Genomic DNA, 66167 nt, shown 5'->3' with positions numbered 1-66167 from the left:
CTCTCACCCATCACTGATACCCCCCACACTACCTCTCACCCATCACTGATTCCCCCCACACTACCTCTCACCCGTCACTGATACCCCCCACACTACCTCTCACCCGTCACTGATACCCCCCCACACTACCTCTCACCCGTCACTGATACCCCCCCACTACCTCTCACCCGTCTCTGTGTGTTATGTTTGTCACCCCATTCCTCTAGATTGTAAGCTTGCGGGCCGCGTATCGGTTTGTCTCGGTCTGTCAGTTCTCGTCTTGTCAGACCCCTTGAATTTATGTATAAGGGGGATCCACCGGCTGTGTGTTGGTTTATAGGGGGGGATCCCCTAACTGTTTTACCCTCTACCACTTCTGCTGGGAAGCTGTTCCATGTGTGTACAACCGGGTTTATAAAGAGCTAATCATAGTGAAATGGGTTGTATCCCGGATGTTACTCAAAGACCTTGGAGGCAGAATGCGGCGTCGGGGGCTGGGAGCGGCTGAATGCGCGGATTCTGCCCCCGGAGTTAAGGTGAGGCCTCAGGTGTTGGCACCGGGCTTAGAAACAGACGGGGGCTTTCCCGGCGACCCCCGGGGTGATCTTTAATAATTCTAATTAATTATAATATAATAGTAATAATTAATAATTCATAATAGTAATCATTTCTATCTCATTCTATCTTTTGATGGCCACAAAAATAGCCCTTCTTATGGCCCTTGGGCCACTGTTTGGGCTTCTCCAACTGCCACGCGATGTGTGTCCGAACTATGACATCACTCTACCCATCGCACAAGTTACATGGCAGTCCCGTGTTGGAGACTGGCTCAGCAATTCAAGACAGTTGGCAGCTATGTTTGCCTTCGCATGTAATCATTGGCCACCTTACGGAATGTCAGCAGCTCGTGCGAGACGCTCGTCCGCCCCGCTACGTGCTCAGCGCTCAGGTTCCGGGGTATGATGTCATAACCGTGTAAATAGAGCTGGTCGGGGAGATCAGGGATCCCCATGGTAACCGGCCCATGGTGTACTTGGTGCTCCCGTCCCGCGGAATGCACAATATTTACTAAAGAAAACAAATGTTTGCAAAATTGGGGAGATTCTGTAAAATTCCAACTGGAGCAGGGAGGAAAAAAAACTAAGAAAAAAAAAAAAAGAGAACTTACCAAAAACTACCAAAAATAAAGGGATTTCTCCAAAATTTCCCTAGGAAGAGCGATACCGGGGCGAGTCTGCGGCCGGTCCTGTCTGCAAACATTCAGGGGCACAAAACTTTCCACAGAAGCATCATGGGAGGCAGAGGTGTACCTGACACCTGTTATTCCACCCCTCCCCCGCCGCTTTATGGTTGGTCGGGTTACGCAATAATAATATAATCATCAGATTTTCTGAATATTTTGCTGGGAACTCTTTATTGATGGTTTTTAGGTTTTTTTTTTTAAAGCTTAAATGTTAAATAATTCTATTAAAAACTTTTTATAGCGGGAGAAGTAGGATTTTTATTAACTGTATAAATAAGGTATATGGTTTATTATATACAGCGCGGGGGTTATATTACTGTATACAGCGCTGGGGGGTATATTACTGTATACAGCGCTGGGGGGTTATATTACTGTATACAGCGCTGGGGGGTTATATTACTGTATACAGCGCTGGGGGGTTATATTACTGTATACAGCGCTGGGGGTTATATTACTGTATACAGCGCTGGGGGTTATATTACTGTATACAGCGCTGGGGGTTATATTACTGTATACAGCGCGGGGGTTATATTACTGTATACAGCGCGGGGGTTATATTACTGTATACAGCGCTGGGGGTTATATTACTGTATACAGCGCTGGGGGTTATATTACTGTATACAGCACTGGGGGGTTATATTACTGTACACAGCGCTGGGGGTTATATTACTGTATACAGCACTGGGGGGGTTATATTACTGTATACAGCGCTGGGGGGTTATATTACTGTATATAGCGCTGGAGGTTATATTACTGTATACAGCGCTGGGGGTTATATTACTGTATACAGCGCTGGGGGGGTTATATTACTATATACAGCGCTGGGGGGTTATATTACTGTATACAGCGCTGGGGGGTTATATTACTGTATATAGCGCTGGAGGTTATATTACTGTATACAGTGCTGGGGGGTTATATTACTGTATACAGCGCTGGGGGTTATATTACTGTATACAGCGCTGGGGGGTTATATTACTGTATACAGCGCTGGGGGGTTATATTACTGTATACAGCGCTGGGGGGTTATATTACTGTATACAGTGCTGGGGGGTTATATTACTGTATACAGCGCTGGGGGGGTTATATTACTGTATACAGCGCTGGGGGGTTATATTACTGTATACAGCGCTGGGGGGTTATATTACTGTATACAGCGCTGGGGGGTTATATTACTGTATACAGCGCTGGGGGGTTATATTACTGTATACAGCGCTGGGGGGTTATATTACTGTATACAGTGCTGGGGGGTTATATTACTGTATACAGTGCTGGGGGGTTATATTACTGTATACAGTGCTGGGGGGTTATATTACTGTATACAGCGCTGGGGGTTATATTACTGTATACAGCGCTGGGGGTTATATTACTGTATACAGCGCTGGGGGGTTATTACTGTATACAGCACTGGGGGTTATATTACTGTATACAGCGCTGGGGGTTATATTACTGTATACAGTGCTGGGGGTTATATTACTGTATACAGTGCTGGGGGGTTATATTACTGTATACAGTGCTGGGGGGTTATATTACTGTATACAGCGCTGGTGGGTTATATTACTGTATACAGCGCTGGTGGGTTATATTACTGTATACAGCGCTGGGGGGGTATTACTGTATACAGCGCTGGGGGTTATATTACTGTATACAGTGCTGGGGGGGTTATATTACTGTATACCGCGCTGGGGTTATATTATTAGTTTTTTTTCCATGGGACTCCAGTTTAGTGAATCGGCCCCGTTGCCCCCCGCAGTGTGTGTGAGAGGGGCAGTCGGATGGATTCTGTGTTATAAATCCCCGAGCGTTTCCTCAGCAAACTAAACCGGGAGAATTGGGTTTTTATGCATCAAATATTTAGCTCTTATGAAATGGGTAAAGTGAAATAATTTGAGCATCGGGTGATGATATGGCAACAGAGCTCCCTGCCAACAGTGATATTTCTATGAAAACCTGCGATTCACGCCGTCCGTTTCTGTCTTCGTTTTTTAAGGGATTTCTAGGTTTTCAGTCACTTTTCAGTATATTATAATTTTGAAGGTTAACCAAAAATGCAGTTATTTTCCCTAAATAGCAAAAAAAAAGTCGCATTGTGCTTTGCAGACGCGTATTTAAGGTTCTGTACGTCGCGGTGTCCCTTTTTTGGCTCTCAGCCTGTGTGGCACACCCCTGCTGGTTGGCGGATGCGCTTTTTCTCACTCCGCGTATACCTACTAATACCAGCAGTCACGCGGTGACCCAAATGGCAAATCCCAATCCAGAACCCGGACTTTAAATAACAGCCGTTTAACCCTCCGTGTACTAGAACAGTAAAAAAAAACAAAAAACTATTCCTGCAGGAAAAATTAGTTAACAGTTTTAAAAATTTTTTCATGATTCATCATTTATTTAATATTTCTATTTATTTAGTTGTTTTTTTTTTATTTAAACGATCAGGTCCGATCCCCGACGGGTCTGTAACCTCTCGGGTACCTGAAGACCGGAGGTATTGGTGGTGATGTCACCGCGAGAAAATGACAAAAATTGATCAAAATACTGGATTTATTTTTAAATTCTTTTTTCTGTTTTTATTTCTTGTTTTTATTCTCTATTACATTATAATTATAGTATTTTTTCCTGTTTTCTTCCTGATTGGCTGCCTTTGGCATTACAAAGTTTATATGACTGCCCAAAGCATCTTTGTTAATAAAAAAATAATTATAATAATAATTATTTTTTTTTAGCAATAAATATCTTTTAAATAGGATTTTTTTTTTCTCTTCTATAGATAATTTTTAAGATTATTTGCAAAAATTGGGAAAAAAAATTGCCACTTCCCTTTATGTGGAAAAACGTGTGGTTTTTTTTTTGTCCAGCATTATGATGATGATCCGTGATGTCACACAAGGTTTTAGGAGGTAAATAGTTGTGATGTCATAGAGCGGAAAATTCAATTTTAATCCTGTTCCTGCTGGGCGATTTGGTGAAAAGTAGACAGAAAAAAGCTAGAAATTCCAAAAACGTCATTTTATGCCCAGTTCTCATTCTGGGGCCGCATTGGAATCTTCAGTAGCTCTCCCGGGGTATGCATTCAGCCGGGTCTGTCAGAATTGAGCCAGACCACAATATCGTGGTCATTAAACTCGTAGCTGGAAGGAGAGTCGCGTGATGTGTGTGTGGCCTCGCGTGATGTGTGTGTGGCCTCGCGTGATGTGTGTGTGGCCTCGCGTGATGTGTGTGTGGCCTCGCGTGATGTGTGTGTGGCCTCGCGTGATGTGTGTGTGGCCTCGCGTGATGTGTGTGTGGCCTCGCGTGATGTGTGTGTGGCCTCGCGTGATGTGTGTGTGGCCTCGCGTGATGTGTATGTGTTCTCGCGTGATGTGTGTGTGGCCTCGCGTGATGTGTGTGTGGCCTCGCGTGATGTGTGTGTGTGGCCTCGCGTGATGTGTGTGTGTTCTCGCGTGATGTGTGTGTGTTCTAGCGTTGTGTGAGTCGAGGGCTGTTTGTGTAGAAGTGCGTCCCCCTCTTTTCTTGGGATGGGTTGTGGTGACAGCTGATGCCCCCGGGGGCCGCAGGAAGCAGGTGATGATGCGATGCTCAGACACCCTGATGCCGCCGACTATTTAGATGCAAATGGTTGTCTTTAACCCCCCCCCCTTCCAGCCTATCCACCATCTGCCGACCCGCAGCCGCCGCCCGGGAGCATCGAGTGGGACTGATCCTCACCCACTCAGCCAGTCCTGTTTTATTAATGAGTTTCCTACTCTGTGAATATTAGATGTTCTCCGGACCATTAAGGCAGAGTGTCCAGGACCGGAGGGATCTAGAACTCGCCTTCTACCCCCCCCCCCCCCTTTCTGCGTCTTTCTCTATGCTTCTCATCCCGCCAACTGTGTACCTCCGAGTCCTTTCCGAGTTCATCTAGAATTCATGGTTGGAATGGCTTTCGTGCCGCTGAGTTACCCCCTCCTGATCCAAAGCATCTATCGCGTCCCCCCAAATTCTACACTTTTATCAGGCGCAATCACCACACTGAGCTGATGCTTTATGGCAATGCTAACGAAGTCCCTTCCTCCATAGACTTTCATTAATCAGAGGGTCAATATGTGACGCCATTTTCTGGCCTGGGGTGGGAGCACCAGGTCGGCAGCAGCCCCTCTGCCCCATAACAGGGGTGCGAATCGCTCGATTGGCTCCCCATAGCACCGATCCTCAATGGAGAGATCACTGAGGTCCCAAACTGGCCCATTAACACTATGGAGCACCGTATCGTCAGAGCCTCCATAGTACCCTCGTGCCCTGCGCTGTGCGTCCTTAAAAAGGTATGATGTCATAGGAGGATGGAGGGGGTAGCACAGAGGGTAAATCCAGCACTGATGTCACCTGTAACGATAACATTGTTCTCTCCGTCTCCGTAGCAATAAAGATGTCCGACGGCGTCTTGGAAGTGGAAGAAAAGCCCCCAGCCCCTCCCATGAGGATCACGAGCACGTTTATCGAGAGCAGCGCTAAAGACGAGGACGCGTTAAGCCATGGCTCCAAACCCCTACCCCCCAACCCCGGAGAAAAGAAAAGCCTCTTCCAGTCCCTCTTCCCCCGCACCGCCGATAAAGGTGACCTTAATATTTTTTAATGCCTTTTCCAGGGTCGTAAATATTCTGCTTTTCATAACGAAACAAAGTCGCCCCTTCGGCTGCTTTTAACACGCGGCGGCACGGAGGTGATAAATGCCATGAACAAAATGTCACAGCTCAGTGTATAGGTCAAATAACGTACCCTGTGGGGGTTTATTTACTAAACGTGGAGTTTTTTTGAGAGGTGACAAAAGCGGCCAATAGTCAATTGTAGCCCCAGGAAAGCATCTTAAAAGATACCGTGCTGTGCTTACGAGATGAAACGCCCCGGTTAGTGTTTGGGCATTTAAGGGGTTAATGCCTTTTTAGCGCTGTCAGCGTTGTGTCCGGCGTTCGCTCCGCGCATGTTTTGGGATTCCGTGCGGTTGCGCGGCTGACAGCTGCCACGGACGGGTTTGACGGGAGCGTCTCCTGTCAGACGGAAGCGTGACCTGCGTGAATATGTTGAGCCGATAGAACCGGAACGTTCCCTCGCTACAGACCCGCATTTGAAACAAAACTTTTTTTTTTTTTTTTTTTTGCCCAAATGGGAAAAAAAAACTAAAAAAAAAAAAACCTGCCAATCCCAGTGAATTCCCTCTAAATTGGCTGTATTGTAATTGCCAACTTTTTTTGCCCTAGGTTAGGCGTCAGTGGGTAACAGATTATTAATATTATTATTCATTATTATTGTTATTAATAATCATAATAATCCTAATTAATAATAATATTATTTGTATTATTGTTATATTATTAATGCTATTGTTGTTATATTATAATTAATAATATAATACTGTTGTTGTCTTTATTAGTATTATATTAATTATTGTTATTATATCGTATATAATATACATATATATATATATATATAATTATTTATTTATTGCTGTTATTAGATTATTTTATTAATTATAATTAATATATATATTTTTTTGTATTATATTATTTAGTATTATTATATTATTATTATTGCCAGAAATATTCCAAATATTTTTTTTTCCAGATCCTCCAAAAAAGGATTCCTTAATAATTTTTTTTGGGAAAGTACACCTTTTTTTTTTTTTTTTTTTTGGCTGATAAAACATGTCTAACATCCCTCCCAACTATCCTGCTTTTTGCTAGACAGTCCTGATTTTTCCACTCTATCCCAGTTGAAATTCTCCGGTGTCTAGATATCTATGAATAGCGTAATCCCCCCCCCCTCCCCCCAATAAATAAATATATAGATTTGCCTATTAAAGTTCAAGCTGCTTTACAAGATTATTTATTTTAAAGAAAATCTGCCTGACCTCCTGGGGAGGAAAAATATACCCCAATCCCTGGCACTCAAAGAGTTAAGAAAAATATGGACGTGATTTGCTGCTTTGTCCTTGACATTTTCATTCATTTTTTAAGCCAAAACAGTGTGAATTTTTAAAGATAAAATAGTGGCGATTTAACCTCTTTTATTTTTTTGAGTTTTATGTACATAAAACGGGTTTATTTCAGTTTAGTATAATCTCGTTTTGGGGTATATTCATTCACAGATAGTTTTAATTATTTACATTTCTTAAATTATTTTTTTAAATACAAAAAAAAAAAAAGAAATTTTAAATAATTTTAGACTCCTTGCGCTGGGTTTTTATAGCGCTGTGACAGGGCCAGGCTAGCTGGCTCATGTGTCATATGAAGTTTAGCCGGGTCACGGAGCACTTTTGTGTCCGGTTCTGTATACTGTGACCCGGTAATATATTATATTGTGTTTATTGTGTAACCGGCCCAGAGACTGATGTGGATTCAGCCCCAGCCTTCAAAGAGACGATCCTATAATCTGGCTGGGGCTCTTAATCAGCCAGCACAGCCCTGTCTGCCCAGACGGCCCCCGCACTACAGGGGGGATAACACAGGTGGGGGAACCCATTGTATTCTGTAATCCCCTCACCTGATACATCCCCTGTATACTGATGGGATTTGTGATGGGATGGGAGTGATGGGATTGGGGGTTGGGTTCGGTACACATTGCATTGAGATTGTATAAAGTTCTGTGTGTTTGTAATAAAGAGAGTTCTTCTTGGTTTGCTACGAATGGTGGTCTGGATGATCCGTGGATAGCTGAGTGCGATCCGTATGAGGGACTGACTGGTGATTCCTCAGCCCTCAAACAGGGGTACCCAGCCTTGGGTACGGTGACCCTGTAACATTGGTTGGCAGCGGTGGGAAGAATCCCACGACTTGGGTGAAATCCAAACCACCAACTGGGATTGCAGACGAGAGACACCGAGAGAGCTCCTGGAGGTTTGTAGCAAAGGAAAGGCTACTCTGATTGCGGACTGCAGAGAGATGGACCGGCACCAGGATGCCCCAGAGGAGAGCCTCGGACTGAGTGCTCTACAAAAGAACATTCTATGGCACCTATCCCTGTACCCAGGAGGGGCTACATCGGAGCAAGTGACGGCGGTGATTAAAATGTGTCACCAGGAACTGAGCCAGAGTGGGTCTGTATCTCCCAGACTAGGGGAACAGACCCCCAAAATATCATACCAGGATATCCAACCCTTCCGAGAACCAGAGGGTGAGACAGACCGGGTTACAGCCGAGGTGTGTGAGCTGGAACACCAGCAGAGGCAGTTAGAGTCTGCGCCTGCAGACTGGAGGGATGATTTCTCCCATCCCCACTTCGAATCATACTGGGCACAATACTGGACAATGTGGGATATACGAGTTCCACTCCTGGGGGAGAACCCGTTGCCGGAGTGGGAAGACGAATTGAGGGGTCTCATATATGCAGAGCTCGACCTCCAGAGCCGCTACCAGGGATTCTCCCAGCAGTTAGCAGGTGAAGACCACAGCGACCCTCTGATGCTGTATAGCCCCGTCGACCCAGGACTGATATATGATGCCTTCCAATTTGACTCGTCCTTCGGAAGCCCCTGCCAGTACCGCAGGGATACAATCTGGGACAACCGTGCAGAAGTCCTGGTTTATGCTATTCCCCCCGAGCTGGAGGCTGTTATGGATTGCCTGGTCCAAGAGGAATGGCAGCTCGAGAGGGACTATAAAGAATTGCTGCAGAGAGTGGAGCTCCAGGAGTTCCAAGGAGACTGGGAGCATGGTACTACAACTTGCGGGAGTGGGACCGAGGTCCTCTTCACCTACTCCTCGGCCCCTGCCCTGGCGAGAAGAACCGAGGTCCTCGCCAGCAAAAAGAAGCGGAGGAGGAAGCCAAAAGCTCCGACCCATGTCCCCACCAACAACCCTGGCTGCTCTACCCCGGCAGAAGAGATGACTGTCCCCACCGCCCGAGTAAGTGGCACAATCCCCCTCACCAAACCCTTATCTATGCCTGTAGAAGCCAGGGCCCCAGATTGTCCCCCTGATTTCCCGAGTGTCCTGGGAGAAGTCCGGGTCACTGCCCCAGAGGTTCCCACTGAAGTCCCCGGTGACCCGGTAGAGGCACCATTCCCTAACCTAGCGAGGACGCCAGAGGGGCTGCCGAGTTCCCTGGGTCCTCTCAGTAGCCTGGCGCAGGCCCTGGTTCCTATCCCTGTGTTCTCCGAAGTGATCCCTGGTTCCCCAAGTGTCCTCCTAGAAGCCCAGGTCACTGTCCCAGAGTGTTCCTCTGACTCTCCCCGTGCCCAGGCAGAGGCACCTGTCCCAGAGAGGAAGATCGAGGGTCTGCTTAACCCTCCCGGTGGTCCAGTATTGGCACCTGTCCCTGCCCCGGAGTATTCCCCTGGGTCCCCTGAGTACCCCGCAGAGCTGCTTAGCTCGCCCAATAACCCTGTAAGGGCACCTGTTCCTGTCCCAGAGTGTCCCCTAGGTCACTCCAGTGTCCCGGTAGAGGCCTCGCTTACTACCTCTACGTGTTTCCCTGGTTCCCCGAGTGCCCCCGGCCCGATCAGCAGGGTTTTCCTTCCATGCAACCACCCTGGCCTGGCAGCTGCCCCAGACTCAGTTCCCAAGACTAGGGAGCAAGAGTCTCCACGTGCCCCTGTTACCCCCGGTGAGGGGGATAGCCATGTGCCCCCGGCTGAGCTGGGACCGTCCTCCAATTCACAGAGGACTATTGACTATCCTTTTGGGCAACCAGGGCCCTGGCCCACCTTCAATGGATGATTCTGACAAAGGGGGCCATGAACTAAGGCCTGCACCTTTGAACTTTGTCCACTCGGACAGCCTGCAGCAGACCCGTGTGGATCTGCCTGGTCTGCCGGACCGTTGGTCAAGGGGGAGATCTGTGACAGGGCCAGGCTAGCTGGCTCATGTGTCATATGAAGTTTAGCCGGGTCACGGAGCACTTTTGTGTCCGGTTCCGTATACCGTGACCCGGTAATATATTATATTGTGTTTATTGTGTAACCGGCCCAGAGACTGATGTGGATTCAGCCCCAGCCTTCAAAGAGACGATCCTATAATCTGGCTGGGGCTCTTAATCAGCCAACACAGCCCTATCTGCCCAGACGGCCCCCGCACTACAGGGGGGATAACACAGGTGGGGGAACCCATTGTATTCTGTAATCCCCTCACCTGATACATCCCCTGTATACTGATGGGATTTGTGATGGGATGTGGCTGAGGGATTGGGGGTTGGGTTCGGTACACATTGCATTGAGATTGTATATAAGTTCTGTGTGTCTGTAATAAAGGAGTTCTTCTTGGTTTGCTACGAATGGTGGTCTGGATGATCCGTGGATAGCTGAGTGCGATCCGTATGAGGGACTGACTGGTGATTCCTCAGCCCTCAAACAGGGGTACCCAGCCTTGGGTACGGTGACCCTGTAACAAGCGCGTGCACCGAGCAGGCCGTTGGAGAGCTTATTGCCGCCCCCCCTCACTAGGACGCATGTTATTTTTTCATTCCGTTTTGACCTTTTTTGTCCCGTTTTGTTTTCCTGCAGTTATTAAAAAGTCTACGAAGCTGGAAATCTCCCTTCCCTCGGATTTCGAGCACACGATTCACGTTGGTTTCGACTCGGTCACCGGGGAGTTCACGGTAAATTCTGTCAACTTATACCCTCAATAATTAGTTGCCATCCTTCCTTTAATGGGTTAAAAACCACAACGTCTAGTCTGCCCGTTTCTCCTGCTGTAAAGACTCAAACCTTAATCAGTCGTTGGTCTCGTCTTAGATTCAGGAGCTGTATCTCTACCCCATGCGTGTTTAATACCCTCACTGTATTACCCTCTACCACCTCTTATGGGAGGCTGCACCACTTAAAAATAATGTGTATAGAAACAGCAGGAAAGGGCTTTATAAATTAAACGTAAATTTATTTTTCTTCTAGATGCCTCACTTAGTTATAACGTAGAAAAATGTGTAAAGTTCTATGTTCCTCAAAGGTCTCTCGGTCAGATAGAAGAAGAGGCCTCTGAGGTCTCACGTTCGCTCTGTCTCGCAGGGTATGCCGGAGCAGTGGGCCAGCTTACTGCAGACGTCCAACATCACAAAATCTGAGCAGAAGAAGAACCCGCAGGCCGTTCTGGACGTGCTGGAATTCTACAATTCCAAGAAAACCTCAAACAGCCAGAAATACATGAGCTTCACAGGTAAACGACTGTGTAATGGCTGTAATAACACCCCTCTGCCCCGCCAGTCCCTACACCGACTGCCCGCCAGCTGGACCTTCCCTCCGCTCCTTCATAAAATCTCATGTCCCGTTTCTGCTGGGAGGTCTTTTGGCCTAAAGAGGATCTCCCGCCATTTCTTATCCCTGATATCAGATTAAAAATGTAAAAAAAATCTCGCTCTGTTTTCTTTTTTTACCCCAGTTGTAGTTTTTTTTGCCCCAGTTGTAGTTTTTTTGCCCCATAATATAATGTTTTCAGGCAGCTGCATATCAGCCGTTTGTTTTTTTTATTATTTTTCTGGCTTTTCAGACCCTTTCGGTTCTTTGCCTTTAAGAGCCCCACATTTCATAGCGAGGGATCCCTGCAGTAACCAGTATGATCCATATGATCGCCTTCATTTGCTTCTTGGTGGAGACTTCGGTGACCTCTGTCAGCACTTTCTGAACTCTGCCCAGATATTCGTGATAAGCTGCCAGGCTTTGTGCTTTTTACAAGGCAAGCAATAAACGCTGATTGTTTCCGATATGAGTCACGAGCGCCGTCCGGATCCGCTCCCCGGCTGTGTTTTGGCCGTGACTGCGTTGTTTGGAATCGCCGGCCTTCAGATAACTGGCTGCTGCTTCCATTACTCATCCTGGCTCAGATTAGTAAGGGTTGGCTTCCCGCCAAACATAATCCTCCTTCCTTTTCTTTAATATTACGTTATGTACAGTTTATGCAAATTCCCCTCCGTTTCCCATGATCCCTCAGTGCAGACTGCATCGGAATCCTCCTGTCAGCCCGAGCAGGAAGTTGGAAGCCGCTTCCTGCTCTCTGCCTCCTGCCAGCCCGAGCAGGAATTTGGAAGCCGCTTCCTGTTCTCTCCCTCCCGTTAGCCCGAGCAGGAAGTTGGAAGCCGCTTCCTGTTCTCTCCTGTCAGCCCGAGCAGGAAGTTGTAAGCCGCTTCCTGTTCTCTCCCTGCGTTGTTTTAGCGGACGGCGCAGGAGCCTCAAGCGCTAGAGATTGTTTCCAGCCCCGCAGGTCCCTCCGTAACGCTATTATCACAGATATCTCAGGGCGACGGGGCGATTTATACCCTGTGTCGGCGTGAAAAATGGTGCTGGTACCCATAAGGGCCATGGGAGCCCCCAGATCCCCCCAGGTCTTTTTCCTTGGGGAGGTCGCGCTCCTTGAAGGGAAATGCGACCCCCTTCCTCGGGAGGGCCAGATCTATCTGTTGGTCATGTGAGGGGCGTTTTCTGGACCAATTAGGAGGCAGCGGTAACAGACCCTGGAAACCAGGGGCATGAAGCCTTTGGCCCCCTGAATTGCCATGTGTTGCCCTTTCTGATTGGAGCCTTTAGTATACGATTATAACAGGGCGTGTCTAAATTACAACCAATGAGGAGTGAGCAGCATGCAGATTCCATCTCACATTGGCTGCACACAGTCCTGCGCTTCCTTACATTAACTTCCAGAGCTCCTGTAGTTAACCCCTTATATACCCACTGCTTAGAATTCTTTGTCTCATTGACCGTGTTCCGGTTGTGTATATTTATTCCCCGGTGATGATTCCCTGTCTCTTCCTCGCAGATAACTTGCAGGACGTCTATAACTCAACAGTGAACTCGGTAAGTGTCAATGTATACAGAATTACTAAAAATCTTTGTACGAGATGTGATTTAATACATCATGGTGTCGTGGATGGAATGCCATAGAGTCAGGGTTACCGGGGCTGCTACGTTGTATCCGGTCTGCTGGGAGGGAGGCTGCCGGGGCTGCTACATTGTATCCGGTCTGCTGGAAGGAAGGCTGCCGGGGCTGCTACATTGTATCTGGTCTGAGGGAGGGGAGGCTGCCGGGGCTGCTACATTGTATCCGGTCTGCTGGAAGGGAGGCTGCCGGGGCTGCTACATTGTATCCGGTCTGCTGGGAGGGGAGGCTGCCAGGGTTGCTACATTGTATCTGGTCTGCTGGAAGGGAGGCTGCCGGGGCTGCTACATTGTATCTGGTCTGAGGGAGGGGAGGCTGTCGGGGCTGCTACATTGTATCTGGTCTGAGGGAGGGGAGGCTGTCGGGGCTGCTACATTGTATCTGGTCTGAGGGAGGGGAGGCTGTCGGGGCTGCTACATTGTATCCGGTCTGCTCAAATCTGCTGTCTTTACAGAGCCGGTCAGGGATTCCACCCGGCTTGACCTATAAAATAATAAGGGGGTCAAGCCAGTGAGACACCCCTTGAAGCCCAATATATGGAAGGGACCATTGGAGCGGGCAACAACCACACCATGCGCAACTTAATGTCCCCCCGCCCCGTGGATTACCCTCCTTTTTTGAAAATGAAAGAGTTAAAGGGACCCTTCCATACATATGATAGCACATAAATTTCCACATGGAAGGGTTCTGCAGAATGCCCCAATACGCATATCCCCTACCCCAGCTCCTTGCATTCTCAGATATACCTGCCCCTGGGCCGCCGCAGGTTCTAGACTCCCCCCCCCCCCCCCCCCCCGTGCAGATATGCGGAAAGCGCTCGCGTTAATCGATGGCAAAATAAATGACCCGGGAGTGAGACCCTCTTATAAGGACGGATTTAATATTTGCGGGTGTTTTACGTTCCGTCTTCCATGCAGAAAGTGAAGTCCGTGCTGGAAGTTCCCACGGTCCCTCCTGTGTCTGAATACGAGGACGACGCTTCCCCTCCTCCTATCATCGCCCCTCGTCCAGAGCATACGAAATCGGTGAGTTTAAAGCAGAAATGCCTTCCAAAATCTTGGGTCATAACCCTGTGCTGTACTTATTTTTGTAAGGAAGTTTTCCTTTAGTGAGAGGGTGGTAGAAAAGTGGAACAGCCTCCCAGCATGGGTGGTAGAAGCTAATAAAGCGGGGGCATTTGAAGCAGGAAAAACAGGCAGACTCTGTGTCTGTGATATCTAGCGGCTATTATCGGTATCCTTGTGTTGCAGATATGCACCCGGTCTGTGATTGAGCCGCTGCCGCCGCCGCCTCCTCCTGTTAAAGACGAGGTGACCGTGCCGGCCCCTGAGCCGCCAGAAAACGGCTCGCCGCGTGTCCAAGCGCCGGCAAAGGGTGCCGAAAAGCTGAAGAAAAAGCCCAAGATGACGGACGAGGAGATCCTGGTGAAGCTGCGTACGTATCGCTGGCCGTTACGGAAAGTGTTCTGCTAGGTACCCCCCCCGGCAGGTATGGGGGTAATTATCAAATTCACGTGGGGGGGGTTATAGATAAACCAGGATGCTACAAGTCATCTGCACCAACACCACCCACACAAATATTATTATTATTATTTATTACTGTATATCGATAAATATATAGCGCCGCCATATTCCGCAGCGCTGTACAACGGGTAGGGAATCCGAGATACACGAGTGACGAGTAGTTTGTGTATCAAGAACAGAAACTAATAGTGAGGAGCGCCGCGTATTTTTTTTATTTCAATTTCTTCACGTTTTTTTTAGTGTATTTTTTTTCTTTTTTTTAGCTCCATGTAGCAGATGGTTAGCTGCACAAAAAAAGTTTTTTGTTTTTTTTTTTCGTACCATGTGCTAGGTTTTAATACGTAGACAGTTCAGCCTTTTATTTTAAGAAAGGAAGAGAGAAAAAAACCCTTTTTTACTGTAAATAACTTTTGTGCTCAGGGTTCGGCCCCCTACTTTACCCTTTGTTTAAATACCCATTTTTAATTATTATTTCCTTAGGATAGCTTTATGCACATGTGAAGCTTTCTTGAGTTTGCTTAAAATACTCCCACTGGAAGTCTGTTCCAGGCATCTACTACCCTTTCTGTAAAGGATAATACAGTGAGGGTATTAAACACGCATGGGATAGACATACGGCTCCTGAATCTAAGACGAGACCAACGACTGATTAAGGTTTGAGTCTTTACAGCAGGAGAAACGGGGGGCCGGATGGGGCCGATCTGCCGGCGGGTTCTATGTTCCTAATGCAATGTTTTTTTGTTTTCTTTTAGGAAGTATTGTAAGCATAGGGGACCCGAAAAAGAAGTACACGCGGTTCGAAAAGATCGGTCAGGGGTAAGAACTGATTCTATCCACATGAACGTTCTAATCGCGGAACCCTTTAACCCTTTGAGTGATGCAGATGAGCGCAGAGCGTAGACACAGAATGAAGCGCTTGTAATGTTTGGCTTGTATAGTTTGCCGTTCTCTTAGCAGCCGGACTGACCGACTTCTTGATGTCTGTTTGAAAGGGTTAATAGTTGATACTTAAGAAACAACATAAAGAAACCTTTAAATAAAGGAGTATTTTATGAAGAAATTTATAAAAAACGTACATTGTTCCAGCGTTCCCGCTAAGGTGATCAGTTCGGCACTGATGTGGTTAAATCAGCAGGACGGACCGAACCGGTCCTCTATGCCTCATCTAATAGGCTGCCGCCGGCTGGCTGAGCGTCATGAGATTTGTAATTCTAAAATGACCGTAAAGCGGTAAAATCCAGATGATGTCAGAAGCAGGGGTTTTCATTGATGCTCGGTATGGAGACATGGCGGATTAAAGGGGCATTTTCCCCTAGGGAGGGGGGGAGAGGGGCAGTTAACCGTGATAAATGAAACCGCCAGCATGTTTGGCGCTGCCAAGAGAAACAGGCAGGAGATCATATGTCTGGGAAACAAAGTCTCCTTTTATTTCTGCCGACACCTATAATTAATCAGGAACGCTCTCCCGTTACAAAGCCCTTTCCGCGGCGAGCCTTTGTGTTTTACCCCTATGAAGGAGGTGCCATGAGTGGGGGGGGGCAGGGGGTAGTAGATACAGTGAGGGCATAATAGTTATCCCTGTATGCATGAAATATCATATTCAGAGAGTGTCCTACTTTCTGTTGTCAGACCGTGTACTGGGCGCTGGCAAATTATTATTTCATTGTTTTATATAGCGCCATCATATTCTGCAGCGCTGTACAACGGGATCACTGTTGTTTTTGTACTCGTAGCCCCCAAAGAGTTGTTCCACAGTTCTTCGCTGTAATTGGAGTTGGTGGTTTCCCCGACTCAACTCCTTTTAAGATTAAACTAGCACATTTTTATTTTTTCCAAATGCCTAACTTTGCATTCATCAACGTTAAATCTTATAAATTCGCTATATGGCTGCCCAGTCCTCCAATTTGCGTAGATCTCCACGCAGAGAAGCAACTTCTGGCTCAGACTTTATTATGTTACCTAACTTTGTGTCGTCTGCAAACGCCATTAACTGAGTTTTAATGCCCACGGCAAGATCTTTGACCCCTTCGCGCGACAGGACGTAGTAATACGTCATGTACAACATGCTCAGGATGGCAGAGGATGTGATCCTATGCGTTTTGCACCGGTGAGGACATTTCTCTGCCGGTACGCAGGAGATCAGGGTGTCCTTCGACAGTCTGGAGTCTCCCAAGTCGGCAGGAGCCGACATCACTAGTTTCCTGCTGACCAATCCAATGTGTCGCGGGAATATCGGTGTGTTCGGTCATTCTCTGCCGGCTGCGTCCGTCCTGACAACGCCAGAAACAATATTAAGTGGATCGGTCCAGACCCTCCTGAAACCTCTGAGGAGCTCCCCTGCAGGTTGATCACAGGTACTGCGATCAGCAATGCAGGGCAATGGTCAGCCTCTATGATCAGCAGCAGTGGAGATCAAAGTGAATAGAGGGAGGAACGGTGTTTTAAAAAATACTTAAAAACCAAAATAAATCATTTAAAATAGTTTTCAAATAATAAAAAGACTCCAGTGATGTCACCATGACATCACAAGGGGTACTGTCCAGTTCCCTGAGTGATTAAATATATATATGTGGGATATTTTTCTCCTCAGGGGTTGTTGTTTAACATAAATCAGGATTTCTTCTCACTGATAAAAAAAGTAAAATTGCGAAAAAAATTGTGGTTTTTAATATTTTTGGCTGTTTTTTTTTTTTATTTTTTTTAGATTGAATTCGTACAAATTGACAGATTATACAAAAAAAAAGTGTTATAAAGAGGAAGCCCTATCTGAACAAAACAATATATAATTTATGTGGGGTCACTAAACGTGGAAAAGGGGCGTCATGGTTGCACAAACCCATTTCTTTGGATTTGCCTCAAATGCTGGAGCAAAATTTCTAAAAAAAAAATTTAATTTTTTGATGTTTCAGGGCCTCCTTAGACGTAAAGTTAAATTCCACTAAAGAGGAGAAACTCCAATTAACTCCAATTAAAATCTTCCATGGGTCTCGAGGGCTCGGCAGGGACAGCTAATTAATTATCCTTTCTAATGACCCCCCCCCCCCCCGAGCATTAATTATCTCCGTAACGGGGCTCGGTGGAAACGGCTCTTGGGGTTTCTCCTCTCGTTCTTCCATGAAGGTAGATTAGATTAAAGCCCTTGCCCATAGGCGCTCAGAATACCTTAACGACGCATTATTAACGCCGATGAGTTTGAATGCCCCGCCTGAGCTGGTTTTTGCCCCCCCCCCTTACATTAGTGCACGTCCCCCCCCCCCCCCTTACATTAGTGCACGTCCCCCGGGCGCGAGGAATGCCTCTGTCTCGATGAGCGACATGAAAGTCCCCTTTGTCTCCGGTCATCAAACGCTGGCAGAAGATCAGAGGGACCTTCGGCCGCCGGGTCACGGGACGCAGCCAGCGCAGGTTCATCCAGAGAAGCTTCTCACGCCGTGCGATCTCATTCGCCGATAACTCGGCTGCTTCCCCCGATTCGCTGCTTTAGGCGCGGACATTCTCATTTTAACTTGATTACCGCAATAAAGTTAGGGGAGCCGCTGGAAGCTCGCGTCATTGGTCACACGGATTTGATTGACGGCTTGCTATCGCAGCCTTTTACTATAGCCAAGTTCATTGAGGCCGGTGGCAGCCTGTGGCAGAGCCAGCATTATCTGATCGACTTCCTGAAGTTCTCAGCAACTTAATAATAGAGGAGAAAGAAATACTTTGCATTATTATCCCCCAATATTCTGTTCTAACATTATAAATATATTATATTTTCCACGTCTTGTATTCACGCAGGGATCTAACTCTTGTCCTGAGGGTTTCCAAGGGAACGCGATAGTTTTTTTTTTTTTTTGGTTGTTTTATTTTTTTTTTTTTTAAAGTCTCCAAAGCTTTATTCGAGACCCATTTACATTAACCCTTTGTGCTAACCTCTTTCTTCTGTCTATCAGAGCGTCTGGGACGGTGTACATTGCTGTGGATGTAGCGACAGGCCAAGAGGTGAGAACCCTTTACGTGACTTTTGTATATTACGATTGTAACAATGGAGGAGCGTCTATGTCCAGAATATCACCGATTCCTTTGTTGGTTTAATAACCATGTTTTACATTCTTTTCACTTAATAAAAAGTGCATTTTATGCAAATTCCCCTCAGTTTCCCACATCGGAATACTCCCGTCAGCCTGAACAGGAAGTTGGAAGCCGCATCCTGTTGTCTCCCATCAGCTCGAACAGGAAGTTGTAAGCCCCTTCCTGTCAGTCCAAGCAGGAAGTTGGAAGCTGCTTCCTGTTCTCTCCCTCCCGTCAGCCCGAGCAGGAAGTTGGAAGCCGCTTCCTCTTCTCTCCCGTCAGCCCGAGCAGGAAGTTGTAAGCCGCTTCCTGTTCTCCCCCTGCGTTGTTTTAGCGGACGGCACATGAGCCTCTAGCGCTAGAGATTGTTGCCAGCCGCGCAGGTCCCTCCCTAACGCTATTATCACAGATATCTCAGGGTGACGGGAGATTTATACCCCGTGACGGGGCAACAAGATGGCGGCTCCTGCATACAGCGCTGCGGGGAGTAACTTTTATATTAATACTTTATTCCTAATGCCGTTCCTTCCGTCGTGTTTCCCCGCATAGTTCGTCCTTCTTCGGGATTGTAGAATTTTACAGCTTGTGTATGCGGCCCTTTGGACTTCACGTAGATTATTTCCTCCTCCTCTCACGTTCAGGTGGCCATTAAACAGATGAACCTCCAGCAGCAGCCGAAGAAAGAGCTAATTATTAACGAGATCCTGGTGATGAGGGAAAACAAAAATCCCAACATCGTCAATTACCTGGACAGGTGAGAGGGATTTATCTCGCTGACGGCGTAATATCCGCGTTCCGCAGATTAACCTTAAAAGAGCAGAAATCGGGATTTATAACGCGCCGTCGCCATAAGGATCCTGGGATTCATGGGGTTCTGCCGTCTGATTAGATAATCTCCGGCTGATGACATCGTATAAGCGTTAGGGACTTAAAGGGGAATCTATGAATTCTTCCGCCACGTTTATAGACCCGTGTGAAACGGCGGATTCATGACGGTTTACGCCAGAGGCCCCTGACATGCGCTAATGGTCCAGTGAGTGAGCCCTGAGTGTGCTCGTGTGAAGACTCATCCGGTTCTGCCGCACTCTCTCTCTCTGGCGTCTTCCAGTTACTTGGTCGGGGACGAGCTGTGGGTGGTCATGGAGTACCTGGCTGGCGGATCTCTCACCGATGTTGTCACGCAGACCTGCATGGACGAAGGGCAGATAGCAGCCGTGTGCCGAGAGGTAATGAGCTCGCTCGGGGGCCAGTACGGACAGTGGACATTTGGGATCTGAGATCTCAGGTTTACCTCTCCCTGTCCTTCTCCGTCTCCAGTGTCTTCAGGCTTTGGAATTTCTGCATTTAAACCAAGTTATCCATCGAGATATCAAGAGCGACAACATCCTGCTGGGAATGGACGGCTCCGTGAAGCTTAGTAAGTAACTGAAAATATCTGCGTCTCTAGGAATAACATTTAAATACGGAGACTGTCGCCCCAAAAATCACCCAGCCGGACTCCCTGACTAATGAAAGTCTATGGAGGAACGGACTTCATTAGCATCGCCATAAAGCATCAGCTCAGTGTGGGGTTTGAGCCGGGAAAGTCGCCCTAAATATCACATGACTGACAGCAACGGCGGCTCCAGGGCTGCAGATAAAGGGGGGGTTATTGGGGAGAATGAGATAAAACCAGGTTTATTACTGTATACAGCGCTGGGGGGGGGTTATATTACTGTATACAGCACTGGGGGGTTATATTACTGTATACAGCGCTGGGGGGTTATATTACTGTATACAGCGCTGGGGGGTTATATTACTGTATACAGAGCTGGGGGTTATATTACTGTATACAGCGCTGGGGGTTATATTACTGTATACAGCGCTGGGGGTTATTACTGTATACAGCGCTGGGGGTTATATTACTGTATACAGCGCTGGGGGTTATATTACTGTATACAGCGCTGGGGGTTATATTACTGTATACAGCGCTGGGGGTTATATTACTGTATACAGCGCTGGGGGGTTATATTACTGTATACAGCGCTGGGGGGTTATATTACTGTATACAGCGCTGGGGGGTTATATTACTGTATACAGCGCTGGGGGTTATATTACTGTATACAGCGCTGGGGGTTATTACTGTATACAGCGCTGGGGGTTATATTACTGTATACAGCGCTGGGGGTTATATTACTGTATACAGCGCTGGGGGTTATATTACTGTATACAGCGCTGGGGGGGTTATAATATATTATATGGTACATTTGGAAATAACGATGATAAAGGCTGCCGCCGCTGCTCTTTTGTTTGACCTTCGGAACTCTAGAACTTCTAAGGTTCTAGGCCTGAGTCGTGCAGGTAATTCCCGGACTCCGTGTAACGCGTTCATTCTCTGCAGCGGACTTTGGGTTCTGCGCCCAGATTACGCCGGAGGAGAGTAAGCGCAGTACGATGGTGGGCACCCCTTACTGGATGGCTCCCGAGGTGGTGACGCGGAAAGCTTACGGCCCGAAAGTAGACGTCTGGTCTCTGGGAATCATGGCCATCGAAATGGTGGAAGGAGAACCTCCGTACTTGAATGAGAACCCTCTGCGGGTAAGGTCACGTTATGTCCCAAAAACTACTGAGACTGTAGTAAATAAGTGGAACAGCCTCCCAGCAGAAGTGGTAGAGGGGATAGGCTATCCTAATTATCTGTGACTCAAAACGTTATAAAGCCTGCAGTTTGAGATGCGATCAGGTAAGCTTTCACTTGCTTTCTGTCTTGTTGTTGAGGCCGGGTATGAAAACGTCCTGCTCGGCAGAGATAAAGAGCTCTAAACCTGAGCGTCTCGTAGAGCTCGCCATTTAAAGAAAACGTCTTTCCTTCGCCCAGGCTCTTTATCTTATCGCTACAAACGGTACCCCGGAGCTCCAGAAGCCCGAGAGGCAGTCGCCCACGTTCAGAGATTTCCTCAACCGCTGTCTCGAGATGGATGTGGAAAGGAGAGGCTCGGCCAAGGACCTCCTGCAGGTGTGTGAGAGGGTCAGAGATGGGGAACGTAAGGGAGTTTTACTTTACCGAGAGGGTGGTAGATAAGTGGAACAGCCTCCCAGCAGAAGTGGTAGAGGCTACTACAGTGAGGGGATTTAAACATGCATGGGATAGGCGTATTGCCGGGGGCCAGATGGGGCTCGATTGAGGGGGTTTGTTGAGTTCCCGTTGATACCGGGATATGAGCAGGTGGCATCTCCCCCGGCAGCGGCCAGACACCTGGCAAACTGAAACGTGACCGCTGTGATTGGCAAAGTGTTCAGCGCGAACAGACGCTCTGACATCATGCCTTAAAAATAGAGCGTGCTCAGGATGTGCGAAAAGATTTCAGCCGAAGGAGGTTTTTGAGTTGTATGAATTTAAGGCTTGTGGGGCAAGAAAGACTTTGATTACCTGACTTGTGGGATATAACTCCCATGGCCCTCAGCCAGCACTTTGCCCTGGTGTTGTTATTTTGGCGAGTTGAGAAGGGTAGGAGTAGCAGTTTGTTTTAACTGGAGAACTCTAGAGAGACCGAATAATAGTGTGCGGAGGTAGAGGGCGAGGGAAAGAAAAAGTAGAGGAAAGGGGGGAGAGATGAGAGAGAGAGAGAAGAGGGCTGAAGGAAAAAGAAAAGAGAGGGAGAGCAAGATGGGAGGTAAAGCAGGGGGATGGAGAGAAGGGGAGATATGGAGAGGGAAGAAAGATGAGAGAGGGAGTGAAACATTCCATTCGTTGCCATGGTTATTGCACCACTGGTAAAACCTTAGCCCGGTCGCTGCCAGTTTTGGCTGATCCGGTGAACCCATCTTATTACGACGCATTTCACATTAACCCTTTGTGTTTATCCCACCTCTCCCCGCAGCACCCATTCCTGAAGATCGCCAAACCTCTCTCCAGCCTGACGCCACTGATAATCGCAGCAAAGGAAGCCGTGAAGAACAACCCTTAAAATGAGGAGCCCGTTTACCCCGGGGGACACTTTTTTTTCCCTTTTAAAATAATTGGAGTGATTGAGCCCTCTGAGACCCCCCTCTTTGACCTCGTCTTCAGGCTGCTGCTGGGCACCAAGGACCAGGATCGCCAGTGCCATCGATACTAGTGTTAGCCCTTTGGAGTTGCATGTTCGCTCCTCGTGGGAGGGGCTAAACTACAGACTTTTTACAAACACCCCTTTGGGGACAAATAGAACATTTTTGTGTTTTAATTGAATATTTTTAAATACTTTTGGAACCTTGACCGCGTTCTGAATAAATGAAAACAATTTGTTCTCGTGTCTTTCTATTTCCCTAAAAGGACATGGTTGGTTCCTGCTTCAGCTTTGAAATTAGGGATGGCTCCTTTACCCGGGGGCAGGTATAAAAAAATATTTTAATCAAATCTGAGCCTGGGGGCAACATTCTAATAGCCCCCTACAGTTTTATATGTTGAATAATTCCCACCAACAGAAAATATCTATTTATTGAGGGTTTTAAGGAAATAAAAGGTGGCTGATTATGCCACTTTTTGCCACAGATATCAGTTCCTGTGGGGGGGGGGCGGCTAACATTTAAACTAAACATCTGCAAAACAATTACCCTGATTTACAAAGTAAGGTTAGGCGGAACTGGCATTTTATATGGCTGCCTGTTACCATGACAACATACATTTATTGTGGGGTCAGTTAACCATCATGCGTGGAAAAAAATCTCCGATCTCTGCTTGAACTGGAGAAGCAGCAGCGCTCACCCGTCAAACCCAGAGAGTTCCCAGGAATGCTCATTTCCCGTCTTGACTACTGCAACACTCTTCTGGTCGGCGCTCCACTGACTCCACTTTCTCCTCTACAGTCTCTCCTCCATAGTCCTCTTCTGCTTCCCCCTCTGGGAAACCCCCTCCATAACACTGCCCCCCTCCATAACACTGCCCCCAATAATGCTCCCCCCATAACACTGTCCCCCTCCATAACACTGCCCCCCAATAATACCCCCATAACACTGCCCCCCCTCCATAACACTGCCCCCCCAATAATACCCCCCATAACACTGCCCCCCCATAACACTGCCCCCCCATAATACTGATCCTCCCCCATAGCACTGTTTCTCCTTACGTTTCTGCCCTTATAAGCAGATACTCTCTTACTCGATCCCTACGTTCTCCCCATGGGCTCCGGCTCTCCCCCTCCTCACTAATCACCTCTTCCTTTTCCTGTCTACAAGATTTCACTCGTTGCCCCCAAATCTCCGGAATCTCCCCCGAACCTTCAGCTTCCACCCTCCCTCCCGACATTCAACAAACATCTCAAAACCCACTTCTTCAGAGAAGCCCCCATAACTTCCCCATCACTGATACCCCCCCACACTACCTCTCACCCGTCACTGATACCCCCCACACTACCTCTCACCCGTCACTGATACCCCCCACACTACCTCTCACCCGTCACTGATACCCCCCCACTACCTCTCACCCGTCACTGATACCCCCACACTACCTCTCACCCGTCACTGATACCCCCACACTACCTCTCACCCGTCACTGATACCCCTCCACACTACCTCTCACCCGTCACTGATACCCCCCCACTACCTCTCACCCGTCACTGATTACCCCCCCCACTACCTCTCACCCGTCACTGATACCCCCCCACTACCTCTCACCCGTCTCTGTGTGTTATGTTTGTCACCCCATTCCTCTAGATTGTAAGCTTGCAAGTCGAGTCTCTCCACCTAACGTATCAGTTTGTCTTAGTCTGTCAATTCTCGTCTTCTCAGACCCCTTGAATTTATGGATTGTATTAAGCGCTGCGTAAATTGTCGGTGCTATATAAATAAAAGATAATAATATAATACCGTAATACAGTGAGGGTATTTAAACATGCTGAGAGAGTGGTAGATGAGTGGGACAGCTTCCCAGCAGAAGTAGGCATACGGCTCCTGAATCTAAGACGAGACCAACGACTGATTAAGGTTTGAGTCGTTACAGCAGGAGAAACGGGCGACTAGACGGGGGCCGGATGGGGCCGATGCGCTTAGCGAAGAGGTTATTGAAATGTTAATGTGATTACAGCGCCACCTAGTGATGTGATGCAGTAATGCTGCAATGTAGCACCCCTGTCACAGTATAACACAAAACACAGCAAATACCGGAATAACAAACAGAAATGAGTCCTACTTGTTCTCCGCCTGTCTCCCCCTCGTCCCGTCCTTGGGGTAGGTTGGGTGGGGGGACAGAAGGGTTGATTTCTGAAACCACATTGTGAGATGAAATAATTTTCATTTCTCGGCTTCGGTCTGTATTGTGAACGGCCATCGCTGGCGCCTCTTCTGCAAAAAGAACCTTGTTGGCCTCATGAAACGCAAGATAAAGAGAATTTTGATGAAACAATAGAGTTCTGTATAGAATTATTCTGCAGCCCTGAAGAAAAGTGTGACTTCCCCGAATAAACCCCCTTTATCTGCAGATCTGGAGCCGCCGTTGCTGTCAGTCATGTGATATTTTGGGGGACTTTCCCGGCTCAAACACCACACTGAGCTGATGCTTTATGGCGATGCTAATGAAGTCCGTTCCTCCATAGACTTTCATTAGTCAGGGAGTCCGGCTGGGTGATTAAGGCATTCTGTTGTACGCCACACATGAGAAAGAACTGAATTCACTTAAAAATAGTGTTTGTCTGGAAGATTTCTTAATGTTAAGAAAGACAAAGACTTACACTCAATGTGTATAAAGCCGTATTATGAAATAGAAACAATTATTGTTTTAAAAAACAAAACAGCATTAAATTATAAAAGCGACAGTAGCATTAAAAACTCCAAAGCTCATTCCCTTTTATATATTGCTTCAAGGATTTCAGTTTCGAATCTGCGGCACTTGGGTTGGATATTAATAACACATAGTGAATTAAATAGAGAATATTAAAAAAAAAATACTATTTTTTTCCTAGAACATTAAACCTGTGAATTATTGTAAGTTATGTTGTAGAAATATTCCTAATGAGGCAATGACCCATAGAATATAGTAAAAATAATAATTAATAATAATACTAATAGTTATTTGATTCGGCCACTAGATGGCGCTCCAAAATAGTACAAGAAGAACTTAAACACCCAGCACCGGAGTGCAGAATCAGATCCTTTAAACATTAAATATGTTCTCGCTCTGTTATCTGATCCCCGATCTACTAAACCCCCCGACTCCTTATCATACTGCCTGTGGGGAACAATCACACAGCGATAATAATAAAAGGAAACGCACAGAAAGGATCCAGGCACAGTGGAACTGATGCCTGATGCTCTGGTTGCGCTAAACCCCCTAGTGGCTGTTTGTAAAATTGCAGCAAATAGTTTTTTCCCCCGCCACCCACATCTGGGTTTTCTCTGTTTGTTGCGGATTGGATGCCGGTGCCGGAGCCAAATTTCTAAAAAGAAGTTCAGCCAAACGTGAAAATCCTGGGAAACCAATAATGTGGAAACAGCGGCCGTTGCGTGGGTTTTCTCGTTATTTTGACACTTTTGATTAATTTTGTTGAGTCTCGTTTTGCAACCTTTTCCAGCCAAGGTGCCCTTTTATAACCGATTCCCCCAAGATCCAATTGAGGGTGCAGATACACGGTGTATAAAACATTGGCAGGAACATTCCGTCGGTTGCTATGGTGATTGCACATTTAATACTGTGGACTAGAATTGCTCATTGTACATAATTCTTAATGCATACCTGGGAGGTGTCCCTGTTTAGTTTTAGCAGTCCCTCTTTGGTCCCAAAACCCCTGTCCTCCCTTTCCTCCACTGATGGTCCTCCCCGATACCCCTCTTCTCTCCCATGTGCCCCTCTTTTGTACCTTGATGCCCATCTCTCCTCCCCAATGCTCCTCCTTTCTAGGAGCTCAGAATGTTTGCTGGGTATGAGGTGTTATATTATTGCCCCAGTCTCGGGGTGAAGGGGCAGATTCTCGGGGTCACACAGTCTGGAGCCGACTCCTTCCTATATAAGACCCCCAGTTGGACCGCCCAGTATGTTATGGCTGATATTGCTGCTTGAATTAAGTGTATATCTAAATAATGACAAAGTCAACGGTTTCCATGACGACTGGTATTAGAGCCATTTGTGTAACACAATCAGAGAGTCACTACATAGAATCTTCAGCATGGGCTATTAAATGGTTAATATTTCCAGAATGTCAGGGTCAGCTGATTTAGAAAGTTCCCAGGTGTGCTCAGGAGCTCACAATCTTCTAATAAATATGGAGGAAATGTAAAATATTAGTGAAAATACCACCCTCCACCTATATGTAGGGAGATCCGTGCGGCGAGGGTTAATTCATTTTACAAACTGTCTCAAGTTGAAATTTAACGTACATTTTTGGCGATGAGGATGATGAGGAGGATGATGATGATGTAAGAGTTCAACACAGGGCCGGCCCGACAATGGAGCCGAGTGGGGCAACCGCTCCAGGCAGCACTTTTGAAGGGGGGCACTTCGCCGCCCCAAGCCCTTTTTTTTTTAAAGCGAAAGAGAGAGAAAGGGGCGCCGAGTGGATTTCGCTTACCAAGCTGTCAGTACCGGCTCGGCGCCCCTCGCTCTCTCCTCTGCGGCGAGTCTCCCTGTTCGGTCTCGGTGCCGGCTTGTAATGCTGAGTGCCGGAAGATTTCCTCAAACAGGGAGACTCGCCGCAGGACTGCTGAAAGGTAAGTACAAGGGGGGGGGGGGGCGGCAGGGAGAGGAAGGGTAGATGGGGGGGGGCATTTTAAAATTCGCCCCAGGCGGCATTTTGCCTTGGGCCGGCCCTGGTTCAACAACTTTTATTTGTGGAAAATATTCACTTTTTTTCCCAATAATTTGTCTCCTTTTCATAAAATGCATGTTTACAGAAATAACGCCCCCCCCCAAAAAGAATGATGCTACAGGATGTGCCCCCATTCACAGGACGGACGTGGGACTGAGGCCTCGTCGCGCCCGCTTTGGATGTGCGGAGGAGGGAGCCGCGGATAATTCCACCGCCGTCTGTGTTAATGTTTAGTGCTGAAAAGTTTCAAACATTTCCACGCGTTAAATAAACAAGCCGATTATCTGCGTTCCACATCGTGACTCAGATACACGCGTTACGTACGCGGCTCCCAAACAGTTCCCGTCTGCTACGGTGTCACCGGGGTACAGAGCCGGACACTCCCTACCCACAGACATGCCACAAACCCTACAACCCTCAGCCAGATAACATAATTCCCTACAGACATGCCACAACCCCTACAACCCTCAGCCAGATAACATAATTCCCTACAGACATGCCACAACCCCTACAACCCTCAGCCAGATAACATAATTCCCTACAGGTATGCTATAACGCATACAACCCTCAGCCGGCTAACAGAATTCCCTACACATGTGCTACAACCCCTACAACGCTCAGCCAGATACCAGAATTCCCTACAGAAATGCTGTAACTCCTACAACCCTCAGCCAGATAAGGTTATTACCTACATATATGCTACAACCCCTACAACCCTCAGCCAGATAACGGAAATTCCCTATATATATGCTACAACCCCTACAACCCTCAGCCAGATAACTTAATTCCCTACAGAAATGCTATAACCCCTACAACCTTCAGCCCGATAAGGTGATTACCTACAGATATGCTACAACCCCTACAACCCTCAGCCAGATAAGGGAATTCCCTACAGACATGCCACAACCCCTACAACCCTCAGCCGGACAAGGGAATAACCTACACATGTGCTACAACCCCTATAACCCTCAGCCAGATAAGGGAATTACCTACAGATATGCTACAATCCCTACAACCCTCAGCCAGATAACAGAAACTCCCTATAGATATGCTATAACCCCTACAATCCTCAGCCAGATAAGAGAATTACAAGCTGTGGCTCCCTGTAAATGATGTTGAGATAATGGACAAAATAAACCCAAAGTAATAAATAATCCCAAATGTCATTACACACCAGGGCAGATTCTCGGGGGTCACACACTCTGGAGCCCCCCGCTGTGATCATATATAAGACTCCCAGTTGGTGCTTTTGCTCCTAGTATGTTATGGTTGATCTCCCTGCTTGAATGCAGGTGATTAAAATAAGTGTATCTTTAAATAATGATAAATCAAGGTTTCCGTGACGACCGGTATTAGAGCCTTTGGGTAACACATTGGGCGAGTCACTACATACACTTCATCTTCATGACGGGCCATTAAAGGGTTAATATTTTGGTGTCAATGTATAAACCGTAGGATCCTTGGGGCCCCATAATATATGGGGGCCACCGGATCTTGCACTGTGACCCAGCGTAATGGCCACTGACGGTCCTTGGTGGCTAATGTTTAGTATTAGTAAATGAATGAATGAGGAAGCGACTGCAGGGAAATAATGTCGCCGGGTTAACTATTAACGTTAATCAGGGTGAGGACGACTCCCACGCGCAGAGTTCACTGCTTCGCACTAGAATCCCGGTGCCGGCAACTGCCATTGGCCGATTTCCCCACTGATAGGGAACCTTCTAGTAACCGTCTTATCGTTTGTCTCATCTCGATTGAGATCATAAATATCGAAACCTTCATGTCTTGTGACTTGGAGATGTCTGTGTCCTGTCCCCAAACATAACCTTTTGGACCTTTTTTTTCTTCAAAGAGATTGTACATTTTCTTTCCCATGATCCCTCAGTGCAGACCCGAGCAGGAAGTTAGAAGCCGCTTCCTATTCTCTCCCTCCCGTCAGCCCGAGCAGGAAGTTGGAAGCCGTTTCCTATTCTCTCCCTCCTGTCAGCCCGAGCAGGAAGTTGGAAGCCGCTTCCTGTTCCCTCCCTCCTGTCAGCCCGAGCAGGAAGTTGGAAGCCACTTCCTGTTCTCTCCCTCCTGTCAGCCCAAGCAGGAAGTTGTTAGCCGCTTTCTGTTCTCTCCCCTCCGTCAGCCTGAGCAGGAAGTTGTAAGCCGCTTCCTGTTCTCTCCCTCCCGTCAGCCCAAGCAGGAAGTTGTTAGCCGCTTCCTGTTCCCTCCCTCCTGTCAGCCCGAGCAGGAAGTTGTAAGCCGCTTCCTGTTCTCTCCCTCCCGTCAGCCCAAGCAGGAAGTTGTAAGCCGCTTCCTGTTCTCTCCTTCCGTCAGCCCAAGCAGAAAGTTGTAAGCCGTTTCCTGTTCTCTCCTTCCGTCAGCCCGAGCAGGAAGTTGGAAGCCGCTTCCTGTTCTCTCCTGTCAGCCCGGGCAGGAAGTTGTAAGCCACTTCCTGTTCTCTCCCTCCCGTCAGCCCGAGCAGGAAGTCGGAAGCCGCTTCCTGTTCTCTGCCCGCGTTGTTTTAGTGGACGGCGCATGAGCCTCTAGCGCTAGAGATTGTCTGGGGATTACGTTTTATTGCTGCATTTAAAAACAAATGTGTAGGTGGGACAGCAGCTTTAACTTGCATGGTTATGTCTGTGTTAAAATAACAAGTAATGTATAAAGTATCACCACTAATATATAGTAAATAATATCATTCAAACAGCTTTCAACTTCTAGAAATTTTCTGTAAAAATGGAAAAAAAATTATTAAAAAAAAAACATAAAACCCCCACGTAAATTATTTATTTATTTAAATCAAATATGGGGCAGCGCTGGAAGGCGCACAGCAACTTTTACTGAATGGGCTGGCTGGGGGGTCTCGTTTGCAACAGGCCATTGAACAGCGGCAGACCCGGGGGGCCGATTGCCCAAGATAATTAATTGCCCCCCCAGTTTTGCAGCAGACAGATGACTGTCAAAGTGAGGCTAGAGGGCTGCTGTCCCCGGGATCCTCTGATTTAAAAACTTTGGGGACCTTCTATTTTTTGCCTGCAATTCACCAAATAGCCACCAGAGGGTGTCTAGAGCAACGGATGCTTTCGTCTGTATTTCCACTGTGTCTGGATCCTTTCTGTGCTCCGATTTAAAGATTTTTTTTTTTTTTTTTTTTGTGGGACAGGAATAGATTGCGTGGAGTTAGCATGTTGTCTGCCAAACATGCCTGGGGCTGCTGTGTTACTGGGGAAACCTGTCTAGGGCTCCCCGTGCCACGCCAGACACACTTTTCTTCCCGCGGCATGAATCGTAGGTCCGGTTCCAGGCTTGCCTGCTCATGCATGCGCGTCTGTTTCTTATCCAGTTCACAGTAAATCTCTTTGGGCTGTGGTGGTGGTCAGGCCCGGACTGGGACAAAAAATAGGCCCGGGCATTTAAGCCTGAGCAGCCCATATTTATTTATTTATTTATTGTTAAAGCCCACCCTTCATGTACCATCTTTGCATTTAATCATTCACACAAATCATTAACACATTCATTAATGCAGTCTCACAAATCATTCAAGCAATTCATCCACACATGAATTCATTAATTGTCATACGCATTCACACAATTCATCCACACATTTATTCATTCATTCTCATACGCATTCACACTACCCCCTCTCATCATCTTATCTGCCCCTTCTCACTATGTTCCCCCTTTTCACTATGTAACCCCCTTCCCCACTTCTCAATATGTACCGCCTCTATCTATCCCCTCTCCCCCTTTCTCACTACCTAACCCCCCTCTGCCCCTTCTCACTGCAGCCCCTTCCCTCACCCTATTTACCTTGTTGCCAGAGCAAGCAGCAACTGCGACTGCGCCTGTGGCAGGGCAGGATTGACTTAGGGGCTGATGGAGCTGCAGCTCCAGGCTCCTACCTTAAAATAGGCCCAGTCAGGACCGGATTAAGGCAAAGCCCCTTAAGCCCGCCGCAACTGCAACCGGGTCCGCCACTCTAAGGCAGAGCCGGCCTTAGGTGTTCTGGCGCCCTGTGCGGACTACTCCTCTGGTGCCCCCCCATCCCAAAAAAAGAAAGGAATAAAAACTTGTAACAAAACTCCCCTTTCTCACTATCTATCCCCCTGTATCACTATCTACCACCTCTGCCTCTTCTCACTGTTATCATTATATACTGAGGCAGACATTGACGGTGGTACAGCATAATACTTATCACTATATACTGAGGCAGAAATTGACGGTGGTACAGCATAACACCTACCACTATATACTGAGGCAGACAATGACGGTGGTACAGCATAACACCTATCACTATATACTGAGGCACACATTGACAGTGGTACAGCGTAATCCCTATCACTATACATTGAGCCAGACATTGACAATAGTGCAGCATAACCCCAATCACTATATACTACGCCAAACATTGTTGTGGTGTAGGCCTACCACTTCATTGTCTGGCTTAGTAGTAGGGATGCACCGAAACGAATTCTGGACTGAAACCGAAAATGCAGCATTTACCTGTCCGAAACCGAATATGACCTCCCCACACCATAAAAAAAAACCTTTTATTTAAAGTAAGTAACACACCAAAATAGGACAAAACAATTAAAAAACAATATTATATGTATATATATATGATTGTTAACAGCAATCACATTCCTATCATGCCCAGGCATACCCAGTTTCCAGGATGTACTCACAGACTTGGCATGATAGGAGTATGATTGCCCTATCTACCCCTTCTCACTCCCTTCTGCCCCATCTACCCCTTCTCACTCCCTTCTCCCCTATCTACCCCCTTTCCCCCTATCTACCCCCTTTCCCCCGTCTCACGCCCTTCTCCCTATCTACCCCCTCCTAACTATCTACCCTCTCCCTCTTTGAAGTTCACTTACCTTTCAGGAGTCCTGCGGTGAGGGTGCAAGGCCTCTGCCTCCCAGCTCTGCCACTGTATGGAACAGTATAGAGTGATGGGAGTTATGATGTACTTTTAGAGCATAATTAGATCATGAAAAAGACATTGGAAATGGTACAGCATAACACCCATCACTCTCACACACTTACCAATCCACACATATATACCAATCCACACATATATACCAATCCACACCTATACCAATCCACACCTATATACCAATCCACACGTATATACCAATCCACACGTATATACCAATCCACACCTATACCAATCCACACGTATATACCAATCCACACGTATATACCAATCCACACGTATATACCAATCCACACGTATATACCAATCCACACGTATATACCAATCCACACGTATATACCAATCCACACATATATACCAATCCACACATATACCAATCCACACGTATACCAATCCACACGTATACCAATCCACACACATATATACCAATCCACACATATATACCAATCCACACATATATACTAAGCCACACATATACCAATCCACTCTCACTGAATATTTTCCTACCTTTCCTCTTTTCTCCTTACAGCTCCTTTTCCTCCTCTTCTTCAGTTCTTCTGTCTTCTCTGTCTTCTTCCGGTTCAGAGGGCACGGACAGCGGTGGGCGCGGCTTCAGTGTTGTGCGCCGGGATCTAACAACAAACCCCGGCGCACAGCAGCTGTTGCCGCGCGGATCACAAGGGAGCGGTTGAACCCGGCTTAAAATCACTCAAGGGAACCGGAGGTCTGTTAAAGACCTCCGATACCGCTCCCTTGCGAGCCTGCTCCTCCAGCGGCGGACATTACTGTCCGTCTCTGGAGGGGTGCCGGGTGCCGCAAGTTGGCACCCCCTGATGAGCGGCACCCGGTGCGGACCGCCCCCCGCCGCCGCCCCCTGGAGTGTGGCGCCCTGTGCGGGCCGGGAAGCCCCCACCATGGCCGGCCTTAGGGGTCTGCGGCCGCACAGGGTTTAAATTAAAACATCGGGGGTTTTTTTCAACTTTATTTAACATCCTCCATGTTAAATAAAGTTAAAAAAAACTTTATTTAACATGGAGGATGTTAAATAAAGTTAAAAAAACCCCGATGTTTAAATTTAAACCCTGTGCGGCCGCAGACCCGTAAGGCCGGCCTTGGTGGGGACTTCCCGGCCCCTTAGAGTGGCGGACCCGGTCGCAGTTGCGGCGGGCTTAAGGGGCAGGTGCCCCTTATGCCCTGCGTTAATGCGGCCGTAGGTAGGGTAGGGGCCTGGAGCTGCAGCTCCATCAGCCCCTAAGTCAATGCGGCCCTGCCGTGGCCCGGCCCACCGGGCAAACGCCCGGTGTGCCCGATGGCCAGTCCGGGCCTGGTGGTGGTGATTTTCCACACAACAACCTCGCTTTACCGCAAGTCAGAAGCTTCTCGTTTTCCATCCAAATAGTGATGACTATAACGTGATAGTGAATGATTTCCCAGCCCACCCATTTCGTTCTACGCTGTCATATGATGTCATAAGTTACGGAGCCTGGAGCTCTTTACTCACCACGGAAGATAAGACCAGATAAGGCAGGAATGTTTTTACAAATCCTTGTAAAGTAACGCAGATGCCGCATTCTCCGGGAAGCAGATCCAGAAATACGCTAATATTCAGAATAGTTATATATAATGAAATGTTATTTATTAAATGATTAGAAAATAGTTTATTTATTTATGTTGCTGACCCACAAGCCTTCAGACTCCTTTACTATTTAGTGATGATGTAGAGCGCTGGGCTATGACTTCATATTCTAGCATGCAAGTGATGGCCAGTGATCTGGAAATTGGAATGGAATTCGATGTATGTATTTGAATGTATATTTAATAACAATATTAATACTATAATCAATTACTAAGATAGCAGTTGCATTAATGATGATATATGTTAGTTATTATATAAGTGCATAGACCTTATTACGAAATATGGGAGTGTGTGGAATGGAAGGAAAGCTTTTTTACTGAGAGGGTGGTGGATAAGTGGAACAGCCTCCAAGTAGAGGTGGTAGAGGGTAGTACAGTGAGGGCATTAACCATGCATGGGATAGACATACGGCTCCTGAATCTAAGACGAGACCAGCGACTGATTAAGGGTTGAGTCTTTACAGCGGGAGAAACGGGGGACTAAATTTAGGTCTCAACCAAAACATAATCCCCCCAAAAAATTTCAAATAAAATAAAAAATCCCCCCCCAAAAAATCTTTTTTTATGGTTTTACACAACTATTTTACCAAAAGCTGACAAGCTGATTACAAAGAATGGCTGTTTTACTTGTTACTTAACATTTTGCAACATTGTAATTGTTTTGCCAATAAATGAATAAACGGAATGTTGTGAAAACCCAATTTGCGACGTTCTAAAAACCTTGAAGTGGAAACAAACCGGCCCCCGAACGGCATCCAGACCCCGACTTTCACAATGCGCGGAATTATCCCAGCGCAGAGAAAAATGTTAGAAGTAAACTATTAGAAAGTGGGAGTTTTTAAAACATTTTGTTTAATGCTATTGATTGTGATGCCGGATTTACATTAGAAGAAGAGACCTCTGAGGTCTTCAAAGCTTATTGGACCGAACACAATACTCCCTTATTTCTTTTTTATAAGTGATATTTGTCCCAAAAAGTCACATAAAGCCTTTGGGAGATTGGGAAAAAAAACATGAATCTATATCCATGCCAACACTGCAGGGAAGCTCTTCCATGTGTTGACAATCATCTCCAAAAACTGGCATAATCTACCTTTTTTGTTATTCAGATAGAATTTAGACCCCACATTATCAGAAAACAGTCCTACGTTTCATATTTTTTTTCTAAGTGTGTTTAACCTGCGTCAGGGCATCCAATGGCCCAAAGGGGTAAAAATGTATTATATGTGATATTTTACAGCGAGAATAAACCCAGCGCTGGGGGGTTATATTACTGTATACAGCGCTGGGGGTTATATTACTGTATACAGCACTGGGGGGTTATATTACTGTATACAGCGCTGGGGGTTATATTACTGTATACAGCGCTGGGGGGTTATATTACTGTATACAGCGCTGGGGGTTATATTACTGTATACAGCGCTGGGGGTTATATTACTGTATACAGCGCTGGGGGGTTATATTACTGTATACAGCGCTGGGGGTTATATTACTGTATACAGCGCTGGGGGGTTATATTACTGTATACAGCGCTGGGGGTTATATTACTGTATACAGCGCTGGGGGTTATATTACTGTATACAGCGCTGGGGGGTTATATTACTGTATACAGCACTGGGGGTTATATTACTGTATACAGCGCTGGGGGGTATATTACTGTATACAGTGCTGGGGGGTTATATTACTGTATACAGCGCTGGGGGGTTATATTACTGTATACAGCGCTGGGGGGTTATATTACTGTATACAGCACTGGGGGGGTTATATTACTGTATACAGCACTGGGGGGTTATATTACTGTATACAGTGCTGGGGGGTTATATTACTGTATACAGCGCTGGGGGTTATATTACTGTATACAGCGCTGGGGGGTTATATTACTGTATACAGTGCTGGGGGGTTATATTACTGTATACAGCGCTGGGTGGGGTTATATTACTGTATACAGCGCTGGGGGGTTATATTACTGTATACAGCGCTGGGGGTTATATTACTGTATACAGCGCTGGGTGGGGTTATATTACTGTATATAGCGCTGGGGTTATATTACTGTATACAGCGCTGGGGGGTTATATTACTGTATACAGTGCTGGGGGGTTATATTACTGTATATAGCGCTGGGGGTTATATTACTGTATACAGCGCTGGGGGTTATATTACTGTATACAGCGCTGGGGGGTTATATTACTGTATACAGCGCTGGGGGATATGTAGTCCGGAGCAGTCCAAGGAGCCGCCTTCCGTGGGATGGCCTTCTGGTTTATTACTCTCCTGAATCACTGAGCAGCCAGCATTTACTCTCCAGGATTGTTACAAGCAAAGGTCGGAGGACCCTCTGCCGCCGTCACCTCCAAGAAGAGGACATCCCGGGCTCAGGGACACAGGTGAGAAACGGGACTTTACTGTAATGATATTCTAAATGCCAAGTACAGGACATAGTTGCTTATAGATCACAGAGACCTAGAACCCGTTGGCAGATCGGCCCCATCCGGCCCCCGTCTAGTCGCCCGTTTCTCCTGCTGTAACGACTCAAACCTTCATCAGTCGTTGGTCTCGTCTTAGATTCAGGAGCCGTATGTCTATCCCATGCATGTTTAATACCCTCGCTGTATTACCCTCTACCACTTCTGCTGGGAGGCTCTTCCACTTATCTACCACCCTCTCAGTAAAGTAAAACTTCCTTCCATTCCATCTCAGCCTCCGACCCTCTAGTGTTAGAGTCTGGTCTCTTGTTGAATAAACTCCCCTCCTATTGTCATTGTCTTGCGCCTATACCGTCCTAAATGGGGTTAGAAAATCTTTACTATTTTTAACGCTAATCCCACTTTTTACTCATTTCAAGATTTCTTTATGACCCTGTTTCTCAGATGCACATGGCTCCAGTTCTGAGAGGGTTAATCCCCATACTATGGAGAGCCATGACTGATGGTGTGTATATAGGGGCAGTTTAATGTCTCAGGCAGCATCACCACAGAAGAATGCGTATTAAAGTGCTTTATGAGACGTTTAATGTAAAAGAAAATAAGAAAATAATAGAAAGAAAAGAAATTAAGGAGCCGGTGAAGCAGCCAATCAGGGGCAGGAAAGCTCTCCCAGTGAGTATATCTCGTGCCTCTTTAAGGCCAGCCATGATGCACAAAGGGTTAATGATTTGGATCTGGAGGAGAATACATATGGGTAGACTCTGCTATTGGGTGCCAAGGGGGCCAACAGTGATTTTTACCGTCCACCCTCCTGGCACCCACAGGGGTAATCGTCCCACAGCCTCCACAAATGGTTAAATGTTATTTTTAACCCCGTAATGGCACAGCGTACCGGGTGCACACGGTAACAGTTATATGATGGCCGGAGTCTCCCTTTAAATATCCATCATTAAAGGGACAGTTTTACTGCCCCAAAAGCCCTTCTAACTGGAGAGGGGGTAGAACTTCAAACCCCTCCCCCCCATTCACTTGTATATGGGACGCCATGTGTATTTAAAGGGACCACGCACCTATCATGTGCATTAGAGCGCATTCATTGGCTGGAGCAGTCGTGGCGTAGAAGGGACTATAATTGGTCATTTTAAATTTAGTTATCGGCAGAAAAACGCAAATTATTTCTGGAAACTGAACGCAAAATTGTTAAAGGCACCATAATATGGATAAGTTGGACCATTTCCCAATCAAAAATGTTTACCATAATCAAACTAACACTATCACACCTGTTCTAAAGCAGGGATTAAAGCTGCCGTTACACATACTTTGTTTTTAAACTTTTTTGTAAATAAACGCATCGTTGGAAACAATTTTTTTTTTTATCACTGTTGGATCCCCAAGCCTTTCCCAGAAATAATTATTTAAGTCTCCACAGCTTTTTTTAATGTATTCTTTTTGCTGGGATCTCTTAAGTGTCATGTGACGCACAAAGCAGGCACTGATAGGCTGTCTCCATAGAAAACACCCCAGATCTACCCTGATCTAAGAAAATGCCACTCTCAGGGGTTGGGTGGCATTGGCCGTACCCTGTGCCCAGGTTCATATTATTCCCCACATCATTGCTAGATTTTCATATTCACACCATGACTGATCAATTACAATGGCTACACAGGGTCTTATACACCAGCTGCTTCAAACTATAACCCCCATCACTCCCAGGCAGGTAACAGTAACATCTCCCCTGAGTCTGTGCTGTTGTGAGTGGAAGTGCTTTAGGGCCTCTTCAACCAGCAGAGGAGGTTTTGGATCATCTGCTTCACTTTAGTTGGAGTTGTATTTCCGCAGCAGCTGGGGGTTACCCGTGGGGGGGACTGAGCCCGGGCCGCTGGACTCTGGAGCAGGACAAAGAGGCTGCTGTGCGGCTCGGTGACGGCAGGTGGCGCTGTGGAGCTCCTGCGGCTGCCGGCTGTCGCCCTGCCTGCCGGCTCTCCGGTGGCATTTCATTCTTGGCATGTGTGGCGTGTAGCTGCGGGGGGTTTGTTGCCCCGGGCCGGGGCATTTATTCCTTCCTGGAATCGCAGACTGAGCGGTCAGAGCCTCCATGTGTGCGGCGTCAGCCTAGATCCTCATCTACTGCTGCTGGGGGCTCAGATCTGACCCTTTGTTGTTGGGGAAGCCACACAGCCCATTCCTGCCTGTACACAGGTGACCTAGCCTGCCTCATCCTTACATCCCTGCCTGTACACAGGTGACACAACCTGCCTCATCCTCACATCCCTACATATGCACAGGTGACCCAGCCTGCCTCATCTTTACATATCTGCCTGGACACAGGTGACCCAACCTGCCTCATCCTCCCTTCCCTGCCTGGATACAGGTGATACAGCCTGCTTCATCTTCACTTCTCTGTCTGGATATAGGTGACCCAGCCTGCCTCATCCTCACTTCCCTGCCTGGACACAGGTGACCCAGCCTGCCTCATCCTCACACGCAGGAAGGACCTGTTGGATTCTGCTTGAAGGTTGGTGCTGGCTCGCTGATCACTGGCTGCTGCTCTCTTCCCTGCTGGTAAGCTCCGTGTTCATTTTCATTTCCAATTCATCAGAACATGCTGCATGGCTGCACCATGCCCCTGCTTTAACACAGGAGGCACAGTGGAGTGGCACAGCAGGGGTTAAAACATTCAGTTATCTCCGGATCATTTCAGTTGGGATTTCCGGTGTCGGTGTGATTTCCTCCTGTGCCCGGGGTAATAATAACGGGCAATATAAACGGTGGGGTAATAGTAACGGGCGATATAAACGGTGGGGTAATAATAACGGGCAATATAAACGGTGGGGTAATAATAACGGGCGATATAAACGGTGGGGTAATAATAACGGGCAATATAAACGGTGGGGTAATAGTAACGGGCGATATAAACGGTGGGGTAATAATAACGGGCAATATAAACGGTGGGGTAATAATAACGGGCGATATAAACGGTGGGGTAATAATAACGGCGATATAAACGGTGGGGTAATAATAACGGGCGATATAAACGGTGGGGTAATAATAACGGCGATATAAACGGTGGGGTAATAATAACGGGCGATATAAACGGTGGGGTAATAATAACGGCGATATAAACGGTGGGGTAATAATAACGGGCGATATAAACGGTGGGGTAATAATAACGGGCGATATAAACGGTGGGGTAATAATAACGGCGATATAAACGGTGGGGTAATAATAACGGGCGATATAAACGGTGGGGTAATAATAACGGCGATATAAACGGTGGGGTAATAATAACGGCGATATAAACGGTGGGGCAATAATAACGGGCGATATAAACGGTGGGGTAATAGTAACGGGCGATATAAACGGTGGGGTAATAGTAACGGGCGATATAAACGGTGGGGTAATAATAACAGGCAATATAAACGGTGGGGTAATAATGACGGGCGATATAAACGGTGGGGTAATAATAACGGGCGATATAAACGGTGAGGTAATAATGACGGGCGATATAAACGATGGGGTAATAATAACGGGCGATGTAAACGGTGGGGTAATAACGACGGGCGATATAAACGGTGAGGTAATAACAACGGGCGATATAAACAGTGGGGTAATAACAACGGGCGATATAAACGGTGGGGTAATAATAACGGGCGATATAAACGGTGGGGTAATAATAACGGGCGATATAAACGGTGGGGTAATAATAACGGGCGATATAAACGGTGGGGTAATAATGTGTTATTGGACTAATTAACTCATTTAACGCGGAATAAATTAACTGACGTCATTCCTGCGGCGCGTATCGAATGACCATATATACCGAGTGCAGACACCACGTGCACCGGCTGTATAATAAATGACACAGGAGTGAGTGTGAGTGTGTGTGTGAGAGTGTGTGTGAGGGGATGGTCCCCTAATGAGAACTACCCCCCCCCCGGTTACTATTTATCCCTTGAAGTGACCCCTGAGCCCAGGGAGGATTTTCTAACTGCGATATTTGGAGAATGCGTGCGCCGACTGAGCATAAAATAAATGCAGAATACGACCAGGAAAGGACTGGCATAGGGGTCGGGGCAAGGGGCTCAAGGGTGCATATGCCCCCTGGGCTGCTCTGTTTTATGCCCACTACCTTAAGCTATTATGTGTAATTTAATTGCAGTTCCTCACACAGCCACTAGGTGTCTAGACTATTCGAGAACATTTGGCATGTGACGATTGGATCCTTTCTGTGCTCCTTCCTGTAAATGTGTTTTGCGCTGGATGGTGCCGTCGAGCAGGTCGTCCCCCAAACTTTGGGCTGTTTTATTACCGTTTACTTGGCTTTACTCACCGCCAGGGATGGACGTTTCTAACCCTCCGTCGTTTAAGGCACTCTGGTTATGTATGTGATGTCGCGCATGCTGGCGGTGGGGCAGCGCTCTGGAGAAAAGCGAGGGTTGTGTTACAATCGGTCGGGTAAAATCATCAAAATGGGCTTGATTGCTAACAAAGGAGGGAACTTTGTGGCGGCTTCCCCGGCCCGTCATGTCTGCCCATAAAGAGTCAAACCTTAATCAGTCGTCGGTCTCGTCTTAGATTCGGGAGCCGTATGTCTATCCCATGCATGTTTAATACCCTCACTGTATTACCCTCTACCACTTCTGCTGGGAGGCTGTTCCACTTATCCAACCACCCCCTCAGTAAAATAAAAGCAACCTTCTGGAACCGTATAGGTTAAAGATGTCGTTTTTCTGCAGTAGCGATGAGTGGGCCTGAAAGCTCAATTCTTGCATTACCTCCTGCAGACGGAGAAAGAGAGAGTTGGGTTGCCATGACAACTAGACATTGTACTACCTGTCAATCGAATCCCAGATCGAGTTCCTCCGTCGCCGAGTCTCACGAAGTCCCTTCTGTCTGCATTCTCTGACCGCATTTCATTCATCCGCGATGAGCCTCTTCGTGGAGTCCATCCAGGGGGACTGAAGCTCGAATTTACGCAACTTATTCCTGGGCGACCATCGGTGGATTTTCATATAAAACCCTTTTCTGTGACTTGGCTGGAACAGTCTCCCAGCAGAGGTGGTAGAGGGTAATACAGTGAGGGGATTTAGACGTGGCTAGGACTCCTTAGTCTGAAAGGAAGGGGCCAGCGTCTCAGGAAAGACTCTTCGATTACATGAAGCCATAAACGGGTCCGGGTGGCCCCTGCCTCTCCTCCGCGCCCCTCCCTCGGCCCATTTCACTCCCCCTGTCACCGACATTGCTAGCGCTAACAGTACCCACAATACATTCTGTCCACGGAATCCCTTACCCCCCCCCAAAAAATTTTCTACATTGGCCCAATAAAAAGTTTTAAGTTAGATTAACTTTCAGGAGCTCAGAGGTCTCTTCTTCAGACGGAATGGATTAAGAAAAATGTAATGTAAGGGCAAAGTGTTTTCTCCGGAATTTTATATGAAAAGAAGACCTCCCACCCATTGTTTTATGACTCCTTTACATACTGCCTGTGAGAAACATTGGAATGCCTTGGTCTTGATCACTGAGTTGGACTCTGTGACTAATTAAAGTCTATGGAGTGAAGGACTTCATTAGCGTTGCCATAAAGCATCAGTGTGGTGTTTGAGGTACAGACACTGCCGGAAGGGGTCCTCACTACGTCTGTTCTTGCCACGTCCTTTTACACCGGCTTTGCTGAAAATGTTGGAAAACGAGCTCATGCGGACAGGAAGCTCCTCTCTTTGCGGACAGGAAGCTCCTCTCTTTGGGGACAGGAAGCTCCTCTCTTTGCGGACAGGAAGTTCCTCTCTTTGCGGACAGGAAGCGTCTCTCTTTGCGGACAAGGAAGTTCCTCTCTTTATGGACAGGAAGCTCCTTTTTTGTGGACACGAAGCGCCCCTCTTTGCGGACAGGAAGCGCCCCTCTTTGCGGACAGGAAGCGCCTCTCTTTGCGGACAGGAAGCACCTCTCTTTGTGAATAGGAAGTTCCTCTCTTTATGGACAGGAAGTTCCTCTCCTACCGTTCGGTTTTCTATGGACTCTTTCCAGGAACTCACACGGAGGGCGCCGTGGAAGAAGCCTGGCGTCTCGCCTTTTGTGTTACCGACGCTTTTGTGTTTTGCGGGGAACGGGCGGATCGCGAGGAGGGAGCAGGGGGCGCTCTCCCAGACTGTGGCTTTTGGGGGAAGCTGCTGAGGTTACGGATGGGGGGATACTTGTTACTGTTAGGGATACCGCGGCCACGGCGGGCTTTATGTAGGGTCGACTTGTGAGTTATTTTTCCCAAAAAACGTCAGCTGTAGGCATTCCAGGGGGCTTTCTAAATCCCCCCCAAAGTCCCGAGCTGTTCTCAAACGTCAAACTCGGCTCATTGTCAGGGAGAGGCTGCTTATACCAACCAAGTTTCCCTGTTTAGTTAATCCAGTCCCTCTCTATGCCTAAAATCCCTCTCCCCTGATGCCCTTCTTTCCTTCTCAATGCCCCGTTACCTATGACCTCAGAATGTTTACGACGTTAACCCCAAACCCATTGATACATTGTGTTATCTAATTCCTCGCCATGGCAACTGCTTTTATCTGCCGGGGGCCATGTTGGAGCGGTGTTGCGTGACGGAGTCGGTCCGTCCCCAAAGTCTATTATCACCCACAACAAAAGATCAAGGGCAACGCAACACCAAAGGCCCGACCATCAACACTGGATTTAACTATGGTGGCCAGCCTACAACAGCAAAGTGTTCAAGAGAACCGGGGAGGGGGGGGGGGGCAAGAACCTTCTGGCCCAGGGGGCAAGAAAAGCTGAGTACCCCCAGCCCCTGCCTCCTCTGTACATAACACGCATGTACACACACTAACCTTGTCCGGCGCCTACCATCGCAGCAGCTCACGCACCGCTGCAAGTTTTGAAGACTACATAGGTCTTCTACAATACGCCATATGAAAGGCATTGCTAGTCTGGAAAGCTTGCAATCTATTACACTTCAATTGGCCAATTAATGGATTACTTTAGCCGTGGGAAGCTGTGATCTGTATGAGGAATGCGGCTCCCTGGCATTGCATGGAACGGTCAGAGACTCGATTCTAATGATTGTCCCAGATAAATCACTTTTAATCAGAACATTCCTAACATCTGACCCCCTAGACTTGATTGACAAGCTTTATTTTATGTTTGTTTCCATGAAAACAAAGGAAATACAACCAAAAATAGGGTCTTCAGTTGACGGTTTCTTTTTTGGGGGTAACATACAGAAAGATGGACCTCGGATGTCTCTTCTTCAGATAAGCAATCCACGAAAGCACAGCAAATACATATATATATATATATATATATAAATACACACTAATATATATATATAAATACACACTAATATATATATATAAATACACACTGATATATATATATATATATATAAATACACACTGATATATATATATATATATATAAATACACACTGATATATATATAAATACACACTGATATATATATAAATACACACTGATATATATATATATATATATATATATATATATATATAAATACACACTGATATATATATATATATATATATATATAAATACACACTAATATATATATATAAATACACACTGATATATATATAAATACACACTGATATATATATAAATACACACTGATATATATATAAATACACACTGATATATATATATATAAATACACACTGATATATATATATATAAATACACACTGATATATATATATATATATATATATAAATACACACTGATATATATATATATATATATAAATACACACTGATATATATATATATATATATAAATACACACTGATATATATATATATATATATAAATACACACTGATATATATATATATATAAATACACACTGATATATATATAAATACACACTAATATATATATAAATACACACTGATATATATATAAATACACACTATTATATATATAAATACACACTGATATATATATATATATAAATACACACTATATATATATATATATATAAATACACACTAATATATATATATAAATACACACTAATATATATATAAATACACACTAATATATATATAAATACACACTAATATATATATAAATACACACTAATATATATATATAAATACACACTAATATATATATATAAATACACACTAATATATATATATAAATACACACTAATATATATATATAAATACACACTGATATATATATATATAAATACACACTGATATATATATAAATACACACTAATATATATATATAAATACACACTAATATATATATATAAATACACACTGATATATATATATATAAATACACACTGATATATATATAAATACACACTAATATATATATAAATACACACTAATATATATATAAATACACACTAATATATATATAAATACACACTAATATATATCCTACTCCTTTACCAGCCCATCGAAGATTCTATGTAGCGAGTCGCCAAATGTGTGACCCCAATGACTCTAATACCGGACCTGAAAGAAAGCTTGACTATGTCATTATTTAAAGTTTCACTCGAGTCACCTGCATTCAAGCAGGGATATCAGCCATAACATAACAAAGTATCAACTGGGAGCAGGCCCGGACTGGGACAAAAAATAGGCCCGGGCATTTAAGCCTGAGCAGCCCATATTTATTTATTTATTTATTTATTGTTAAAGCCCACCCTTCATGTACCATCTTTGCATTTAATGATTCACACAAATCATTAACACATTCATTAATGCAGTCTCACAAATCATTCACACAATTCATCCTCACATGAATTCATTAATTGTCATACGCATTCACACAATTCATCCACACATTTATTCATTCATTCTCATACGCATTCACACTACCTCATCTCTTCATCTTATCTGCCCCTTTTCACTATGTAACCCCCTTCCCCACTTCTCAATATGTACCACCTCTATCTATCCCCTCTCCCCCTTTCTCACTATCTAACCCCCCTCTGCCTCTTCTCACTGCACCCCCCTCCCTCACCCTACTAACCTTCTTGCCAGAGCAAGCAGCAACTGCGACCGCACCTGTGGCAGGGGAGGATTGACTTAGGGGCTGATGGAGCTGCAGCTCCAGGCCCCCACCTTAAAATAAGCCCAGTCAGGACCGGACTGACTGGTCCTCTATGGCCGCATTAACGCAGAGCCCCTTAAGCCCGCCGCAACTACCCCCTCCTAACTATCTACCCTCTCCCTCTTTGAAGTTCACTTACCTTTCAGGAGTCCTGCGGTGGGGGTGCAAGGCCTCTGCCTCCCAGCTCTGCCACTGTATGGAACAGTGTTACAGGGTCACCGTACCCAAGGCTGGGTACCCCTGTTTGAGGGCTGAGGAATCACCAGTCAGTCCCTCATACGGATCGCACTCAGCTATCCACGGATCATCCAGACCACCATTCGTAGCAAACCAAGAAGAACTCTCTTTATTACAAACACACAGAACTTATATACAATCTCAATGCAATGTGTACCGAACCCAACCCCCACTCCCATCAGCCACATCCCATCACAAATCCCATCAGTATACAGGGGATGTATCAGGTGAGGGGATTACAGAATACAATGGGTTCCCCCACCTGTGTTATCCCCCTGTAGTGCGGGGGCCGTCTGGGCAGACAGGGCTGTGCTGGCTGATTAAGAGCCCCAGCCAGATTATAGGATCGTCTCTTTGAAGGCTGGGGCTGAATCCACATCAGTCTCTGGGCCGGTTACACAATAAACACAATATAATATATTACCGGCTAAACTTCATATGACACATGAGCCAGCTAGCCTGGCCCTGTCACAGATCTCCCCCTTGACCAACGGTCCGGCAGACCAGGCAGATCCACACGGGTCTGCTGCAGGCTGTCCGAGTGGACAAAGTTCACAGGTGCAGGCCTTAGTTCATGGCGCCCTTTGTCAGAAGCATCCAGAGAAGGTGGGCCAGGGCCCTGGTTGCCCAAAAGGATAGTCAGTAGTCCTCTTTGAATTGGAGGACGGTCCCAGCTCAGCCGGGGGCACATGGCTATCCCCCTCACCGGGGTAACAGGGGCACGTGGAGACTCTTGCTCCCTAGTCTTGGGAACTGAGTCTGGGGCAGCTGCCAGGCCAGGGCGGTTGCATGGAAGGAAAGCCCTGCTGATCGGGCCGGGGGCACTCGGGGAACCAGGGAAACACGTAGAGGTAGTAAGCGAGGCCTCTACCGGGACACTGGAGTGACCTAGGGGACACTCTGGGACAGGAACAGGTGCCCTTACAGGGTTATTGGGCGAGCTAAGCAGCTCTGCGGGGTACTCAGGGGACCCAGGGGAATACTCCGGGGCAGGGACAGGTGCCAATACTGGACCACCGGGAGGGTTAAGCAGACCCTCAATCTTCCTCTCTGGGACAGGTGCCTCTGCCTGGGCACGGGGAGAGTCAGAGGAACACTCTGGGACAGTGACCTGGGCTTCTAGGAGGACACTTGGGGAACCAGGGATCACTTCGGAGAACACAGGGATAGGAACCAGGGCCTGCGCCAGGCTACTGAGAGGACCCAGGGAACTCGGCAGCCCCTCTGGCGCCCTCGCTAGGTCGGGGAACGGTGCCTCTACCGGGTCACCGGGGACTTCAGTGGGAACCTCTGGGGCAGTGACCTGGACTTCTCCCAGGACACTCGGGAAATCAGGGGGACAGTCTGGGGCACTGGCTTCTACGGGCATAGATAAGGGTTTGGTGAGGGGGACTGTGCCACTTACTCGGGCGGTGGGGACAGTCATCTCTTCTGCCGGGGTAGAGCAGCCAGGGTTGTTGGTGGGGACTTGGGTCGGAGCTTTTGGCTTCCTCCTCCGCTTCTTTTTGCTGGCGAGGACCTCGGTTCTTCTCACCAGGGCAGGGGCCGAGGAGTAGGTGAAGAGGACCTCGGTCCCACTCCCGCAAGTTGTAGTACCATGCTCCCAGTCTCCTTGTAACTCCTGGAGCTCCACTCTCCGCAGCAATTCTTTATAGTCCCTCTCGAGCTGCCATTCCTCTTGGACCAGGCAATCCATAACAGCCTCCAGCTCGGGGGGAATAGCATAAACCAGGACTTCTGCACGGTTGTCCCAGATTGTATCCCTGCGGTACTGACAGGGGCTTCCGAAGGACGAGTCAAATTGGAAGGCATCATATATCAGTCCTGGGTCGACGGGGCTATACAGCATCAGAGGGTCGCTGTGGTCTTCACCTGCTAACTGCTGGGAGAATCCCTGGTAGCGGCTCTGGAGGTCGAGCTCTGCATATATGAGACCCCTCAATTCGTCTTCCCACTCCGGCAACGGGTTCTCCCCCAGGAGTGGAACTCGTAGATCCCACATTGTCCAGTACTGTCCCCAGTACGTTTCAAAGTGGGGATGGGAGAAATCATCCCTCCAGTCTGCAGGCGCAGACTCTAACTGCCTCTGCTGGTGTTCCAGCTCACACACCTCGGCTGTAACCCGGTCTGTCTCATCCTCTGGTTCTCGGAAGGGTTGGATATCCTGGTATGATATTTTGGTGTTCTGTTCCCCTAGTCTGGGAGATACAGACCCACTCTGGCTCAGTTCCTGGTGACACATTTTAATCACCGCCGTCACTTGCTCCGATGTAGCCCCTCCTGGGTACAGGGATAGGTGCCATAGAATGTTCTTTTGTAGAGCACTCAGTCCGAGGCTCTCCTCTGGGCCATCCTGGTGCCGGTCCATCTCTCTGCAGTCCGCAATCAGAGTAGCCTTTCCTTTGCTACAAACCTCCAGGAGCTCTCTTGGTGTCTCTCGTCTGCAATCCCAGTTGGTGGTTTGGATTTCACCCAAGTCGTGGGATTCTTCCCACCGCTGCCAACCAATGTTACAGGGTCACCGTACCCAAGGCTGGGTACCCCTGTTTGAGGGCTGAGGAATCACCAGTCAGTCCCTCATACGGATAGCACTCAGCTATCCACGGATCATCCAGACCACCATTCGTAGCAAACCAAGAAGAACTCTCTTTATTACAAACACACAGAACTTTATACAACCTCAATGCAATGTGTACCGAACCCAACCCCCAATCCCATCAGCCACATCCCATCACAAATCCCATCAGTATACAGGGGATGTATCAGGTGAGGGGATTACAGAATACAATGGGTTCCCCCACCTGTGTTATCCCCCCTGTAGTGCGGGGGCCGTCTGGGCAGACAGGGCTGTGTTGGCTGATTAAGAGCCCCAGCCAGATTATAGGATCGTCTCTTTGAAGGCTGGGGCTGAATCCACATCAGTCTCTGGGCCGGTTACACAATAACACACAATATAATATATTACCGGGTCACAGTATACGGAACCGGACACAAAAGTGCTCCGTGACCCGGCTAAACTTCATATGACATATGAGCCAGCTAGCCTGGCCCTGTCACAAACAGTATAGAGTGATGGGAGTTATGATGTACTTTTAGAGCATAATTAGATCATGAAAAAAGACATTGGAAATGGTACAGCATAACACCCATCACTCTCACACACTTACCAATCCACACATATATACCAATCCACACATATATACCAATCCACACCTATACCAATCCACACCTATATACCAATCCACACCTATATACCAATCCACACCTATATACCAATCCACACGTATATACCAATCCACACGTATATACCAATCCACACATACACCAATCCACACGTATATACCAATCCACACGTATATACCAATCCACACGTATATACCAATCCACACGTATATACCAATCCACACATATACACTAATCCACACATATATACCAATCCACACATATACCAATCCACACACATATATACCAATCCACACGTATATATACACCAATCCACACATATACACCAATCCACACATATATACCAATCCACACACATATATACCAATCCACACATATATACTAAGCCACACATATACCAATCCACTCTCACTGAATGTTTTCCTACCTTTCCTTTTTTTCTCCTTACAGCTCCTTTTCCTCCTCTTCTTCAGTTCTTCTGTCTTCTCTGTCTTCTTCCGGGTCAGAGGGCACGGACAGCGGTGGGCGCGGCTTCAGTGTCGTGCGCCGGGATCTGACAACAAATCCCGGCGCACAGCAGCTGTTGCCGCGCGGATCACAAGGGAGCGGTTGAACCCGGCTTAAAATCACTCAAGGGAACCGGAGGTCTGTTAAAGACCTCCGATACCGCTCCCTTGCGAGCCTGCTCCTCCAGCGGCGGACATTACTGTCCGTCTCTGGAGGGGTGCCGGGTGCCGCAAGTTGGCACCCCCTGATGAGCGGCACCCGGTGCGGACCGCCCCCCGCCGCCGCCCCCTGGAGTGTGGCGCCCTGTGCGGGCCGGGAAGCCCCCACCATGGCCGGCCTTAGGGGTCTGCGGCCGCACAGGGTTTAAATTAAAACATCGGGTTTTTGCGGCGGTTAATGCGGCCGTAGGTAGGGTAGGGGCCTGGAGCTGCAGCTCCATCAGCCCCTAAGTCAATGCGGCCTTGCCGTGGTCCGGCCCACCGGGCAAATGCCCGGTGTGCCCGATGGCCAGTCCGGGCCTGACTGGGAGCATAGGAAAGAGTCCTCTTCAAAATGTGTGACCCTGAAAATCTGCCCCTTCACCCTGGGGCAAAAACCCTGAGAGTTTGCAGAGATGGGCATGTGAGGTTGGTAGCCCAAGGCCACTATTATTAATTCAAACAACGTCATCGATAATCGTTTGTCCAGAGTAGGTTAATTACGATGATTCTGTTACATGCCCCAGCTTACAGAAAATCAATAACTTTTACACAGAGAAACGGGGCGGAAACAGTAAAACAACCGCATGGACCGCAACGTACCCGCCACACACTCCTGAACCCTGTGCACTGTATACAGTAATATAACCCCCAGCGCTGTATACAGTAATATAACCCCCAGCGCTGTATACAGTAATATAACCTGCGACGGAAGCCTCCATCACTGGGGCCACTGGAGAAGCCTGACTGCCAGCCTCCTCCCTATTGACTATGGGCCCTGGGTTTGTAGAGACTTCTGTGGCTACCCCCAGCAGTATCATCTCATCACTGGCTGAGGGGATTATCTCCGGCAGACAGCCAGGATCTGCCACCAGGGAGTGACCACCATTCTTTGATGTTTAATGTTGTATAAATCAGTCTCCCCCCTATTGTATTGTTAATCCCGTTACTGCCCCTGTTGTCTCTGGGAGGCAGATTAAGGGGGCGGTTTGTGTCCCAATATCTTGTTTTATGTTAATGTGTGTTTTGCTGGATATATCCAGCCCTGTGTGTCCAAAATAAATCAGTCTTCGTTTGGTTTTACCCGACACTGAGTCTCGGCGAGTGACCGGGGAACCGGGTGAAGTGTGTTGTCCCAGGCTAAGGGAGCACAAGACAGCGGAGGTAGTCGGTCGGACTAGCCAGCTCCGTGACATAACCCCCAGCGCTGTATACAGTAATATAACCCCCAGCACTGTATACAGTAATATAACCCCCAGCGCTGTATACAGTAATATAACCCCCAGCGCTGTATACAGTAATATAACCCCCAGCACTGTATACAGTAATATAACCCCCAGCGCTGTATACAGTAATATAACCCCCAGCACTGTATACAGTAATATAACCCCCAGCGCTGTATACAGTAATATAACCCCCCCAGCGCTGTATACAGTAATATAACCCCCCAGCACTGTATACAGTAATATAACCCCCAGCGCTGTATACAGTAATATAACCCCCCAGCGCTGTATACAGTAATATAACCCCCAGCGCTGTATACAGTAATATAACCCCCGGCGCTGTATACAGTAATATAACCCCCCAGCGCTGTATACAGTAATATAACCCCCCAGCACTGTATACAGTAATATAACCCCCCAGCGCTGTATACAGTAATATAACCCCCCAGCGCTGTATACAGTAATATAACCCCCAGCGCTGTATACAGGAATATAACCCCCCAGCGCTGTATACAGTAATATAACCCCCCAGCGCTGTATACAGTAATATAACCCCCCAGCGCTGTATACAGTAATATAACCCCCCAGCGCTCAAACACCACAGTGAGCTGATGCTTTATGGCAATGCTAATGAAGTCCATTCCTCCATAGACTTTCATTAGTCAGAGAGTCAGCTGGGTGATTAAGACCGAGCCGTTCTATTGTTCCCCACAGGCAGTATGATAAGGAGTCGGGGTGTTTAGTAGATCGGGGATCAGATAACAGAGCGAGAATCATACAAACGGCTGATATGCAGCTGCCTGAAAACTTTATATTATGGGGCAAAAACTGGGGTAAAAAAAACAGAGCGATATTTCTGATTCCCCTGTAAAGCGTTTAAACAGAACGTTTGTACTGGAAATTCCAGGGGATGTTTTTTTTTTGTGTGATGTTCATAAAACAAGAAAACATTTTCCTGCTCGTTCGAAAGCCCTCTTTTCTGTGTAAAGATGTCGCTCTGTCTCTCTGCTGTCCAGGCACAGAACGGGGGGAGAAGCGATGCGGGGTCCCGGTTTGTGATGTAATAAATAGAGAACGTCTATAATTAGAGCGTTTTTCGGGTGATACTGGGAACTCTCCCGAGTGTGCAGACCTTGGCCGGTCGTCGGTGTTAGATTATTATTATTATTTATTGAAAACCAGCGTACAAAAAAAAATCAGGGGTCCCAGCGAATGAGTTAGACGTTCAGGTGTTTGGATTCTTGCGCAGCTACCGACCCGTTCTTTTATCTGTTTTAAAACTCAATTTTCTGCCTTATTTTTCTACCCCAAAAAACTAAAGTGGCTGTAAATTTTAATATTTTTGAAGCAGTAAAATTGATTTAATTTTTTTATGTAGTTCCTAGCGAAATAAAAAGCAACCAGCACTGAAGACAGAATTTTTTTCTTTTTCGGTTAAAATTAAAAAAAAAAAATTCTCAAAAAATGCAGCAGTTCTTTTTGTTTTTTTTTTTACCTCAAGTCGACCTCCGCTTTACAATGATGGTTTCCGTCAAAAATGTTTTTTGTGTAGGTATGCAGGCAGGTGCAAAAGCATTTATTAACCCCTTCATAGCCATTTTAAATAAATAAATATATTTTTATCTTTTGTGAGTATCCCTTTTTTTGGTGCACCCACACAATTATATACTTTTTTTTTGTTTTTTTTTAAAAGAAAAATTAAGCTTTACTTTTGATACTATTTTTCATAATTATAGTCCAATTTTAATTATGAAGAAATTAATTATTATGAATAGTAATTATTAAAATATAGAAAAATAAAAATTTTAAACAATCGTATTTTTTGACCATGTAAATAGTCACTAAACTGCTTAAGTTGATAAAAGTAGTTGGACATTAAATAGCACCGTGATTTTGGAAATACTATATTTTTATACATATTTTTCTGGCAATTATTTTAATTTGTTTACTCTTGTATTATAATACATAAAGCAAAGGTATTAATTTATTTTTTTATATATATTTCTAGCAAAAAATAAATAATACAAAAATAAGAAAAATAAAAAATGTTCACAAAATATGGCACGTTCCCGCTACTTTCCGTTGGCCCTCCTGGCCCTCCTCTTGGTGGAGGGGTAAGGTTATTATTATTTTTGGAATGGGGAAATATATATTATATGTAAGTTCGTCACTTATGAAAGAAAAAAAACAAAACACATGCACTCACACAAATTATATTTATTATTATTTTTTAACAAAAGATATGGCTTTTTCTTACTTTTATTATAATACCAAATTTGTTATAAAAGAGATATATTTAAAAAAAATAGCCCCTTAAGGACAACGGGTTGTCCTTAAACCCATAAATGACAATTCATTGCGAACCTGTACATCAGGGGCAGGCTGAGGGCCAGGGGGGCTGCCTTGGGACAACAATTAAATACAAAAAGGGGGTGGCTGGGGTATAACTGCACAACAGGGTGATTGGGGCATCACATAAATCAATACACACAGTGGGGTGGGTGGCTGGGGGCAATACACATGGGTACATTAACTAGTACAAAAGGGGGCATCAATACACAAGCGATGGGGGCTTGCCGGCAATCTTCCATCTAATTTTTCTTAGTTGACGTGCGCAGAACATTTCTCTTGTGCAAAAATTTTAACAGAGCAAAAATTTTGTGCGCACAATATCCGCGCCGCATAAAGTTTCAAAACAATTATTATTTTTTTCTTCTTTGGGGAAAAACTGTTGTGCGCACAATTTTCAGATGTGTGCGCTCTCTTAAAAAGCTATGTGCGCGTGCACAAGCGCACAGCTTAGAGGGAACACTGCTTGCCGGGGACATCAACTAAATCAATACACAAGGGTGTTGGGGCATAAGTGCACAAAGGGGGCTGGCTGGGGGCACAAATACACATGGGGCAATACACAAGGGTGTGGGGGTAATACATTAAAGGAGGAGGTCGGCTGGGGCATCGATACACAAGGGGAAAAACACACAAACAACAAACCAGCGTGGGAAGCATTTTTTATGCTTTGCATAGCTTAACCTGTCCTGGTGTGTGTGTCTGGGTGTCGGTGTGGCAGAGCCTGTCCAGGTGTGTGTGTTTGGGTGTCGGTGTGGCAGAGCCTGTCCAGGTGTGTGTGTTTGGGTGTCGGTGTGGCAGAGCCTGCCCTGGTGTGTGTTTGGGTGTCGGTGTGGCAGAGCCTGTCCAGGTGTGTGTGTTTGGGTGTCGGTGTGGCAGAGCCTGTCCAGGTGTGTGTGTTTGGGTGTCGGTGTGGCAGAGCCTGCCCTGGTGTGTGTTTGGGTGTCGGTGTGACAGAGCCTGTCCTGGTGTGTGTGTTTGGGTGTCGGTGTGGCAGAGCCTGTCCTGGTGTGTGTGTGTTTCGGTGTCGGTGTGGCAGAGCCTGTCCTGGTGTGTGTGTGTTTGGGTGTCGGTGTGGCAGAGCCTGTCCTGGTAGGAGACCACTAAGATCTTGAAAGACAATGTAACTTTACACCATCACTAAATTAGCTGAATAAAGGATATTAACTTCTACCAAAGACTCGGAAATACAACGCAATGTATAGACTGTTGATCAACGCGTTTTTATGTAAATTGATACAACAGCAACATATATGAAGAGCTGAAATGTGTTTGGATGGATATTGAACCGTGTTTTACTTGGCTTTTCTGGACGTGATGATAAATGTGAGCTTCCCCAGATGGGTGGCGCATCCATCAACCTCGAGAGGTTGAGGTTAGGAAAGCTGAAGATCGTGAGAAGAAGACTTCTTCAGAGATATGAGCACCAGCCGTTCATCTCCCTTCTGGCCGGTCTCTACAGCTGCCGATGGAAACGTTATCAACGCCAGAAGACAGAGCCTGGGCAATGGTGCTGCAAGAAGGTAAGAGATGGTGGACTCCAAGCCCACCACGCGAACGCAAGGTCCATAGGATCAGATACGGTACATTGTTATGGAAGGGCTTGAATGCAGACCTGTAAGTCTGGCAGTAGGTTCTCCTACTTTTTATACGGAACTTTTTATTAAATATTGGTTGAAAAAGATTTCAGATAACTTTTCGCCGGCTCCTGGGATGATCGTAGCATTTGTAGATAAATATGGAGACACGGTCCAGGTGGCCATGCGTTTTTCACCCTTTTTAGGCTTTTTTTGCACCAAATTCTTCCATTCTCATGTTACAGACAAAAGGTCATCTGCCAAACTACATGTCCCATTATACTAACGCCATCTTTAAATTCCCAAAATGTTTGGCACCTAAACTGATATTATAGGATGATAGGGATTGTAGTTTCTCAGCTGATGTATCTGGGTCACGTGGGCTACCGTCAGGAGATCTGTAAACACTGATTATTTTTTTAATTTTGTATTTATTTATTATTATTTTTGTTTTTCTTTTCTGAAATGCTTCAAATATTTATCAGAGAGGAGGGGTCTTAATTGGTTCACGGGTTTCAGCCGAAGGTTTTAGGATAAGAACAGATGATTGCATTGTGTCACCAATCAGGGGTTAAATTACAGATTGCATTCTTCGCACAAGCAGAAAATCTAATAAAAACACAAAAATGTGTTAAAAGAATGAAATATTTTATATTTGGGACAAAAAAATAACAGGAAACTGTCAGGGTACGCCTCTAAATCTCAGAATTTTTACCCCAGGCTCAACATCTCAGGGTGAATGGGCAGATTCTCAAGGGTTTTGCCCCAATCTCGGGGTGAGGGGGCAGATTCTGGGGTCTCACAGTCTGGAACTGACCCCTTCATATTCTCTTCTGATTTAATGATATCTGAGCATCCTGATTGGTGCTTTTCTCCCTGCTATATCACAGCTGGAATCCCTGCTTGAACACAGGTCGCTCCATTCCGAATATCTTTACCTCCATAAGGGCCAGTGTTAGAGCCATTTGGCCCGTGGGCTATTAAGCAGTTGATATTTGGAGATTGATGGCTCACATGGTGTAGAAAGCGTCCCTGTATGCTAATGAGTGACATTATTATGCGTTTCAGTCTGTGATCGACAATCTGTCCCACGGGCAGACTTCTGTTCCCTGCCGTAATAACTGCTTTTCGCGTTTACAGGTGGAGAACGTCTTCTTCCTCCTGCTCATAGCGACCTTTTGTCTGTCGCTGGTTTTTCTCTATTTCTGGGGAGAAGCGCAGAACGACTACAATGATTTCGACTGGTGGGTTCCTCGCCTGAGACGATGGAAAATAACAAGAATGACAAAAAGGCCCATTTTTTATTTGTAGCTGATATTGTCCAGGAACCACACCTGGTAACTTCTGAAATCCGGCTACCCGGAGCCTTCCCTTGCGGGACGCGGCCAGGACTGCCCACTGACATCAGCGGGTGGGCGGTCCCGTGATGTCGGTTGGCGGTCCCGTGACATCGGTGGGTGGTCCAGTGGTGTTGGTGGGCGGCGGGGGGCCCTGTTGACGTCGGGGTCGTCCCCGCTGAAGTCAGTGGGAAACACCCCCATTTAAAGGGCAAATGGGTGGAGAGTGGGCGTGTCAAGACATATGTTAATCTCTTTTCATGCGTCATTGTCTTTGCAGTAACTCTCTATCCCCTCTTTTTTCAGGTTCATCTATGGAAATGTGGGCTCCTGGATCCTCTGGTCCATATTAATCCTCATAGCCTCTGTGTTTCTGTTTACGTATGTCGCCATTTTAGTGGTAAGTATATTGCAGTCACACAAAAGCCACAGGGGCAATAAACCACTGCAAGGGCCATTATTTGGTCAACTTCTCTCACAAATGTCCCGGTGCTTTATTCTTTGGTGTTTGGTGCCGTTTGGGGTGTAGAAACGCCTGGGTGAGAGTTCTACCCGCTGATGTCACTCTTACACGACACATCGTGACATCACACTAGGTCATGTATTAGAAATACCTAAAATTATGAGCAAACATTTTGGGGTGAAATGCGCTTGTTTGCAGTATAACCCCTTTTATGATCTATAAAATTGAAATATTGACTAATTTAACCAGTTGGCGTCCGAAGCTGGTATAATTATATATGACTAAAAATTAGTATTTATTTTTCTTGCATCAGAAGCAATTTGCTGATTTTTTAACCCCTTAATGACTAAGCCATGCATTGTTTTTAATGATTTTAAGGACAAGGGGGCTAATATTCAGGTTTAAACAACTTCACTTTCATGTATAATACAGAAACAAAACAAGAAAAACAATACATTTAAAAAAATCAATAAATTCATATAAATATGCAGGTATTATTAAATTATTCATCAAAATGTTTGTGAAAATATATTTCTATAAATAACAAAATAAAAAAGTTTTTTAAAAAAAGTAAAAATAAAAAATACATAAAAATATCAGTAGATTCATATACATATGTAGATATTAAATTATTCATCAAAATGTTTGCGAAAAAATATATTTCTATAAATAAAATTTAAAATAAAAAATACATAAAAATATCAATATATTCATATACATATGCAGATATTAAATTATTCATCAAAATGTTTGCGAAAAAATATATTTCTATAAATAAAATAAAAAAATGTAAAAAAAGTTAAAATAAAAAATACATAAAAATATCAGTAGATTCATATACATATGCAGATATTAAATTATTCATCAAAATGTTTGCGAAAAAATATATTTCTATAAATAAAATAAAAAAAATGTAAAAAAAGTTAAAATAAAAAATACATAAAAATATCAGTAGATTCATATACATATGCAGATATTAAATTATTCATCAAAATGTTTGCGAAAAAATATATTTCTATAAATAAAATAAAAAAATGTAAAAAAAGTTAAAATAAAAAATACATAAAAATATCAATATATTCAAATAAATAAGCTGCTGTAATATTGCAGACATTCATTCCAAGGTTTATTTGTATTAAAAATTTAAAATGTTTGTGAAAATATATTACTATAAATATATAAATATATAAAGATAAGTATAAGATGCAGAGTTATATTCTTAAGTATAACCGCGCAAAAAATAAAAAATATTAAAAAATAAAAAATACATAAAAATATCAATATATATATATATATATATATATATAAAGAAAACCATATAAATAAGCCTCTGTAATATTGCAGATATTCATTCCAAGGTTTATTTGTGTCTAAAAAAATAAAAGAATCAAAATGTTTGTGAAAATATATATTAAAATAAATATATATAAATAAGCCTGCGTGAATATATAGATTCCACGGTGTACCGATGGCAAAAAGAAATAATCTTCAGAATGTTCTCGTAGAATTCGAGGATTCCTCAGAGCTCGATAGATAGAAATCAAAATTCTAAATCGCCGACTTGTGACCTGGATACGGATCCGTTTATCTTCCTCTCGGCCCTGCCTGCAATCAGATAACATTCAACGTTTTGAATTTACCCATTTAACCTGAGTTGACCAATATTCTTAATCCAAAAAGTATCTTTTTTTTCTCTATGGGTTTGAATGGGATATAAGACGGATCATGAAGAAAGGCATCTTCAATGGTCAGGACACTGAAGTCCTTGTCTGACCGGCAATTGTGCCGACGTTGGCAGCCGGCTCCCCTTCTCCGCGTTTCTTTATGGGGATTGTGATGTTTCCAATATTTAAAATAATCCACAAAGAGGATAAAGGAGTTTTCAGTCTGCGTACAAAGAACTAAAGTCCTCTTTATTTTTTATTGTGAATACTTATTTTTATTTTTTTTTAATCAGGATCACTAAGAAAGGGGAAAAACACAGTGAAAAAAATGGATTTACCCAAAAAAATAAAAATACTTGGAAAAAAATTATTAAAATTTGGACGCGAGTTATGGATTATGGTGGCCACTTTGGGCCATTATTGAAGGTCTGGGCATTCATAATGTGAATCCGAGTTGTTGAGATTAGTCATACAAATCACCTTATTTAATGAATAAGTCCCAGATTGTTATGGTCCATTGTTTTAGTAGAAGTCTCAGGCATGAAAATAAATATATTTTTATTTATTTTTTTATTATATATTTATTTTTTTAGGTTTTAGCGGTATGTCTGCTCTCTGAAGGTCAGCAGTTACACCTGCACTGGAGTCACAAGGTAGGAAGTGATTAAAGAGTAATGTCCTTAAAAGAGCAACAAAAACAATGTTTTTTTTTAATAGCCCAAGGGCGGCTGACACACTTTGTATCGTAAAAAATGGATGGAAAGAGAGACAGGAGGCTTTTAGCTTTAACCAGAAAGACTTCGTAAAAATATCTCCTTGAACACCACACTGAGCTGATGCTTTATGGCGATGCTAATGAAGTCCGTTCCTCCATAGACTTTCATTAGTCTGGCTGGGTGATTAAGACTGAGCCATTCTATTGTTCCCCACAGGCAGTATGATAAGGAGTCGGGGGTTTTAGTAGATCGGGGGTCAGATAACAGAGCGAGAATCATACAAACGGCTGATGTGCAGCTGCCTGAAAACTTTATATTATGGGGCAAAAACTACAACTGGGGTAAAAACAGAAAACCACAATATTTTTAGAAAATTATTTTTAAGTTGATATGTAGTTTTTTTGTCTATTTTTATCTTGTTATGAAGCTTTTGTTACATTCGGCACCCACTGTTTTTTTTTTTTAGCTGAGATCCATTTTTAAACTTTGATTTCCATAATGTGAAATATTTTCCATAGATTACAGAACGGATTCTAGCCCGTAATACCATTTGCTGATTTTTACAGCCTTTATGGCAGAAAATCTTTCCTAATGGACGTTTTTCATTTGCAGGTGGGAACCCTGGTGGTTCTGGTGGTCTCGATAGCCGCTTTGGTGGCTTTGTCTAAATTATGGAGCCCGGAATGGAACACTATTCTTCTCTCTTTCCAGGTTTGTCCTAAATTTTATTTAACCGTATATAAATAAAAAATAAAATACATAATAGTTTATATATAATAATATAATATATACACCGTATTTACTCGATTATAAGACGACCCCCCAAAATCTGAATATTAATTTATGAAAAAAAGAAAAAGCCTGAAAATAAGACGACCCTATTGGAAAAAAGTTTTACCAGTAAATGTTAATTCATGTAAACTATTTTTTCATATTTATTAAAAAAACTGTGAGAAAAATGCATTTTTTGTTTTTATTTCCTTTTATTTGCCAACCTGCCCCCAGTTATGCACAACTACCCCCCAGAAATGCCTTATACCCCCCCTATATGCCACTCTGCCTCCCTGATATTTTTTTTAACCCCTAAATGCCACTCTGCCTCCCTGATATTCCTTTTAACCCCCTATATGCCACTCTGCCTCCAGAAAGCCCTTATGCCCCCCCATATGCCACTCTTACCCTCCCCTGACTTACCAGTGCATCCCTAGACTTCTTCCCCTGCTGCAGAGTCCTTGGTGTCTAGTGGGGCAGCTGGTGGACGTCGCTGCGCGCAGACAACCTCTGCTGTTACCCGGGACTTCCGCCTGGGCTTCTATGAATGAGCACCGGAAGGTCATGTGACGACGGCCGCTCCGCCATAGAAGCCCCGGCAGCAGTGCAGGTTGTCTGCACGCATCGCACAGACGTCCACCGGATGCCAGAGAGGATGATCCGGGTCCCCTGCAGCGCTGCGGGGTGATCTGGATCTTTGTCTTGTAGTCAGACCTCTATTTGAGGCCTGATTATAAGATGACCTCGAATATAAGACCAATATTTTTCTGAAAAAAACCCTCATCTTATAATGGAGCAAATACGATATATATTTATTATATTATGAATGCATGAAATAGACTGTAAGCTGTACGGCGCTGCGGAATGTGATGGCGCTATAGAAATAAATGATATATTTCCCGTAGATCACTGCAGCCTATTTACACATCGGGGCCATTGCGGTGATGGTGGTCTTGTCCTGGCCGGTGGCTCTGTACTTTGTCAGGATGAATAAAACGGGTAAGATCTGGGCGATTCTAGGGTATTTCTAAGGTTCTTTTACGTTTAAAGGGACACCAGACAGCCCCCGCCAACAAAAAATATACATTAAAAGGCGTAATACCTGCTCTATTAAGCATTCTTCAACCTGTAAGAACAAATCAAAGGAAACAGAGGCATCGGGGAGGAAATAGGTGGTGTGGAAGAGGGACTGGCCCAACGAAACAGGGACACTTGGCAGATATGTATTTCACACCCCCTTTATCAGAAGTAACTCCTGATAGAATGTATTGTCCTTTTATGCTGTAATTTGACTGATCAGCCAAAGAGACAAGAAAAAGAATAAAGGTCTTCACAAAGAAATGATTACATAATAATCCTTTTCCTGCGGCTGCTGAACGGGACGCGGATTTATTTATTAAAACATGGGGTTTTTTTTGGAATGAAGGATTATTCGAATGTTCGTCAGTGTGTTCTCCCGTTTGCTCCAAAAACGTGACATTTCAGGCGGCCGCTCAAACTGTTCATTTCTAAAATCAGAATTAAACAACAGAAATAAATAAAATAATAATAAAAAAACACCAGTTGTAGATTGTCAGCCTTTGGGGCTATAGATAAAGACACCCCAGGCCTGCATGGAATACATTTTTGTAAATTAAATTTATTTAAAAAAAAAACAATTAGCATAATTTTATATTTAACCCTTTACATTAATGCCGCTAATCCACAGGTTCATATAATGCAGATCTACAATACTGAAAAACAAGCTATATGTCACCATAAGGTTCTTTCCCATACGTGCCAAGTGTCTCTATTTACATATATATATTTTCTCTGGACTCTGTGTCCCTTTTTCCCTCCCTGGCTTGTCCCTCATCTATAAATTCAGAGTATTCTTTAATCTTTCTTTAATGTAAGGAAGTTTTACTTTACTGAGAGAGTGGTAGATAAGTGGAACAGCCTCCCAGCAGAAGTGGTTGAGGGTAATACAGTGAGGGTATTAAACACGCATGGGATAGACATACGGCTCCTGAATCTAAGACGAGACCAACGACTGATTTAGCAGGAGAAACGGGTGACTAGACGGGGGCCGGATGGGGCCGATGAGGGCTGATTGGCGGCTACTGATCTGTTTGTCTGCAGTTTCTCAGGTGCTGATAATTACCCCCTACCTGATCACTCTGGTGTTTTTGTACCTGATACCGCTGGGCATGTACTCGCCCTGCATCCTGGAGGAAGGGACCCTGCCGCCCAAGCCATCCCTTATTGCACACAGAGGATCGCCCCAGGTAAGGGCAATTCCGGGTGTATCCCAGTGTACAGCGCTACAGAATATGATGGCGCTATATATAAAACAATAAATAATAATAATGTTTCTGATTATCTCCCTATTAGAGAACAGCCTTGATAATGGAACACGAAAGCATCCGAAAAAGCTGGGGGGGGGGGGTGAGGGAGAGAAGAGAGAGAGAGGGATGGGAAAGAGCGAGGGAGAGATGGGGGGATGAGAGAGACAGGGGGAGAAGAGAGAGAGAGGGATGGGAAAGAGTGAGGGAGAGATGGGGGGATGAGAGAGACAGGGGGGAGAAGAGAGAGAGAGAGAGGGATGGGAAAGAGCGAGGGAGAGATGGGGGATGAGAGAGACTGGGGAGAGAGGGGATGGGAGGGAAAGAGATGGGGGATGGGAGGGAGAGAGATGGGGGAAAGAAGAGAGAAGGAAGATGGGAGAGAGACATTTAAATACATAAAGTGATTTAACAAATGAGGTTACAACAAGGGACCGTAATCTAACACTAGAGGGTCAGAGGTTTAGATGTAATGGAAGGAGTGGTAGGTAAGGGGTACAGCCTCCCAGCAGAAGTGGTAGAGAGTCCAGTGAGGGAACTTAACGCATCGGATACCGTTTTAGTTCACGTTTCTCTTTTCTCTCGGCTGTAGCTGGCACCGGAAAACACACAGATGTCATTTGAGAAAGCCGTTGAACTCGGCGCTGATGGCTTGGAGACGGACGTCACCATCAGGTGAAAGGAATTTATAATAAATGCCCCCCCCCCAAAAAAAATAATTAAAACATTTCGGAAAAAAAACGGCATAGATAAACTGTTTTGGGCCCAGCCAAGCTGTTTGGGGTAAAGATGGCACAGGCAAGCTGTTTGGGGTAAAGATGGCACAGGCAAGCTGTTTGGGGTAAAGATGGCACAGGCAAGCTGTTTGGGGTAAAGATGGCACAGGCAAGCTGTTTGGGGTGTTAGGGATATTAATGAGACAAAATAGGCAAAACCATTATTTTGTCACACACACAAAATAACGACGCTACCAAATATTGTAGGACCACATCCACAATATGAATTTAAGGAGATACCCTATATTTTATCTCCGATCCTAAATTCTTTCAGATCGCCGAAAATTATAATTCAAATTAGATAGATATCGCCACGATAGTCAATAAAACATATTATTTATTGTGAATACAATTTATAAAATCTATATATGGGTCACGCAGTGCATAATATAAAACACAAAGTTCTTAAAACATGTCAAAATTGAATCAATTCAAATACAATATATTATCGATAGTTATCAATATGAATTAGTACTATATGAGTCTAACACACAATTAATTTCCAGTCCACTCAGCAACCAAAAATTGATAATAATCAGGGCAGTAATAAAAATATCACTATCTCTCTAATATTAGTTCAATTAATATAACAAATTAAAAACTAATTTAATAATGTCTACGAGTATTAGTGAAATTCCTAATAGATGCAAATGATGTCAAACTTCATCTATAGGTAAAAATACCTTTTCATTATTGTTATTATCACGGGTTATAAGCTGCAGTCTCACAAGCCGCCATATACAATAATGCAATATAGTACTTCCCAGAAACAGGGAATTCTATACGAAGAAGACAAAATTCATCTCTATTCAGAATAATAAAACAATTATAATTACCACCACTTGTTGCTGTTGTCCAACTGGTACTTGTAGAAGTTAATCCAGGTTCATTGGCAAAAAAATTAAGTGGAAAAGAAAATAACTTTCTACCAGTTATATAGGTTAGAACTCAAAGTAACTCCAAGAGTGAAATATGGTGCCAGAATCTTAAGATTCCCATCCTCTGGGGTAACTTTGGTGAATAAGTCCGTCCGGGTCTGTCTGTTTCAGGGTGCGATTTTTTTTTAAGGTCCGTTTCTTTTTTTAATTATCCAAGACATAAGCTTAAAAACAGAGCTTATTATCATAGCCTCCACCTCTTGATTGGAATTCTCCAATCATAACGGTGGGTTTTACCCATTAAAATTAGGATTTCTACTCATATTTACACCGTTGTAATTTTTTAATTTACCTGTGAGAGACGCTCTGGTCTAAGAATTAACTTAAAACCATTAAATATGTGTTTGGAATTTATCCTTGGTTACCCTAATCGCCAGGTGTTACCTCCTAGATAGTAACTCAGGCCTTGGTAGTCTTACCATGTATCCCCCATTCCAAGTTACATTTCTAAAGATATGCAGCGTCTACTCCTTAACTTTCTCATGGAAGATAACATTAATTGTATCATACATACTGAAACATCTCTATACATGAATACTTCTTTGTTCTCTATTATAGAGGGAACAAGGACAAAAAGAAATCATCACTACATGATTAAGTAAAATAAAATGGATCTGACTCCATTTTGTTTTCATGTAAAATACAGAATATGTGGAATACATGTTTTCTATCATAAAATATCTGACATAATCCCCCCTTTAGATTATGACAAAGCAAAGTCCAGTTTGCTTTAGAATGATCTAAACAAACATCAGATAGTATATTAACAACTTCAAATCATGTTGTCCGACATGGGACATGCAGGGGTATAATGCACGGGTTGGAACACTTTTGCTCCTGAAAGAGAAGTCATTAATGAAAACTTTCTATATCGATATCCACTTTAGTAATCATTTTACGAACGATGTCTCTGAAACAAAATATAAAGGAATGTGTCCTCTGGTTAAATCAGTCATTCCAGATTGCACTTCGTCCAAAAATGAAAATGTGTGGAATAGTATCGGGTCGTGCACAAACAAAAGTTCACGTTTGAATTGTTCATGACTTTGGTGCAGATTAATGGAGTGAGAGATTAATTTGGAATGCATGTTTGTGGTTACAATGGTATCATTTACCATAACCATTAAGTCTACTAGATACTCTCTTTGTCGTTCCATTTCCCGATGAATAGCATTGATTTCTCCTTTTAAGCCTCGAATTTCGTTCTCCAAAGTTTGAACAGAAACAGAGTTTGCGGCAGACATACCGGTTGCAACGACTGCACCTATGGCTGTACATACCAAGGCAACAATTAAGGCAACAAGGAATCTTTTAGCTCGATGATTCATTGTAATGGAGCTCGATACAAACGGCTTCCTGGCTTGTTCCAAAATTTCTTGAACGCGTCTTTGTGCTCTTTCAAGATGCATCTGGTACCAGGCCTTTAATTCAGGGAGCTGCATTGACGAAACATTGTACTGTTTTTCGATGGAGATCTTCGGGTCTAAGCTGACAAACACACGTTGTGTTAGGATCCTCTTTTCTGTAAGGATGAATCCAGGAGCTTCTTGGATCATAATGCCAGAAGATGGTCCAGGCTCTGCGATCGGTTCCATCCGCATCTCGTGACACAGGAGTAATACGATCCAGACGATCGTCACATCCTTCTTGGACATCTTTCAGAACTCGAATCCTTGTCTTAATCTTCAAAAAGAAGAATAGTATGAGAATACGTACTTGTAATATTACTTGACATTAAAACATAGCTATCCAATCTACCTATCGATATTGATATAGTTGCTGGATGGTATGGAAATCAACTTTATGGATATACATTATCACATAACATAACCACATGTCAAGTTGTATACGATACCACATTGTTGACTTGGATCTTCTGACTCCACACCGATGTTCAGTCTTCTAACTCAGAATCATTATCTATAATTCTTAACTGAGATCTGGGATGACAAGAACGCAATTGGTTAATATGAACCCATTTTTCAACAAAATCACCATCTTTAGGAATCTTGATCTTATAAGCTACTGGTGAAATCTTGTCAATTATGACATATGGACCCTTCCAAGAAGGTAGAAACTTCTTTTCCTTTACTTGGTTTCGTGCAAAGTTATACAGATAAACTTGGTCGGAGATTTCATATTCTTTCTTAGTAGTCTTCAGATCATAGTAGGTTTTAGCACTGATTGCTGCTTTTCCTAGATTCTTTTGTGCAAAAGCAAATGCATATTGAAGATGTTTACGTAGATTTTCAACATACTGATGGGTTGTTGCAGCGTTGATCAAATTATGATCAGATGTGCGATATAGCAAATGTTGTGGTAAAACCATCTTCCTGCCTGTCATCAATTCAAAAGGTGACATCTTAGTGGCGGTACTAGGTGTAGCTCTAATAGCCATTAGAACTAAAGGCAATTTAACATCCCAGTCCTTGCCAGATTCTTTCACATACTTTTTGA

General features: G+C 45.1%; 2 protein-coding genes across 2 annotated transcripts in view; both read left to right on the top strand.

Moving 5' to 3' along the window:
* The first annotated feature begins 5621 nt into the window (after window positions 1–5621).
* LOC149279834 (serine/threonine-protein kinase PAK 1-like) lies at window positions 5622–22570 on the top strand. Its single transcript, XM_089500831.1, has 14 exons — window positions 5622–5808; window positions 10686–10780; window positions 11187–11334; window positions 12928–12977; window positions 13974–14072; window positions 14298–14481; window positions 15323–15386; window positions 18506–18554; window positions 19265–19377; window positions 19732–19849; window positions 19941–20040; window positions 21004–21200; window positions 21481–21618; window positions 22484–22570. Exons 1-14 carry the CDS (start codon window positions 5622–5624, stop codon window positions 22568–22570), a joined length of 1629 nt encoding a protein of 542 aa, XP_089356957.1.
* Window positions 22571–54484: 31914 nt separating this feature from the next.
* LOC149279833 (glycerophosphodiester phosphodiesterase 2-like) overlaps window positions 54485–66167 on the top strand; it is a 27823-nt gene continuing 16140 nt past the window's right edge. Inside the window, exons 1-7 of the mRNA XM_089500830.1 lie at window positions 54485–54667; window positions 55862–55965; window positions 56365–56458; window positions 59514–59612; window positions 60578–60671; window positions 61794–61939; window positions 62589–62671. Coding sequence (XP_089356956.1) covers window positions 54485–54667; window positions 55862–55965; window positions 56365–56458; window positions 59514–59612; window positions 60578–60671; window positions 61794–61939; window positions 62589–62671 — 803 coding nt within the window. The remainder of the gene's footprint in view (window positions 54668–55861; window positions 55966–56364; window positions 56459–59513; window positions 59613–60577; window positions 60672–61793; window positions 61940–62588; window positions 62672–66167) is intronic.

This window comes from Sceloporus occidentalis, unplaced genomic scaffold, assembly GCF_023333645.1.
Source record: "Sceloporus occidentalis isolate IW3139 unplaced genomic scaffold, rSceOcc1.0.p SCAF_160, whole genome shotgun sequence".
NCBI classification, from domain to species: domain Eukaryota; kingdom Metazoa; phylum Chordata; class Lepidosauria; order Squamata; family Phrynosomatidae; genus Sceloporus; species Sceloporus occidentalis.
The sequence above is the reverse complement of the archived record's forward strand: the minus strand, read 5'-3'. Positions and strand labels throughout refer to the sequence as shown.

Coding starts and splice junctions, on each gene's coding strand:
- LOC149279834 (XM_089500831.1), top strand. CDS start 5,622: ATGTCCGACGGCGTCTTGGAAGTGGAAGAAAAGCCCCCAGCCCCTCCC. Junction 19,378..19,731: donor ATCGTCAATTACCTGGACAG/GTGAGAGGGATT, acceptor GGCGTCTTCCAG/TTACTTGGTCGGGGACGAGC. Junction 19,850..19,940: donor TAGCAGCCGTGTGCCGAGAG/GTAATGAGCTCG, acceptor CTCCGTCTCCAG/TGTCTTCAGGCTTTGGAATT.